This window comes from Apium graveolens, chromosome 11, assembly GCF_009905375.1.
Source record: "Apium graveolens cultivar Ventura chromosome 11, ASM990537v1, whole genome shotgun sequence".
Lineage (NCBI taxonomy): Eukaryota > Viridiplantae > Streptophyta > Magnoliopsida > Apiales > Apiaceae > Apium > Apium graveolens.
This window is the reverse complement of record NC_133657.1, coordinates 71,372,396-71,444,484: the sequence shown is the minus strand read 5'-3', so window position 1 is coordinate 71,444,484 and position 72,089 is coordinate 71,372,396. Positions and strand designations below refer to the sequence as shown.

Genomic DNA, 72,089 nt, shown 5'->3' with positions numbered 1-72,089 from the left:
AAAAGGACAATAAAGTGGTTCTAACAGGAGTTAGAAAAGGAAATGTGTACTTAGCTGATTTCAACTCTACAGATGCAGAATCCATAACTTGTCTTCTCAGCAAAGCAAGTCCAGTTGAAAGTTGGCTATGGCACAAGAAGCTGTCCCATTTGAATTTCAAGACAATGAATGATCTAGTCAAAAAGGACTTAGTTAGAGGAATGCCTCTAGTGGAATTCACAAGGGATGGGCTGTGTGATGCTTGTCAGAAAGGAAAGCAAAAGAAAGTATCATTCAGTAAGAAGCTTGAATCTGCAATTGATGAACCACTACAACTTCTACACATGGATCTTTTTGGACCAATCAATGTACTGACAATTTCAAGGAAAAGATACTGCTTAGTGATTGTAGATGATTTCTCAAAGTTTTCATGGGTTTATTTTCTTAAATCAAAGGATGAAGCTAGTGAAATCATCATCAATCATATCAAGCAAGTCAACAATCATCCTGATTTCAAAGTAAGGAATATTAGGAGTGATAATGGAACTGAGTTCAAGAATTCATCCATGAAGTTGTTCTGTGAAGAAAGTGGGATCATGCATGAATTCTCAGCTCCAAGAACTCCACAACAAAATGGTGTGGTGGAAAGGAAGAACATATCACTAATTGAAGCTGCAAGGACAATGCTTGAAGAGTCAAAACTCCCAACTTATTTTTGGGCTGAGGCTGTTAACTGTGCATGTTACACTCAGAATATTTCTCTAATCAATCAAGCAAAATGCATGACTCCCTATCAATTATTCAAGAGAAGAAAACCAACTTTAAACTTTCTACATATCTTTGGTTGCAAATGCTACATCTTAAGGAATCAATCTGATCACAAAGGGAAGTTTGATGCAAAGGCTGATGAAGGAATATTTGTTGGTTATTCTGCTGGAAAATCATATAGGGTCTACAATCTAAGAACCAACATTGTCATGGAATCTGTACATGTTGTGTTTGATGATAAAAAGATTGACGGACTAACAGATGAGGGACATCATGAAGGACTCAAATTTGACAACATTGAGATATACTGTGATGATAGTGAAAGTGAGAATGATGAAGAAGGCATCTCAAGAAGAATTCAGAATCTGCCTTTGGATAATGCACAGAATGCTGCATCCGTTGAAAGTCGTAATTCAGCTTCCGTTGAAAGAAGCATTGCATCATCTATTGAAAGATAAGGTGCATCATCCGTTGAAGTTTATAATGAAGCATCCGTTGATCACAGTCTGTCAACGGATAATCAATTCACTTCATCAGTTGATAGAGCTCCCAATTCCTTTCAAAGGATCAGCAACTCAGGGGGAGTTTCAACAAATCAACATTCTATCACACATCATGACAATACTGAGGCAACCTCATCTAGGGCTAATCTACCACCTCAAAGGAAATGGACCAAGAATCACCCTTTTGAACTGATCATTGGTGATGCTACATCAAAAGTACAAACTAGAAGGGCTACTCAAGATGAATGTCTGTATAGTAGCTTTCTATCACAGGAGGAACCTAAGAGAGTGGAAGAAGCTCTATTGGATCCAGATTGGATTCTAGCAATGCAAGAGAAGCTAAACCAATTTGAAAGGAACAAAGTATTGAAGCTAGTACCCAAGCCAAAGAACAAGAGTTCCATTGACACAAAATGGGTATTCAGAAATAAGATGGATGAAAATGGCATTGTCATAAGGAATAAAGCCAGATTGGTTGCTAAAGGCTATTCTCAACAAGAGGGAATAGATTTTGATGAAACATTTGCTCCAGTTGCAAGACTTGAAGCCATCAGAATCTTTCTAGCCTATGCAGCTAATGCCAATTTCAAAGTCTATCAGATGGATGTCAAGAGTGCATTTCTAAATGGGGAATTGGAGGAAGAAGTTTATGTAAGCCAACCTCCAGGTTTTGAAGATCAAAATTTTCCAGACCATGTGTATTATCTGTTGAAAGCACTCTATGGACTAAAGCAAGCACCTAGAGCCTGGTATGAGACTTTGTCAAAGTTCCTTCTAGATAATCATTTCACAAGAGGTACTGTTGACAAAACTCTCTTCTTTAGAAATGTTAATGGCTCTAAGATACTTGTACAAATTTATGTAGATGATATTATATTTGGATCTACAGATGATAAGCTTTGTAAAAAGTTTGCTAAATTAATGCAAAGTAAATATGAAATGAGCATGATGGGAGAGCTAACTTACTTTCTTGGTTTACAAGTTAAACAAGTTAGTGGTGGAATTTTCATTAGTCAAACTAAATATATTTATGATCTTTTAAAGAAGTTTGACTTAATGGATTGTTCACCTGCAAAAACTCCCATGGCCACTGCCACTAAGCTTGAATTAAACAAGGCTGAAAAGTCTGTGGATATTACAAGTTATAGAGGCATGGTTGGCTCACTTTTATATTTAACTGCTAGTAGACCTGATATAATGTTTTCTACATGTCTCTGTGCTAGATTTCAAGCTGACCCTAAAGAATCTCACTTAGTGGCTATTAAAAGAATTTTCAGATATCTCAAGGGGACTCCAAATCTAGGAATTTGGTACCCTAGAGAGTCTGGTTTTGATCTACTTGGCTACTCAGATGCAGATTATGCAGGTTGCAAAATAGACAGGAAAAGCACAACAGGCACCTGTCAATTTCTAGGGAACAAGCTTGTATCATGGTTCAGCAAGAAGCAGAATTCTGTTTCCACATCAACAGCTGAAGCTGAGTACATTGCAGCTGGTAGTTGCTGTGCACAAATACTATGGATGAGGAACCAGTTATTTGATTATGGTATGACTGTTGACAAAATTCCAATATTTTGTGACAACACAAGCGCCATTGCCATTACTGAAAATCCAGTGCAGCACTCAAGAACCAAGCACATTGATATCAAGTACCACTTCATTAGGGAACATGTGATGAAAGGTACAGTGGAACTTCATTTTGTTCCAAGTGAAAAGCAGATTGCAGACATATTTACCAAGCCACTTGATGAATCAACATTCACAAGATTAGTAAGTGAGTTAGGTATGCTTAATTATTCATGATCTATGTCCTTTATATAATCTGTCTTGAAGCCTGAAATGAATTTGCTGCAAGAACAAAGTTGGCTTTAATTAAGACTTATCCTGTCAACGGATATTCCCTATCCGTTGAAAGCCAAAATTGTTCTATCAACGGATATTCATTATCCGTTGAAAGACAAACACATTTCTGGTAATTTTATCCTTCAACGGATAAAATGGTGTTGTTCATCAACGGATAACTGTTTACCTTATCCGTTGATGTGTCACGTCAGTTACTATAAGTAAGTCACAGCCGTTGATTCTTTTACTCAACCGTTGATACAAATATACAGCGTTGTATGTATTTGTATTTACGGTAGTTTTTAGAATATCTACAGTTTTATTTATTCTTGAACGGCTATCACCTACTTAAAAGTATCATTTAATCATTTTATTTACGTTTTAATTCAAGAAAGTATAAAAGCCCAATTGAACTCTTATTCTCACTTTACGCTTTCTTGCAATTCTTATTCTCTCTCACTCTCAATTCTCAAGTTTTTCTCTGCAACCTCTACTCACAAAAAATGGCACCAGTAGTCAAAATTATGTCTTAAACAGGATTTGTTTATGAAAAGAATAATTTCATAGTCTTGGTTGAAAAGAATGAAGCCCATTCTGATTATCACAAGATGATGGACTTCATCAAAAACTGCAAACTGAGCTATGCAGTGCTGGAAGCCCCAACCATCTACTGTGAAGTGATTGAGGAAATTTGGACAACTGCAGAGTTCAACTCCACAGATATGACTATTGCCTTCACTCTCAAAGGTAAGGACTATTGTATTAATTGTGATGATATACAATCTTGCTTTAAGTTGCCTGAGAATAATGCCATGACACCACATACTGATAAAGATGTCTCTGCAATGCTAGATTCCATAGGCTATGCTTTTGATTCTGCTAGTTTAGGTAGTATTAGAAGGAAAGGCCTTAGGAAAGAATGGAGTTTTCTTGGAGATGCCTTTATTAAGGTTTTCTCTGGGAAGATTAGCAATTTTGATGCTATCACTTCATCTCTTGTTAATATGCTCTTTATGCTAGTTTCTGATAGGTACTTTAATTTTAGCAACTGTGTTATGCTAGAATTAGGTTCCAGATTAGGCAACAAAGCTAATAGACCACATAACATCTACTTTGCTAGATTCTTTATGTTATTGGCTAACCATGTTGCTGAAGGTTTGGTTATATCCAATGAGAATAATAAACTCAAATGCTGGGCACAAGAGAAAAGGGTCCTTGCAGACCTTTTGAGAATGAACCTCAACAGCCAGGTGCCATTGGTATACTTGCCAATCATGAATGCACCACGGGTAAGTGAGGTAAATGTTTCTATAACTCCTACTATTTCCAACTCCAATGTTTCCTTGCCTTCTAGTGTGGCTATGGAACCTGTGTCTTTGTCCAAACAGGCTCCTACCAAAGCCACCAAATCTAAAGTTTCCAAAGTCAAGTCAAAGAAACCTACCTCTGTTGTTTCTCAAAAGACAACAGTTGTAACAACTACCATAAACCCTGAAGGGAGTGAACAGGGTGTGAGTGGTGAGGGGAGGGGTGAACATCAAAAAGCCCCCCAGGATAAGGTGGGAGAGGTGAGTGGTACCCAAACCAGCCAAGCCACAGTCTCTCAAAAGACTGTGGTGGTTCAAAAAGAGTCCAGCACATCCCTAGTTGCATCCTCCCAAAAGGATGTAACTATTGAAAATAGTCCCCAACCAGGGACACAGAACAAAAGAGGGAGGGACACTGAAGACACACATTCACCATTTAAAGCCTTTTCAAGGAAGAAGAAGGCCAAGACCCTAGTTTCCACACAAGGGACACACACAGCACAGATACATCCACCTGTATCTGCGCCTTCTCAAATTCAGCTTGATGTGATTCCAGCAAATGTGGAATCACAGCCCCATTCTCTCAATATAGAAACACACCATTCATCAAACTCTCCAACACCCTCTCTGGATGTGGATATGATATTCACATCAATTCCTGATTCTCCCTCATTAAAACTCAGGGAGGAGCCCCACTCAAAACCTGGTGATCATCATCTTTTAGATGATTTGTTGGATCATCAGCCAATTCTTTCAGATGTAGTTGCAGAATCTGTGTCACCACACTTAAAATCAATCCACACAGATTCAACCATTATGTCACTTTCTATATCTACATCTTTTCCTTCTTCAATGGATATCTCTCATCCGTTGACAAGTGGTTGTTCTTCAACGGATAAGCTTAACAGCAGTTATCCGTTGATACCATCAGTTTCCACTTCAACGGATATTCCCTATCCGTTGATGGTCTCTACACACTTAACAGAATCAATTCCAACTGTAGAGGACATGGCAACTGTACAATCACTTTCAGGTTTGAGGGAAGGGAGTGATCTTTTGAGTGAGAGGCTGGGTTGCTCCCAGGCAAAATGAGAGGTTGAGAGTCACAAAATGCATGCTATTTCTTCCAGCATGGCAAAAGTGAGTGAGAGGAGTGCCACCTTAGAAGGTGACGGTGAGGGTGTGAGGGTGTGTGTGAGCCAGGGGGAGCCCCTGATGCAAGAACGGAGAGAAATTGAGAGAAAGGCAGGTACAGAAGCTATAAGGGTGGATCCAGCCATTGCTAGTGAGTTAATGAAAGTGGATGATGCAGACAAGAAAAGACAATTTCAGCAACATTACAAAGCTGTCATTGATAACATTTCCTTGGATGCTGACACTTTTACTCACCCTGTTTCAGCCTATCAATTATTGGCTGCACAGGGCAATGTGGAGGCAGAACAGACACTACACATTGTACACACTTCAGAGTCTCTTCTCAGAGACAAAGCTGCTGTCAACAGGCTGCCTTCTCAAGCTGGTGAGCCATCTGAAGAATTTGGAGTAAATTCTAATGATGATGACTCTGATTCTTTGAATGAGAGCATGAACTTAGGGGGAGTAGCAGGCCCAATTTCTGTTCCTGATCTTCCTGCATGGGCATGGCCAAAACCATCTACACCAGGAGAGTTTGGTGTCACTTTGGTCAGACAAGTCAAGACAATTCAAAAGGCCCTTCAGGAGACTCAAGATGCTGGTACCAAGGCAATTCTTCATGCTCATCAGGAATCTCTGCATCTCTTGCAGTTGCAGCATTACCAGCAAAATCTAAGTGTGGATGAGCTCAAGAAGGAGATTGTTGATCTGAAATCCTACACTGCTGAGAAATTGGATTCCCTTATACCCTATGGGACTATGCAAGATTTGTTGGGGAGACTGAAGAAAGCATCTGATGCTGACAAGAAGCTGGCCAGATTGGCAGATAGGGTTCAGATCATTGAAGACTCTATGGTCACCATTCTTCATAATCAACAAACTCAAACAAATCTACTCATGCAGCTGGCTAAAGCACAAGGCTTGACCCCTACCCTTGATGATAACAAAAAGGGGGAGAATAAAGGGGAAGGGGAAGGAGAGCCATCTACAATAGTTCAGATTTCTCAAGTGCTAGTTCCTGTCATCACAACTTCTCCAACTATTCAAGTTAAAGGAAAGCTAGATGGAATTGATCTAATCCAGATAGCAGCAGCTGAATTGTAAGTCAAAGAACAAAGGAAGAAGATTGATGAAAAGATGCAACTAATATTTGGTTTTACAACTTCTCAATCACAATCTGTGAAGCATACACTACAAGAAAAAAGTCCATAGACATCGGTTTTTGGCCGATGTCTATGCTGTTTGGCAACCGATGTTGATGTCGGTGATGTCTATTCTAGACATCGGCCATAACCCGATGTCTTTACTAGCTTAGACATCGTTTCTGGAAAAAAAACTGATGTCCATGCATTATTTTTTTACAAAAAATGTTAGAAATAAATAATTTAATAAATAAATTACACTTATTACAACAGATTAAACATATAATGATCTATGTTTTTTACCACATAGACATCATACATTTTATTTTAGGTGATGTAAAATCAGATATTAAACATCGATTTATTCAGTAAAATGCGATGTCTATAGTTGCACATAAACATCAATTATATGCCAAACAAAGTGATGTCTATGTTCAATTTACACTCGAATATGTCTATCTTTGACATCAGTTTTTTTTATCAAAAATGATGTACATTAACTTTTTTGACATCAGTTTTTCTTCTTTAAAAGTGATGTATAATTATTTTTGAGATATCAGTATTTATTCATTAAAAGTGATGTACAATTATTTTTTGACATCAGTATTAATTCATTAAAATACGTGTTTGCATCTCAGTATTTCAGCACTATTTTTATTTTTGAAGTTAAATGCTGCAATTGGAAGATCTGAGAATTAATATATATTTGAAATTCTACACTGCCAGTGAAAACTACAAAGATTATTTGATGAAATATTTACAAGATTTTCAGCAAGATCAGATCAACCAAATCAAGAGTCACACTAGTTCCCCCTGTTATGATACAAAGTTGTGCGCACTAGTAAGCTGGTTTTGCAACAACTTTACTTTGATGCTTGAGGACTTTGTAATAGAGCAGCTATATCCAGTCCATGACTCCCACTCCGTTGTAGTCCCTCCACAGTTGATAAAAGTGAGTAATTTGCGGGTTTCACAATAGCACTTTGTCTCAGAATATGGAGGTGATCTTCCCAGAGAAATCATTCCCATCTATCCTACCTGAAATTAGTACCGGATTAAGCAATAATAAAAGTTAGCTTACAGGGTTTTTAGTTGACCAAGTACTCCAAAGTATTCTGGAAGTGCACCATTGATCAAGCAATTTCTTAATATCCTGCAAAAGAAAGAAATGTTAACTAATTTTTCAGGGAAACACATCTGCATCAGACAAAATTTATGTACGACTTACAGCACATGCAAGGATTGCATATCTTTTAAATCTGGGATAGTCGAATTTCTTCCGGTCAGATCAGATATCTTCCTATCAACAGAAAGCACAGAAGTAATCAACTGATCTCAAAAGTCCAAACCAAAAATCAACTACAATGATAGAAAGTCATGAAGGTATTAAACATTGGCTAGATATTTGAGCAGTTCTTACAGTTTTATTAGATTTCTCAGACGGGAGATGCTCAATGGAATTGGACCCTCCAGTCCTATTCCCTGCAAGTCCCTGCACAAAATTTGAAGTTTATTGAGAGGTATATGTAACCGTAGTTTCTAGAATATGTACTAACAACCAAGTAGAACCAAACTGAAGCATAATCGACCAAAATTACTCACAGTCTTGTCATATTTGTCCAGTTTCCAATGAAATCGGGTATCTTCCCAGAGAAATCATTCCCATCTATCCTACTGCAAGGAGTAGATAATTTTAAGACTTTGTTAAACTTAGAAATATACAGTATAGATGAAGTATTACTTACAAATCCTCTAGATTCCTCAGGTTGCCAAATGTTTCACTACATTGCACAAAAAAATACAGACAAGAAATTAGCAAGTATTACAACAAAACCATACAGAAAGACAACGCGAAGCTGACCAAAAGCTTTGGGAATGGTTCCTCCGAGGACTCAGAGGCATGAACCTCGAGTGAGAAGAAGACCCAGATGAGAAATTCACATGATCACCAAACCTATTCATTGGGGAGCTTAATCATGTATTAGTCTTATTATAAGATCTGAAGTTTCCCACATCATTCATCCCCGCGAATCCTGTTAATAAGCATCAAGTTCTTAGCAGCCAATACAGAATCATTGCAACAATAATACAGAAATCAAAATACTGAAAGTAGTATCCATATTTAAGTTTTAACTAACAACATGTTATTTTTAGACACATACAAGACTCAACCAAAACTAAACCAGGTCATAGTGTTCAACAAAATTTTTGTTTTGTCAACTACAGAGCATGTCACATACATCTGTTTCAACTTTCCACAAAATTAAAGCAACATGAGCTATTTCGAACATAAATATGTGATAAATCATTAATCAGTGACGACCTTTTGCAGGAAAGATCCAGCAGACGAGCACAAACAAGCTTTTAGATGTTCATTCCTCTAGATCCAAACTAAAAGGCAAGTAAAAGGTCATAATATAAAACCAAAATAAACAAAAAGATCATAGATTGGATCAGTTTTCTTTCACATGTACTTTAACTATCACATACATATGTAGTTCCTTATTTATGCAACCAATCAAAATTATTCTAGTAAATCTAAAGCTCATCATCAGATATAAAATTTGAAGCAACAGATAAATAACAAGAGGCAGTGATGTACTAATACTAATATCATCTCCGACAACGTCAATTCTATTAAACATATTCAAATAAGTAAATTAGGGTTACAATTTCAAAAAAAAAACAAAATTAAAAATTCAGGGTTTCGATTTTAAAAAACCCCAATTGAAAACTACTCACAGAGAAGACCCTATTTCAAAATAACATAGTAAATTCACTTACCAATTCGAGTTTCTAAAATGATAACCAAGTAGAGAAGATCCTAATTCAAGTTTATCCTCTTACGAGCTTAGCATAGAAAAATGGAGAGAGATGGTGGAGATGATGGTGGTGAGTGGTGGAGATGATGGTGGTGAGTGGTGGAGCGGCGGTGATGTTGGTGAGTGGGGGTGGTGAGTGGTGGAGATGATGATGGTGGGGTGAGAGAGTCGGGGCGAGAGAGTCGGATGAGAGAGAGAGCTTATGTGTCTCGTGGGGGAAAAACAAAAAGGGGGGAAAAATATTTGCTAAGGGGGGAAATTTATTTGGCTAAGGCGGAAACAAAAATAAAGTGGGCGGGGAGTGAATTTTTTTTTGGAACTTTAGACACCAGTTTTAAAATAACCGATGTTTTAAAACAACATAGACATCATAAAAATACGGGGTGATGTTATAAATTCTTTTAACATCAGTGGCAAACCTAACCGATGTCTAATGTGTGATGTCTATTGACAGTTTTCTTGTAGTGATAGCACAAAAGTGGAATCAATTATTATGGAACTCAAGCCAGTAGGGAGGCATAAGGATGGAGAAACTTCTTCCAAAGATCTGCAACCTATGGTTCTCAAGCCCAACAACAGATCCAATAAGGACTCCACAAAGAATCCTCTAAAAGAGGTGGATTTTCCTCTTCCAAAAGCTGATGAGGACAAGCTTTTAGGTAGAAGTATTGCATATCTCAAAGAGACCATAGATGAGGCTGTAAGGAGAAACATGGCTATAATCTTCAGAGAGGGAAAGAGCATATGTGTGATGCAAGGACATCCCAAATTCTCAATAGCCAAGAGGGAAGAAACCAAAAGGTTGAAGGAAGAAGCCAAACAGCTAAAGGCTGACAAAAGAGCACAAGCAAGGTTTGAAAAACAGCTAAAGTCAAGTCAGGCTGAAGAACAAAAAGAAATTGAAGACAAAGGTGAAGATGAAGCTATGGGGGACATGGTTGGTACTGAGATGGAGGAAAGAAGTAAGGAAGAATGGCAGAAAGGGAAAAGAAAGAAGGTCAATGCAAAGAGAAAGAAGGTAGATAAGACTGAAGATACCCAATCAATATCCAAACCACTACCCTCTATTCCTGAACCAATTGTACCTGACCCCTTCATAAATATTCATGGTGAAACAATCATTCCCAAGGAGGAACCAATTGATTGGGACACCATCAAATTGCCCACCTTCCTAACCTCTTCTCCACCATCAAAGAAGCAGAAAAGAAGAATCAAATCAACACCCTCTAAAGCCTCAATCAAATTCACACAGAAGCCTAAGCCTAAACCTCAAACCTCTAAAGATGATTATGTTCACATCTGTGACATAAAAGAATTTTCAGACATTGAACTCTATCTGGATGAGCTGGAGGATGTAAGGGGAATAGCTGCCTACAGACAGCTACCAGAAAGATTAGTGTTCAAATACAAAGGAGCTGGGGAAAGAACATGGCCTCTTCACAGAATTCTGAATGAAGGCTACTCTACCTTGATTAGAGTCTACTCATCCATACAAAAGGATTCTGACTTTACCAGGACTGCCAGGACTGAGATTCTCAACAAGATTGCCAACATAAGGAAAACTTGGAGGGAGCCCAATGCCTTGCCTAGAACTTTACTCATTCAAGAGAGAGGTATTACAATTCACAAATCACCTTATTGGTTGATGGAGTTCAGAGACAACAAAGGAGTCAGAAGATTTTTCAGAATTGAAGATCAGCTAAAGATTGCCAGTAATGAAACTCTCAAGGATATGCAATCTAAGTTAGATATCAATAAAGAAGATGAAGCTGAATTCTACAGACAACTTCAACTTCAAATAGAGGAGAATGACAGGAGGCTAGGAAAGAAAACCAGGGATCAAAGGAAAAGAAAATAATTTGCTCAGGCTAAAGGAGCACCCTTGGAAACAATGTATTTCTTCAATTTCATCTCAGCATATACACTTTTGTAGCACTTTTGAATTTCTGCTTTGTTACAGTTTATATATTTGTTAAGTGTTTTGTTATCATCAAGCTAAACCCAAATTTATGCCTACAGTTCTAGTAGACATAAATAGGGGGAGATTGTTAGGAATATGTGTATTAGTTTGATGATAAGTTAAGCAAAACACTAAAGTAGAAATCTAGTGTTTGTAGCTTCAACGGATAAGACCATCTTGGCTATCCGTTGAAGGAGTAGCCTTACTTAGCAATAAGTTTGGTATTGTAGCACATTTCACTCTCTGGTTTCAAGCTGTAATTCTTAGATGTTGTTAGGAAATAATCAGTCATGTTGACTACTAATGGATGTACAAATAGGAGGGCTAATTGTAAATATTTCATGCCTTGTAATTTTGTATAAGTGAAGAAGTGTCAACGGATATTGAAGACCTTCAACGGATAAGAAACAAAGCTTCAACGGATGTCTCTAATGCTTCAACGGATAAATATCCATCAACGGATAAGTGCTTCAACGGATAAAGCTTCAACTGCTAGAGCATCAACGGATAAAGCCATCAACGGATGAAAGCTTCAACGGATGCTCAGTCTCATAGCAGTTGATAGTGACAGTTAACAAAGCTGACAGAGGCACATGGATTGACAGAGATGTGGTAGCCTATTTCAGGAACAACATAAAAAGCAGCCGTTTTCAGTCTGGTTCAAAATGGAAAGTCAACAGATAATTCCATATTACACTGGATAAAAATGGAATAGAAACAAGTGAAGAACTATTTTTCTTATTGTACTTTATCTTTGTCTTCACTTGTAAACTTGGTGGTATATAAACCAAGTAGTAGCTAGTAATTAGAAAGGAATTTTCCCTGAGCTGTTTAGAAATATCAAGAGAGAAAATCATCTAGTTTGTACTAGGAAGCAACTGTGATTTAATTTTGAATCACAGATTTTCTGAAATAACACATCTCTGGTGGAACAACAAATCCACCAGAAAAGTTTTTAAGTTCTTTGTGTTCATATATTTGTGTTTGAATATATATCTGTCTGCATCAGCTCCAAGCAATTCACACACATTTGATCACTCAAACACTTAGCCTTACAAACTGCTCAAAACTTGAAAAAGTTTTGAGATTTACATTCAACCCCCCTTCTGTAAATCTCATTGTTAGTCCACTGGGAATAACATCAACTGATAAATTAAAGGCCTTCAACGGATGAGAAACAAAGCCTCAACGGATGTCTCTAAAGCTTAAATGGATAACATCCATCAACGGATGAGTGCATCAACGGATAAAACTTCAACTGATAAAGCATCAACGGATGAGTGCATCAACGGATAAAGCCATCAACGGATGAAAGCTTTAACGGATGCTCTGTTCAATAGCAGTTGATGTAACACCCCAAATCCGGGGTCAAGATTTGGTGTTACTAAACAATCTTTACATAAAATAAAGAAATAAATAAATAACCCCCTTGAATCCGGATCGTTTACAGGTTATGGTATGAAAGACTGGCCATCTTGAGTACGAATATGGTTGTCTCATTCTTCACTCATTTTTCTTCCTTTAATTTTCTGATTTATAAATTCTTTCAATTAGTTGTTGCATTGTTATTCCTTGTTCCGTGTTTAATCAAAATCATGTTCACAAACTCTCCTTTTGCGTAAAGTCTGTTCTCTGACGATTTCATAAGAAATGAAATAGTGTGATACGTGGAACCATACAACGAACATAGATACGACTGTAAATCGATAAATGGTGGACATCTGCGAGCGAGGAAAAATGAATGCACCGACAAATATGGACATGACGAAGATATCAAGTCAGACAGTTGTTCATGTTACGAAGATCTCATCAGTATAGTAGATTGCGTTAACGTAATACACTTCAAACCAGAGGATTTCGAAGCAAAACGAATGGTTAGCGAATCGTACATTAATTACGAAATAAGGAAGTGATGTTGTGTGCTCAAACGGAGCAAACGAGTAGCGGGACGACGATCAAAAAAGAAGGAAATTCTGAACAATGACTCAGATATGCAATTACGACGTAAAACATTCCTTCGTCGCTGGAAGATATTGGTTATAAAAATTTAAGATGAAAGAAATCTTAAATATAATCGAACGTCGAACGTGTTCTTTAAGAAGTTGTGAAGTTCTCTAACTTGCATAAACAAGTGATGGTAAATTTAATGCTCATACCCGGGTCAGTGACGAAAGTTTGATACGGGAACATAAGTGGAGATGACGCAATAGTGATTCGACTGTGGAGTTTTAGAAATAACGAGATAACGATTAAGTTTCTATCAGATTACGACGGTAATAATGAAAACCGTGTGTGGTTATTAAAAGATAAATGATTGTTGTGATTGATTGAAGGATGCAGCGTAATTCTTGAAAGTAACTGTACACAATTAGTAATGACAAGAAATAAGTTAAAATACTCGCGAAGTAAAATTTTGAGAAACGAGACAAATTTTACAGTTTACTAATAAAATTTTGTAAGATTTTAAAAGAACTAGAAAGGGAGTGGTTATATTAATCCTTGTTAATTTAAGATCTTAAGTCTCATTTTAAAAGATAAATGATATGTCGGTCAGATGCTAATCCAAAACGATATAATCTGAATTGTGTTGAATGGATGGATGTGGTTGATTGATGGTGTTGGCGTAAGTTCGACTGGTAGTCAATGGTGTAAGGGAAGTGCTGCCCAAATTTTTAGAAATTACCCTATAGTTAAGGACAAAGAAGTATATTATCGTTTTCGTCAGTACTCCAAATAATTGCGATCTCGATTCTTGAGAAAGTTGTTATGACCAAACCGACTTTATATAATTGGTCTTTGATTCCAGTTAGCTAGTCAGGACTTGGTTTAATTGATCAGATAAAAAGGTTAATTGATCAACTTTACCAACTGATGGTTAGTTAAATAGAGATCGATTTCAATTAGATCAAGTCAAGCTCTAACATAATTTTCAGATTCGAAATCAAAGCAATTAGCAATTTGGAGGAAGCAATAGCATCAGCAGAAGTGGAAATTCGAAAAAGTAGTGTAATCGATCCGGATTCAAGGGGGTTATTTATTTATTTCTTTATTTTATGTAAAGATTGTTTAGTAACACCAAATCTTGACCCCGGATTTGGGGTGTTACAGTTTGGTATCAGAGCTGCAGGTTATTGGTCACTGAAATAAGAATATGTGAGAGCAAGATAGGAATGATAGGTCGTACATGATAGGAAATACCCTAGGCATACTCAGGTTAAGTTGAGTTGAGTGCGAATTAGGGTTAGCAGATCCAATCTGGAGTTGCTAAAATAGGATTGTTGAGAAAGTGTAAGGCGAATATCATAACATTTTAGGTATATTGAGTTCTCAGATTATACAATAATGAGGAATCGATGGATCAATAGAGACGGGGTATGTTACCCTACTTTTCACGTGGTTTTGAAGATATGCGATCGATTCTTGTGAGAATTTGTGTAAGAGAAGTTACGATTTAACTTAGAATTAGGTATTAGGACGAGTTCCACGTCGAGGGCAACCAGTTGATGGAAGCTGATGAAGAACCAACATTGCACGTTTCGAAGGCACCGCCGTGGTGAGAAGGATCCTATCACTTATTGGAAGCTGCGCGAGGAGTGATATCTACCTTCCTGAAGATAGGTAAGACTAGCAAGAGGGTACGACCCTATCTACACACAGAACATCGAATCGCGTGCGTAGTTGTAAGCATAACGTCAAGGACGATGACAAGAATATGAAAGATAATGGCAGACATCAGCGTTGGGTCCAAGTTAGGAATAAAATGGCATATAGCGGTGAATGGAGTTTCGTCGGCTAATAAGTGCATGTATAATCCAAGGAAAAGTGGAAGAAGTACCAAAGTGGAGAGACCTTATATGGGCATTCTTTTAATTAGACATTTTATTGGTAAATCAGGAAAATAGCAAGTAACTTATATAGTAATGACGACCAAATATTTGATTTTTAAAAACTTTAAAATTAGATTTCGGAAAAGATTTTCTTCATCAACTTTCAGAGGATTTTTGCATGAAATGAATTTTACAAATTGGTTGTCGAATTACTATTTATGTTCTTGTTATTATAAACAGAAAATGATCTAAAAAGAAGAATGGAAGTAGACTCAGTGTTGTTAATTAGAAGGGCCAAGTAGACCCACCAGCAGGGAGAAGGTTTAAAGGTTGCTGCGGAAAATGAAAGTAATCGTTGTTTAATAAAATCAATAATTGAATCAACATATAAAAATATTATTTAACCAATTTATAAAATTATTAAAATTTAACGAGATTTGTGATTCGAATGGACGAAGGATGATTGAAGGAAATGGCAGAATCTTCCAGATGATTGGAGAAGAATCGTATTTTTATCGACGAAATTGAGGCATTGCGTGATCGATGGGTATTTTACGCGACATAGATGAAATATGAAGCCATGATTATAAATTTGGGAGGACGCGATTAAGATCAAATCATTGAAGCATTTGATGTAAAGACATTTCCAGACAGCACTTCAAAGCAATGATGTGACTTGAATCGTGAACCTGTATTCGCACGATCCTGAAGGCAGATATAGGTGAAGCATGGAAGGTGATCAACACTGATATTCTTTCTTCTAATACGATATTATATGTTTATCTTAATTCGTGAATACGTCTGAGCTTCTTCTGTTGATAAATTATATGAGGCGGAAATGAAAAAAAATTTCTTATATATTCCTTCTGAATTGTTTCCTTTCTCAAACTATTGATTTCTGATTGAGACAACAGTATTGTGATATGACGTTTTGTCGAAATGACGAAAAGTCGGGTGGGACACCACCTAATCATGTGCTGTATGCCATATAGTATGAAAGACTGGCCATCTTGAGTACGAATATGGTTGTCTCATTTTTTACTCATTTTTCTTCCTTTAATTTTTTGATTTATAAATTCTTTCAATTAGTTGTTGCATTGTTATTCCTTGTTCCGTGTTTAATCAAAATCATGTTCACAAACTCTCCTTTTGCGTAAAGTCAGTTCTCTGACGATTTCATAAGAAATGAAATAGTGTGATACGTGGAACCATACAACGAACATAGATACGACTATAAATCGATAAATGGTGGACATCTGCGAGCGAGGAAAAATGAATGCACCGACAAATGTGGACATGATGAAAATATCAAGTCAGACAGTTGTTCATGTTACGAAGATCTCATCAGTATAGTAGATTGCGTTAACGTAATGCACTTCAAACCAGAGGATTTCGAAGCGAAACGAATGGTTAGCGAATCGTACATTAATTACGAAATAAGAAAGTGATGTTGTGTGCTCAAACGGAGCAAACGAGTAGCGGGACGACGATCAAAGATGAAGGAAATTCTGAACAATGACTCAGATATGCAATTACGACGTAAAACATTCCTTCGTCGCTGGAAGATATTGGTTATAAAAATTTAAGATGAAAGAAATCTTAAATATAATCGAACGTCGAATGTGTTCTTTAAGAAGTTGTGAAGTTCTCTAACTTGCATAAACAAGTGATGGTAAATTTAATGCTCATACCCGGGTCAGTGATGAAAGTTTGATACGGGAACATAAGTGGAGATGACGCAATAGTGATTCGACTGTGGAGTTTTAGAAATAACGAGATAACGATTAAGTTTCTATCAGATTACGACGGTAATAATGAAAACCGTGTGTGGTTATTAAAAGATAAATGATTGTTGTGATTGATTGAAGGATGCAGCGTAATTCTTGAAAGTAACTGTACACAATTAGTAATGACAAGAAATAAGTTAAAATACTCGCGAAATAAAATTTTGAGAAACGAGACAAATTTTACAGTTTACTAAAAATATTTTGTAAGATTTTGAAAGAACTAGAAAGGGAGTGGTTATATTAATCCTTGTTAATTTAAGATCTTAAGTCTCATTTTAAAAGATAAATGATATGTCGGTCAGATGCTGATCCAAAACGATATAATCTGAATTGTGTTGAATGAATGGATGTGGTTGATTGATGGTGTTGGCGTAAGTTCGACTGGTAGTCAATGGTGTAAGGGAAGTGCTGCCCAAATTTTCAGAAATTACCCTATAGTTAAGGACAAAGAAGTATATTATCGTTTTCGTCAGTACTCCAAATAATTGTGATCTCGATTCTTGAGAAAGTTGTTATGACCAAACCGACTTTATATAATTGGTCTTTGATTCCAGTTAGCTAGTCAGCACTTGGTTTAATTGATAAGATAAAAAGGTTAATTGATTAACTTTACCAACTGATGGTTAGTTAAATAGAGATCGATTTCAATTAGATCAAGTCAAGCTCTAACATAATTTTCAGATTCGAAATCAAAGCAATTAGCAATTTGGAGGAAGCAATAGCATCAGCAGAAATGGAAATTCGAAAAAGTAGTGTAATTGATCCGGATTCAAGGGGGTTATTTATTTATTTCTTTATTTTATGTAAAGATTATTTAGTAACACCAAATCTTGATCCCGGATTTGGGGTGTTACAGTTGACAGTGACAATTCATAAGCTGACAGAGGCACATGGGTTGACTGAGACAATTGGAATGAGGTAGCCTCTTGGAGGAATAAAAAAAATGCAGCATTTCCATTCTGGTGCAAACAATGAAGTATTCAAAGATTCACAGATTATCCTAGATTGCATTGGATAGAGAAATGAAGAAGAAACATATGAAGAACCTTTTTAATTGTATTTGTACTTTTGTCTTCACTTGTAAAACTTGGTAATATATAAACCAAGTTGCAGCTAGTAATTAGAGTGTGAATTTTTCCAGAGCTGTTTAGAAAATTCCTGAGAGAAAATCATATAGTTTGTACTAGGACGCAGCTGTGATCAATTCTTTGAATCACAGATTTTCTGAAATACACATCTCTGGTGGAACAACTAATCCACCAGAAAAGTTTTTGAAGCCTTTGTGTTCTTTACATTTGTGTCTTGAATATAAATCTGTCTACACCTGCTCAAAGCAATTCACACACAACTGTTCATCAAAACACTTAGCCTTTGAAACTGCTCAAAACTTGAAAAAGTTTTGAGATTTACATTCAACCCCCCTTTCTATAAGTCTCATTGTTAGTTTCTTGGGAATAACATAAATAATATATATATACATATTTTTGCTAAATATATAAATAATATTATTAATAATGAATATGTAAATATATATGTGTTTAAAGTATTATTTATATTTATAGTAAGAATAAATTCATAAATATATAAGAAAATATATTAAAATAATTAGATTTTAACCGGATTTTTTTGGCTTTTAATCGGGACGGGCCAAAAATCGGGTCAGGCCGAAACCCGGGGTTTTAACGAAAAATTGACAAAAATAGCCGATTTTTGAAAAAATTTAACAAAAATAGCCATTCTGAAAAAAGTGGCCAATTTTGGCCGATTGAATACTCCACTGTCAGTTGGGTATCCCAATTTGTATAAGATACTCCACTGGTAGTTGGGTATTTCATATATGGCATACTCCACTGCCAGTTGGGTATCTTATATAAAGTGGATACTCCACTTACAGTTGGGTATCCCATCGGCCAAAGTTGGCCAACTTTTCAGAAATTAGTTATTTTTGTCAATTTTGTGTAAAAATAGGCTAAATTTGTCCTTCACCCGTTTTTAAACCGACCCGGCTTTGTCAAAAAACCGACGCCATAATTCCGGGCCGGACTTTGACGATCGGGCCGGGGAGACCGGGTTTTTGGTGCATGTCCAGATGCAATACATTTGGCGTCCACAAATTTCCAGATCCCCCAGCTTTGTTTGACGGGAAACAGCAAAGCAAGAGGGTCTTGATTAATCAATTGAGATGATGTTTGCTTCTTAAACCACTACCGCCCTCTTTCATTCATTTCTCTCCATCTCTCCTTACTCAGGTACTTACATACATTTTCGGGAATTACTTTTCTTCTTTTCAATATGTTCAAATCATGTATATATAATTTGATATTTTTCGACTTTATTAACTTTATCGATTCATGTATATATTTGATTGTACAATTGATTTCTTATGTTATGTGGCCACCTCTCTTTGTATTGTAGGAGCTCTATAAGCCTGTTGCCTTTATTTATTTTGTGGAGATGACATCACCTGGTATGTATGGATGTATGTGTCTTCAGTAATTAATTATTAGGATTTACTCTGATTCTGTTGCATATCAACTTGATCTTCCTTGACTTGTTAATATAACTTAATTCAAATCAATGCTTTTAATTTTCAATTTCTTTCGTGTGATTACTGTATCTTAATCATTTTGCTTTCAGCTACTTCTTCAAGAGATACATCCATTGTTGTTGTTACACTTGAATCTACTGAAGTCTATGTTATCACCAGCTTGTCTTCTACGCCCGATACTCAAGTCATTTATGTTGATCCAACTACTGGAGCTCTTGTATATCACGCAAGACCTGGTTATGATATTTTTAACACCCAAAAACAGGCAATAGATTACGTTACCAATGGTTCCAAATATCTCTGTAGGAGTGTAGTTTATGCCAAAGCCATATTGGGTTATGCAGCCTTAGGGAGTTTTGGATTGTTGCTAATTGCAACCAAGTTGAATGCCACTATTCCAAATTTGCCAGGTGGAGGTTGTGTTTTTACAGTGACTGAGAGCCAGTGGATTAAGATTCCACTCCAAATTCCTCAACCACAGGGTAAAGGAGAGCTAAAGAATGTTCAAGAACTAACCGACCTTGACATTGATGGGAAACACTACTTTTGCGAGAGTAGGGATATTACTCGGCCTTTCCCTAGCCGAATGCCTTTGCAAATTCCAGATGATGAATTTGTATGGAATGGGTGGTTCTCAATTTCATTTAGAAATATTGGCCTACCACGACACTGCGTTATTCTATTGCAGGTCTGTACATATGAATTTATACCAACACATCTCCCAGCTTTATTTTGTTTCTTAGTTTTCTTTTTCATTGTTACAACAAAAGTAGTATATTTTGTACTTCATTTGCAGATTAATGCGTGTGAAAAATTATTATTGTCAATTATGTTGTCCATGATCATATTGTGTGTGCCAGTTGTTGAATTCGTTAAGTGGCAGTAAGCTGCTTCTTATTGATGTTTGTCTTCTTGTAACTGTGATAATTTGAGTAGACGACATCTACGATATGTAAAAGTAAAGAACATGTATGTGTCGTGTTGTTGTGCCCTGTGATCAAGAAATTCTAATTTAATTGAATAAACTAGCTTCACGACTGTAGTTTAAATAAGACAACTCTTAGGAGATTGGTATGGTAGTACAGTGTACCACATTTGTTAAGATCTATAGGAGATTCATCTTTGGCAACAGAAAGATATGGATCATATATGGTCATTGTTTCCGATGGACCTTTGAATGCTGGATTGACCGTCTTATGCATTTTTAGCAATGTTCCAAATTTTTCCTTTATTTAATGGACAACAAATTAGTTGTATACCATATATATGTTTACTAGTATATGTTTCCATGAGAAAATTTATTAAGGTATGGAAAACCAGAAAGAATGTAAGGAGAGATGGGAAGCAGTTATGTATTCCCAAATCCTGGTCATTGTAGATATTAAGAATGCATCACCCGTTGATCAACCTGTTGTCTGAAGACCAAAGCAATGGACTGAACGCCATTTGATTCCTTGATTATGAACTTCTTTAAAAAACTCTTGTGTTCCCCAACATAAACTAATTATATTTACTACTGCAAGAATACTGCATTAGAACTACATATCTACATAATTTAATATCCAATTACACCAGTTGGATTTAAATGATAGCCCCATCAGTATAACTTTCTTTATGAAAGCAACTGAGTGGGCAAGTTTCTAGGCTAGAGTGAGCCTATTCTCTTCTGAAGGCTTTTTTTTACCATTTAGGAATGTCTCATAGTATGGACGCAGACATCCATCTATAAGCAACTGACAGCACAGACTTCTAGGTCAAGAGTGGGGAAGTTCCTTTTAAATGTCATCCATGTCTGCTGTAGAGCTTTTTAGCTTTAAGTTCAGTATCGGAGTTACTAAGCTGTTGGTGATGTGTAATCTATGTAATCTTCTAAAAATATGTGCTCTTGTGTGTATCACATTATCAATATATTGTCCTCCTTAAAGTGATGTTATTTCCTTGTAAGCACATAGTATTTCTATCAAGAAATTCAGGTATGAAATTCTTTATATATGTATTTGAAGAAAATTCTATGAAAGGGAGAGTCACAAAATGTTGAAGAGGAAAATTATCTTGAACCCAAAACCTCACAATCACCAAAACCATAATAGATAGACCAAAACTTCCATGCCACTTGTTGTACATGGAATGTATATATGACAGAGACTGGTGATTTAGATAAATGCAGGTAAATTTAGCTTGTTCATACATGTAGATAATATTAAAATAAATTATATAATTTCAATTTAGGTTAGACATGAAACAGTGATATGCATGCATTCGCTCTTTCCTAAAACTACACTTTTTTGCGCAGTTTTATTAAGATAAACGCATGTTAGTGACGTGAATCAATATTTTTATTCGCCAAGTGAATGCTTTCCCCCCTCCCCTAATTTAATTCTTCTTTATCATGGGCATGGCATCTAGCTGTCATTCAGGCATCTGACCAGGTAAGTCACCCGTTGAAAAGAGTCTAGATCATATAGCAGCTGAACAGATTGTTGGTGATATAGTTGATTAGTGCTATCCTTGCCGAGGTATTTCATTTACCATTCAGGACAAACTACGTAAAATCAGATCTTTCCAGTATAATGTAATTACTAATTAGAAATGGGATACCATTTTTTTTGAAAGGGAATCTTTTTAATCCAGAACATCTTGTATGATTTTCTGCACTTCTTTTTGCCTCAAGCAATGACATCAAATTGTATCCAGAATTTGTAATCAAATTATCTATTTTTACTATTAGTTAATTTTTTTTAAGTAAAGAGGCAAAAGAATGTGAGAATTGAACTACAGACCTCCTCTATCTATGCAGCAATGCTACTTGTATAGTATTAGACTATAGAGGTTCATATTATGAGGGTGATGGAATTTACAGTGCTTATATTTAGGTACTTTAAGTGTACATTCTCTTGTACACTTGTTACTTGTTTTATTAGTGCCCGATATTTAATTGCTTGATATATACCGTCTTTCATATATTGTATGTGGTTCTCTGTTTGTGCAACAACATTGTTATTGATCTATTATAGCCAAGGGTCTTAACGAAACAACCTCTCTATCCGTAGGGTAGACGTAAGTCTGCATGCATCATAGCCTCCCCATACCCTACTCTGTGAGTGGGATACACTGGTTATGTTTGGTTTCACCTGCAGTAACTTGAATTTAGATTACAAAAGGTATACTCTTGTATTATTAATATGTAAGGATATCCTCATATATTTGATCTGAATTTCTAGGGATTTGCAGAATGTCGGAGTTTTGGAAGCTTAGGTCAGCAAGAAGGAATTGTTGCTCTCACTGCCCGTCGTAGTAGGCTGCATCCTGGTACTCGTTATTTGGCTAGGGGCATAAACTCATGCTATAGTACAGGTAGCACCACCAATTTGCTTCCAGAAAATTACATTTTTTCTCTACGATAAGCTTCTTTGATGACCTTGAACATCTGCACTATGAAATAAAATATGTTTCTTATTCGAAAAAGGAGATATTTCTTATGCCTCTTCACTAATTTGTGTTGGATTTTATAATTTTCTTTGAGGCATTTATATTTGTCCTAGATATTGTGTTCTATGAACCAGCTTTCCATAAAAATGGAGACAATAAAGTCAGGCTGTGAATGTAAGCGGATGAAACTTAACAATGTTTCGTTTGAAAATGGCCAAATATAATATCGCTTGTTTTCTACCGAACCCTTTCTCGTAAATGTTCTTCTTATTAAAGTATGGCGACACTTGATTAATTTAGGGTTTCATTGGTTGCTTCCTGCTAATTTATCTCATCACGTTTCTGGTACTACTGTTTTCAATATTGTAGAGGTTATATTTGTATAATTTTATGGCTTCCCTTGTGCTATATGTACCTACAGGAACTGGGATTCTGAGCTTTTAAATCATTCTAGTATAAAAAATTATAGATATTGGATTTGAATATATCTATATATACACGCTAATTTGTTAAATAAAGCCAAACTTAGCAGGCTAAGTATTTTTATCTTGTTAAAAGTCGTTATTATCCCTGTCACGGCCAGCTTCACACTCAAATTATTATTCACACAAATTATCCAAATTGGTAGAGATGAATTGTACTCGCTTGTGTTGAGAATCTACGGGTGATGAGTTCTGATAATGGGTTTAATCATGGTTACAACTTACAATTATATTTCTATTTCTGCAATATAATCCACTAGAGTTTTAGCCTGCGTCATAGCTTGTTAGCTTAATCTTTGTCAATAGTGTCCTTAATTTCTGTTATGATATAAATTTGGTATGAACTCGGGGTGTGATAATTGGTGTAATTTTTTCCAAGAGATGTGTTCAAACTGGAAGTTAAGCTAATGATCTGGAAGGAATTTTAACGAGACCACAGTTCTGTTGACATATGAAAGAAAGAAGGGTCAAAAAGGGTCACTGAAGAAGGTAATAAAATAAATGAAGGCTGACTGGAGGGTAAAACATAAAGGGGTATAAATAGAATGCGATATAATTATTACAAGATATAAAATACCTAAATTGAGTGTTATCCGTTGAGAGGCTTCCTCACCTCGAATTGGGGAAAACTGTGATAATCCATTTTATTACAATTTGCCGAGTTTATTCCTATCTTTTTTTATATTGTCAAGCTTGTGTAAGTTGGTTCATTACATGATCCTGATATGTAATTTTCTAAGACACGGTAATCACTCTTCTTTTTGATTACATCCTCTTTTTGACACAGTTCAATGTATTTGATATTGTGTTTTAATTTTTCCAGTTGATGTAAATATAGTTACTCTAAGCTCACAATTTTTTGCTGGACAGGAAATGAAGTTGAGTGTGAACAACTTGTATGGATTCCAAAGAAGTCTGGTCAGAGTGTACCTTTTAACACATACATTTGGCGACGTGGTACAATTCCTATGTGGTGGGGTGCAGAGCTAAAGATAACAGCTGCAGAAGCAGAAATATATGTTTCAGAGCGTGATCCTTACAAAGGAAGTGCACAGTACTATCAAAGGTTAAGTAAAAGATATGATACAAAGAATATAGAAATTGTTGGCGGGAACCAGAAAAAGAGCGGGGTGGTTCCAATTGTGTGTGTCAACTTGCTTAGAAATGGCGAAGGAAAGTCAGAATCCATTTTAGTTCAGCATTTCGCAGAATCACTAAATCATATCCGCTCAACTAAAAAACTTCCTTCCGCTCGACTTCATTTAATAAATTATGACTGGCATGCCAGTATCAAGCTGAAAGGTGAACAACAAACAATTGAAGGACTTTGGTACCTTCTAAAAGCGCCCACTGTTTCTATAGGAATTTTTGAGGGGGATTACCTGCCCTCCCGTCAGCGGATTAAGGATTGCAGAGGTGAAATAATATTTAATGATGACCTAGCCGGTGCGTACTGCTTACGATCACATCAAAATGGAGTTATACGCTTCAATTGTGCAGATTCTCTGGATCGGACAAATGCTGCGAGTTATTTTGGCTCTCTTCAAGTTTTTGTAGAGCAATGCAGACGTCTAGGAATATCACTTGATAGTGATTTGGCTTTTGGTTATAATTCGGCTAATAATCAAGGTGGATATATTGCACCACTTCCACCAGGCTGGGAGAAAAGATCTGATGCAGTAACGGGTAAAGCATATTATATAGATCATAACACTAGGACCACAACTTGGAATCATCCCTGTCCAGATAAACCATGGAAGAGATTTGACATGACATTTGAAGAGTTCAAGAGATCGACAATTTTATCACCAATCCGTCAACTAGCTGACCTCTTTTTGCTTGCTGGTGATATTCATGCAACTTTGTATACTGGTTCTAAAGCTATGCACAGCCAAATTCTTAGCATATTTAATGAAGAAGCAGGCAAATTTGGCAAATTCTCTGCAGCACAGAATATGAAAATTACTCTGCAGAGAAGATATAAAAATGCTGTTGTAGATAGCTCTCGCCAAAAGCAGTTAGAGATCTTTCTGGGACAGAGACTTTATAAGCATCTTCCATCGATACCCATCCATCCTTTACATGTACGTTTCCTAGCAGTTTTATCTTGTCAACAGACTAGATTTTGGATTTCTTTTATGAAGCACTTTTTGAGTACTTTACCCCTTTTTAATTGTGTAATTGCTTATTGTTATCCTTAATCATGCAGTTAGGTTGTATAGTGATATTACACCAATTTTGGGTTTTCTTTAGACCATGAATTTGTCTGTTGGGGGAACCTTATTGTATTAATTTGTACTTTCATTATAAATGGAAATCTCCTATTTTGGGCCAAGAATTTAACGAGGTAGGGGGAACATAAGATGTCACAATACACCAATCTTGGTTTCGGGATACGTTGACATTCAACACTTTTGGTATACTTGTTGAACTTCTGGTGGATGCGTTTTATAACTCAAACTATTTAATGCTTTCTGTCGTGGCGAAGGAATACAGAGAAATCGGGTGTAAATCAGGCTGATTTTGTTTTCAGCACTCATTTCTCTTTAAGCCTGCTATCATACGTCTAGCGAGAAATAGGTAGGATATGATAGCTAGATTTTGGAATTTTGATTTTCTTGTCTACCCACCCTTATCAATTGAATAGTAAAGTGGCAGCTCGCCCCTTGTAGTTTTCACGGGTTTCCACATAATACCTTTTAGTTGTTTATATCTTTTTCCGTTATTTGTTTTCTTGTGCATTTGGCTCTGTGTCAATGACACTGCACATGGTCAGAAAATTAAAGTAGTGAAATTTTACTGTAATCACTTAATTGTGATTACTAAACATAAAGTACAGGTAAAATATGACTAGTAAACGTATTCTTAAGGTTCAGAGTGGAAAATAAATCATGCAGTCACATGATGGGAGATCTAATGATTTTAGATATAACTTTCTGTTCATTTTTTTGCACAAATTTAGTTTTACATATATTGTAGCATGCTCTGATGCTCTATGTTGACCATGACAGGTTCCCTCTCGGACATTTGGTTCCTTACTTAAGGATGTTGCTAGCATGGTACCAAATTCTGATGACGGAGTCAGCCTTCTAAGTTTTAAGAGAAAAGATATGATCTGGGTACATTTGAGTAGGCCTTAGAAGTAGAAAAAAACTTGCTACAATGGCTTTTCCATGAAGAATTGAAATTATACTTTGAACTTAAATAAGCCCTGATTGCTTCATATATTAAAATTGTTTACTTAAGTGCATGGGTTATCCTTCAGGTTTGCCCACAGGCAGCAGATGTGATGGAAATATATATCTACCTTGGAGAGCCCTGTCATGTCTGTCAGCTTCTGTTAACAATTTCACATGGTGCAGACGATTCAACTTCTCCATCCACAGTTGATGTGAGGACGGGACCCTCTTTAGATGGACTCAAGCTTGTTGCAGAGGTCTGATTTTTGTTGTAACTTTTTATTGTTTTGCATGTTGATCTTCGTAAGATTTGTATACTCTATTGTTGCTTATTGATAGTCTACAATCTTGTCAAGATTAGGGCTTGCTTTCACAGGCTTGAAAGTTGGGACACTTACTTTATATGTTAGATATTAGGTGCTGCAAAGATGAAACTCAGTAAATGGTCCTATTTTCAGTTGGATTCTGATATGAAGTGTCGAGTTTCTTATGTTTGATTTGAGGAAATGCATCATAAACTAATGGGTTGGATGGAAAAATTAGATTCTTGTCTCGCATGGAAGAAAATTACAGTGATATATTTAAAAGTGAATTTAGTGCTGCCAAATATAACTAATTGATTGTTTGATAATAAAAAACTAAAACATGCACAGTTAGCAGAAGGGAAATGATTTCTGAACAATAACATTGAGATCTAGGGTTTCTGAGATGTGACTGTGAGTACTGGTAGAAGAACAGTTAGGACTTAGGATTTAAGGAATTCTTGAAGCAAGAGGAATTAGCGGAGTACGAGTGCCAGGAAAGTTATAGTCGACTGTTTTCTTAAGATTTGTGGTTAGCGTTCTTTTCTTTATGTCGTCTGAATTGCTGGCTGTTGCTGTATGTTGTAGATCTCTGATAATGAATGCAAATAAAATTGAAGACTTGTTATAAATTCATCTTCTGTAGCTTCCTCCTAGAAGTTCCAAATAATTGTGGTCCATTGGCTTATGAATAGGTTGGAGGCGGTTAGAATTTTTCCATGAAGATTGACTAATATAGAACTTCACATTTATTTCAAAAAAAAATTAGAACTTCACATGGCATATCAATAGGTGGATGGTTGTTTTAAACCATCATTCACGTTCCATTGTTATGGATACCTTAAAGATGCCTAATAGCTTCCTGAGTATTTCATCCTGCTCTTCTTTCTTAAGTGCAGTTTTAGTAGGTGGTATTTTCTTGGATGAAATATTTTATCTGAAGTACTGCAGTTTATGTTATTTCAGAATGGGAAAGAGGTTACAGATTGTATTAAGAGTCTTTTTGGTTGGGAGGAATGTGATTCACACTATATTGGCGAACATGTGTTCATTATTATCATTGATTACTCCACCAATTCCCTTTAAATGTGAATTAAGGGCAAAGTTTTATCAATCAGAATAATACAATCAATCCGTCCTCTACTTGTATCCTTTACAAGCCATATTATATTATTTACCTTCTTTTCAATTTTGAAGGTCGTTAATTCCCTACACATGCAATAAAAGTTAAAGAAGTGACATTTGGTTCTTTGCATTTCAGTTATGTTTTAAATTTTTGTAACTGTGGGTTTTCCTCTGCAGGGAGCATCTATACCTCAATGTGTAAATGGCACAAACATTGTCATACCCTTACTAGGACCAATTAGAGCTGAGGATATGGCTGTCACCGGAGCTGGTGCACGTTTAAATGGCCAAGATGCACCAGTTCTTTCTCTGTTATATGATTTTGAAGAGCTGGAAGGAGAATTAGATTTTCTTACTAGAGTTGTTGCACTTACGTTCTATCCTGCTGTATCTGGGAGGCCAATCACTCTTGGTGAGGTACAAATCTATCTGTTTCCCATATTGCTTAGATATATCAGGATAGCTCGCATATCATAACACTCTCTCTCTCCCTCTCTTTCTCTCTCCCTCTATATATATATATTTAGTTGTATTCTATGTAGACCACTTAAATCTTAGACTTTAGACCACTTGTATTGTCCTGCACTACATACTGCAATATTATACCGTGCACTACACACTGCAGTATCATACTCTATATTTAGCAGTATAAATTCGTGCAATACTACAAGTCAGAAATACATTTGTACTGCACTATAACTGCAACCGTCTAAAAGGATCTAAGGTTGAAGTGGTATACATAGAACATTTGTCATATATATGAATTATATATAGGAAACTTATCCTCAGCCATCGTTGGATGGGATACACCAACCGCAGCTCTCACCTGCCGCACTGCCGCAATGAAACATTGCTGCTGGTGTATCCCAGCCAAGTTGGTTGTGGATAATTTGCCTTATATATATGTGTGTTGGTTATTTTGGCTTCCCGTATTTGTATTATATGTGAATATTCGGCCTCGGCCAGTTTTCCACACAAAGAAGATAAAATAATATATATTGTGTGACCAGAAACACTTTTTAACTGAATTAGGTATATGGGTGTATCTTGTAAGTTAATGGTTTAAAATCTGGAACAAATGGAGAAACAATTTTAACATGTCTTTCTAGGTTGAGTTGAAGCCAGGGCACAAATCTTTATAACCGAGGGATACTGATAAATTAGTGAATCAGTAAAAACTAAAATCCGTACCTTCTTCCTGAGTTTACCTCTTTCACCTCAGCGGCTAAGCTGATGAGCCATTCTCTTCTACCTCCCAAGTATGTTAGCTCATTGAGCAAGGTCTAAGGAGGGTAAAGATGTAGGAAGACCATTAGTTCTACTCTAGACGAGTAGAGAAGCTAAAGCAAGAAGATTATGCAGTAAAATCAGTAATAAGAGCTTTGTAAAGAATGACGAGAAACATTAGGTATAAAAGGAGCATCATATAAAGAGGCGATACCAGAATATAGTCTGCTAATCTGATCTTATGTCGCCACACACTCCTATCTAACGTCACACACTCCTATCTAACGTCATATTGTCTTCGGCGAGATTTAAGGCCTTCAAGTCTAGCCTCAACTGCTGATCCCACTTCTTTCTTGGCTGGCCTCTCCTCCTCACCCCTTGCACTAATATTGACGTATGATGGGGCTAAGAAATGGGTTAAAATTGGGGTAAAACGTATCTCTGCAGAAAATTGGCGGAGTCGCAAATTAATCCTCAAGTTTATCCAATAATCATCAATTGAAAATATTCATCTGATTAATTATTAGTATTACAAGAGTTTATTAAAAATTTCTAAAATTTGGTGAATTAGCAAATTTGGAGAATAAATAAAATCTACCTTTTATTATTCTGCTAGCATAATCTAGAATATTCCCAATAATCTTCCTAGTATAACTATAATATCTAATCACTTACAAGCAATGACTCTTTGATCACTACTATTCCGTGTTCAAATTTAATCCCCACATGAAGATTAGTGTATCAGTTAATACTTTTCTCGTTGTTTGTTTGTGAGTATTGTGACCTGATTGTTTCATCCTATTACAGGTTGAAGTACTTGGAGTTTCTCTTCCATGGAGCGGAATATTCAGTCGTGAAGGCCCTGGTGCAAGTTTACATGAAGGCTTCCAGAGGAATTCAATAGATGCTAATCCTTTCTTGTATAGTACTGCGACCAATCCTTTTAGTACTGATTTATGCAATGAGACCCCACCTTTACAACCTTATAATTCTGGAAATTTAGCGGTTGACCTTTTATCTGGTGGAGATGGATTTTTGGAATCCATTTCTCCACCAGTAATGAGGGATGATGTGCATGAAAGAGGCGACTTACTTGACTTCTTAGACGATTTTGTTCAACAGCCAGTTCAAAGTGATTCCAAAAGCATTCATATACAAGAGGGTAGCATTCGTGATGACGGTGCTCACAAGTACTTGCATAGTTACAGGCTCTTGGCAGGACAAAAGTTGGTATGTAAATTAGTTTATGGATTTTTTTTGTTGGTAGTGTTTGGTTTCTTGTTATTTATTGATTTAGTTGATCAACTGCAAGTTTGTTAAAAACAATTCTTGCAGTTTTATCCAGTTTTAAATATACATGTTTTTAGTAAATGTATTAAGTATTTCTTCTAAATTTAGGTAAACTACTTGCAGTTTTATCCTGATCATTGCTTCAGGATTATGTATTGAGACAGTAGCATAAGAGGATAACTGCTGAAATGGAAAATCCTGAATTCTTTCCTGAAAATTATAAATAGAATTAGTCTTTTGAAGATTTATTCACTTTTGTAAAATCTAAGTATGACCAAAAATTTTGTAAACCGTTGAAGAAAGAAAACTCACTTTTACTACTTTCTTTTGCTCCTGAGTATAAGATACGCTCTTTATCCTTTCACTAATTTTATGTTAAGAGTTCTCGAAGAGTGAAGTTAGTGAAAAAGTGCACATTGTCTATCATGGATGTAGTTTAATTTGTTGCACTATAAGCGTCACCATCATACTCGATGAATAATACTTTATGTTGCATAGGTCTGGACAACTTGTAGGACTTGGGTTGCGAAGTAATTTGTTGTGATTTTTACAGTTAGCGCAGCATGCATGTTCAATGGGAAACTGACAAATTATGCTCCAGTCTCATTTAGGAATGGAAGTTGCACAATTTAGCTCATTTACGTACAACTTGAGTCTATTGATATCGAATAGCTTCTGCTATTGTTTTTCTATTTTTTATCAAGCTCTTTTGGCATTATGATTCATAAGAGATAAGACTTCAATAGAGATAAATTAATGGCCCAGACTTTTGATCTAGGTAATACATTTCCGAAATAGCGTAGGGACTCTGATGTCAAAAGAAATCAGTAGTCCAAATTTTATTCATCTCTGTAAATATATAAGTCGAGTAGAGTACAATTGCAGTTAGCTGTTTATATTTTATATTAGTGTTCCATATCTGTAGATATTTGCCTTTCCATATTTAGGATTTAAGAGCTGTTGGAAAGGCAAAACTCAATAGATCTTGTTGTCGCTGTGTGAATTTTAAAAGATATCATTTGTTGTTTATCCCTTATATATTGGTCATTTTTTAATGAGGGAGGGAAGTGTGGATTGGGAACTTGGTCATTTCAGAATTGCGCTGCATCGCATATTCTCGAATCGCATACCTTGCGCCTAAGCGCGAAGGGCCATTAATAGTGCCTTTAACAACACTGGTATAAGGATTAGTCAAGATACAATAATGCCAAAGTATATCAAGTTTACTCTGTTCATGTTGATACCTATTAATACATTTGAGGACTATCTAGAGAAAAACTAGTAATAATGAATTAAGCTTGTAGAACAGTCTATGCTAAAATGATTGATATGTGAATTCCCTGTGGTAAGGTGTGGTACACAAGGAAGACCTCTTATGTGTTATTGGTTATGGTAATAGATATGTTTGAATTAGTGCAGCCATCTTATTGCTATATTTAAAGTTTGAACTTTCTGTAATGCTTGTTGAACAGTTATGAGGATAAAAAATAACGAGGTCACTTTTTGTGGTGTAAACTGTTTGGTTAATTATGTAGATATCGTAATTTATTTTCATGTATTGAGGGATATTGCTCTCAATGGCACCGTTTGTAATATTTGAGTTGAAATCACATCATAGTTTTGATGGACTGTTTACACGCTTTAGGCACATCATAGTTTTGATGGACTGTTTACACGTCTTAGGTTCCGAACTTTATTTAAGTAAACGATTGAACACCACTTTTTTGATATATTTATGGGCATGGCTGGTATTTGCATCTGTAAATTTGGGTACCAGAGTACAAATAGTTGCTGCTTGTATTTTGGAAAAACAAAATGAATAATTTGTAGAAATATTTATGAAGACTTTTCAGAAGGTATTAATCCCCAACTGATTAATTGTGTAGGAAAAGAAATTGGGATTTAGAGAAGCTATGAAGCTTGATATAGAACGCCTTCGGTTGAATCTATCTGCTGCCGAAAGGGATAGAGCTTTATTATCAATTGGCACTGATCCTGCTACTATAAACCCCAATGTTTTACTTGACGATTCTTACATTGGAAGGTTGTGCAGAGTTGCAAATGTGCTTGCTTTGCTTGGGCACAGTTCACTTGAAGATAAAACAACAGCTGCTATTGGTCTTGAAATTAGTGATGATAATTCGATAGATTTCTGGAATATTTCTGGGATCGGGGAGAGCTGTTCTGGTGGGATGTGTAAAGCTCATGCTGAAGCCGGGCCACCTGCTCGCACAGCCTCTGAATTCCCAACTTCTACTATTTCAGAAGATCTATTTATATGTTCTGAATGTGAGAGAAAGATTTGCAAAGTTTGTTGTGCTGGGAAAGGAGCAATGCTTCTTGAAGCATATAACTCAAAGGGAGTTTTAAGTGTATCTAGTCAGGTAGCCTCTGCAGCCGATCTGTTTACAAATCGGTCGGTAACACTGGAGGGTGCTATTTGTAAATTATGCTGCCATGATATTGTGCTTGATGCATTGATCTTGGACTACACCAGGGTCTTGGTCAGCAACCGAAGAAGTGCTCGTGCAGATGAAGCTGCCCAGAAAGCTCTAAACAACGTCATTGGATGTTTTTTTAATTCTTTGGAGAAAAGTCGGTCTTCTAGGAGGGCTGACATCACCAAGTCTCTAAATCAGTTACTTGCTGGAGAGGAATCCCTTGCTGAGTTCCCCTTTGCCAGCTTTCTAAATGTGGTATGTATTAACTTTTACTTGATCTACCATTACTATATGTATGCAAATGTTCTTTGTTTTATTTCAGTGAGATACGAGCTTGCTATACGTGCCAAGCACAGGTTCAAAATTACAATAGATTAATTTTTATAAAATGGGTCAAAAGTCAGGCGAGGCGAAATTAATCGGTCAAAACAGTAAAAAATCGGTAATAATCGGTCAAAGTTGAAAAAATTATTTAAAATATTTATTTTTAAAAAAAGTTAATAAACAATATATTGACTATTGTATATATGTATGAGTTATTAATTTATTGGCTAAATCCTTTATCAAATTCCTAACATACCAATAATTCTCTTAAATAGAATTATTATCTTCGTTCATACCAAGTATAGACCAATGATATGTGTTTTTCTGTATATCTTAACACCTAAATATCAATATTGGACTAGTGATATATGGTATTTTTAAAAAAATCTTTTGACAACTTGCTGGTGTTTAAATAAAATTATATATTATTGTATATTAAATTAAATTGCCTCCGACTAATGCGCCGATTATCTGATTAAACAGTGGAAGGTATCTTTACCGACTAATTCTGATTCCCGTCTTTTAGAATTATTATTACAAAATTAATAGCTCAACTTTTAATCAAATATTGACTCTTATGAATCTAAAGATAATTTATTAATTTGTCTATATAATTTGATAAATATTAAAGAAATAAATTATTTTATGATTGTTTAGAAGTAGTTATTCATTTTACATTTAATAAATTCTAAATCTTATCAAGTCAAAGATAATTGGCAAATAATCTTTTGATTGATAGACTATATATTTGTTATGTTATATTTTTTATTAGTAAATAATATTTAAACTAGGATTCAATTAATAGTGATAGTTTAATTTATAATATTTACCTCTTTAAAATAGATGTTGAAATTTAAAAGATTTGTTTGAACAAAAAAATGCTATGTTTAAGTAGATAATATTCCCTATAAAAGAAATTTCTTTCTTTAAAATCGATGGAAATTTATAAATTACTGTGCATTTCACTTGTTTATGCACTGTGAAGGAGTTCAATAATTCGACCCTGGAATTTGTAAGAAAACCATTTTGGAACACGAAGGAACAAAAAAAACTTTAAAAGATCTCCACCTGGCTATAATATAATGTACAGGTACCATTATTTGGACCCGATTCAGAAGAAACACCGATAAGCTAAGTGATTATGAGAACAAGTTAAAAGTATGCCGATCTTTGTGTACTTGGTCATAAATCAAAGTGATACCAATACTGCCTTAAAAAAAAAGTAATACCAATACTGACATATACTCATAATTGATTTAGTGGCTTATATTTCCTATACACTCTCATAGTCTGTGCAAGTTACATGCTTTTGTACATGTATTTTAAATTTAAGAAATTTTATTAGGCTTCATAATTATATTTGTTTTAAACAAGATATTATGAAATTATATGTAGTTTTCAGATATTGAACTTTTGTTCTCTCGTATTACATGTATTAACTTACAACATGTACTCAAATATGTGGTTGTCAAATATTGAACTCTTCTATAGAATTTAATGTGTTATAATTATTTTACCAAGTATATTTATCAGAGCACATATATTTACAATATATTTGTAAAATGTAATTTGTTTTGATAGTAATAAGAGAACTTATGCTATTTTTGTAGTTGCAAAGTATCAAACCATATACCTATCATATATCTTTCTATATATTAATAATTAAGTATCAGATTTTTTATATGGTTTCCATGATTTTAATCCTAGATCTATCTTAACACAAAACTTGGGTCTTTTATTAGTACATATAACAATTCCTATTTATAATTAGTAAATCTAACAGTCCTTATGGTTTCAGCAATAGTAAGGTCAGATCCCTTCTACGCTTCCTGTATATAGACTATACAATCTGAAAAAGATCCTATCGGGAACGTAGAATGTCAGAGAAATTCAAATGAAAAACGACCTTTTATCACCCAACTCACGAACCACTTGAATCGGCGAACAACCGAACCCTTGGGACTTCTTCAACCCCAGGATGTGATGAGTCGACATTGAGGTGCCATACGACTCCCGAGACTTCCTTCTGACTTTAATACTTAATAATATGCTTTTGATACTCCGACATGTGCGAAATGCATTACTTGATACTTATTAGTTGTAGAGTTTTCTGCAACTGCTTTTAGAAAATATATTAATAGAACTGCTGGTACATGTCATGTTATAATTTCAACATTCAGAGCACAGTAGCAGCATTAGATGGAACAAAAAGTTTTCATAAATATTAAATTTTTATCAGAGTTTGGTTCCGCATCAAAGACTATGTTACCCGGACTTGGGGACAAGCGTCCTATATGGGTATGGACCCAAGTGTCATTATATTTTCTTTTAATATTAGGAATTTTGAAAATGTTCAAAATTAGACACCGGTGCAGGGACTTAGCATGCAAGTGTAGTAGATAGAATTTCATATACCCTTAATTTTCTGAACATTCTAAATTACATTGTCTGTTACCAATAACTTAGATAGATATTACTCCCTCCGTCCCGTTTATATTGGCCACAATTCCTTAGTAGTATGTACCAAAAGTATTGGCCGCATTTCCTTATTAAAGCAAGTTAAGTGTTATATATCTTAATTAATTTCTAAATATGTTAACATTTGAGATTAATTTAGGTAACGGCTTGATTGCTAAATACGTGGATTTTGGATGGTGACCAATATGGGACAGAGGGAGTATTTTATTTGAATACCTATGAATTAAAATCAATTGGATAATAGAAAAACAAGTTGTCTGGAGGCTTTAAAATACATGTGGGCTCTGCTACAAGGATGAGGTTAAACTGTCCAGTAGTTCGTGAAAGATTTGACTCAGATCCCTTTACCACACCAATGTCGAAAAAACTGAATGGTCTGGGTAACAAAGCTATTAGTACTAATTTTCGCTTTTCTTATGCTAGTAGTATTGCGCAATATGTATTTCCTTTTACTAACAATTGCTATTATAGGTTGAGACAGCACCTGGATCAGCGCCACTGTTGTCTTTGCTTGCGCCGTTAGATAATGGACCCCAACATTTATACTGGAAAGCTCCCCAGAGTACCTCCTCTGTCGAGTTCGTCATTGCTCTTGCTAATTTGTCGAATGTTTCTGGGGTTACACTTATAGTTAGTCCTTGTGGCTATTCAATGATGGATACACCTATTGTAAGTGCATCTAACCCTGCTTATTGATGATGGCATATTGACATTTGCGTAGTTGGTCCTTTTGTTTAGAGCCTAACTGTTCATATGATATCTTGCTCTTCGTGTTTCTGACATATTGTTAGATGCTTATTTCTACTGATTGCATATTGCAAGATTTTTATGTTTTGACGGATTATTACATCGCTTTCTACTGTGCGTGCAGGTGCAAGTTTGGACTGGTGATAAAATAAACAAGGAAGAGAGATCATGTGTTGGAAAATGGGATGTCCGATCTATGATAGAATCTTCCCCTGAAATCTATGGACTGGAAGACGATAGCAAGGATAATCGAATGCCTAGAAATATCAAATTCTCCTTCAGAAAACCTGTTCAGTGCCGCATCATTTGGATGACGTTAAGTCTTCAAAGATCTGGTTCCAGTTCTGTTAGTTTTAACCAAAATATAAATCTCTTATCTTTAGATGAAAATCCTTTCACGCAACTCGATAGGCGTGCATCTCTAGGCGGACCTGTTGACAGTAATCCATGTCTTCATGCCAAGAGAATTTTTGTTGTTGGTAAACCCCTAAAAAATGATATAGGGGTGATATCTTCTCTCAGTTCCGATGTAAGAAGCTGGTTGGCAAAAGCTCCACCATTGACAAGATTTAAGGTATAACCAGTGCTTCTGTTCATTCCTATTTATCATGCAGTTCAGTAGGCTGTAGTTAGATATCTTGCTTCTTGGGTTTCAAATTGATATCTTACTCCTTATTCTTTCTTCGCTTTGTTGGCTTATTTGTCAGATATTATTTTTAAATTATGTAAAGCATACATCAGACATAAAGAATATCAGTTTTAGATTGCCTGATTACAACTTGTGTATATTTTACAATAGTCAGCATATAGGACTAGCTTGACCTAAGGTGTGCTAGGTGCCAAAATATTTGAGGTTGGTATTAGTGATTAAATGCTTGGGTCTGGCAATGATGTCGTGTTCCTAAAAGCCGAAATTAATACACGACACAAATTGAATTAGTATACATTCTTGTCGTGTACTTTTTTTTTTGTGTTTTCGTGTACACTAAAAAGAAATTTAAAATAATCAAATGGAAAAACGCATTGGTATATTATAATTTATGCATGTTTTTATATGAATGTACATAAAATAATTATACTTGTTGTATATATATAAATATATTTGGACAAAAATATATTGATTTCGTATGAAACTGTAATCATTAAATTAATAAGTATATTTTGTTTTGTGCACATACATGTCATGTACCCGAAGTGGAAATCCAAACACGACACTAAACGTATCGTGTACTTGCTGTTTTGTGTACCTAAATGTCCAAACCAAAACACTAAATTGCTGTGTCATGTCATCAGTTCATGTACAAAATTGCTGAGTCTAGTTTGGCTTGAGCTGACTAGGCATGATTATAGAACAGATCCTATTTAAAGTTTGTTTTTGCAGCTCTCCGATTAAATTTTGTATACATTATAAAATAAAATTCCAGGTTCCAGTTGAAGCTGAGAGGTTGATGGATAATGATCTTTCCTTAGAACAGTATCTACCTCCTGCTTCTCCAATGCTCGCAGGATTTCGTCTTGATGGTTTCAGTGCACTTAAGCCTCGTGTGACACATTCACCTTGTTCTAATGTAAACATTTGGGAGCCTTCAAGTTTTCTAGAGGACAGACTAATATCTCCAGCTATATTATATATTCAAGTTTCTGCTCTGCAGGTATTATCATATCTTTACTGCTTTACTACTTAATTATTGTGTTGGATTTTAGGTAGTTTGTATTTTAATTGTTTTCCTTTTCAATATTCCCTGTTTTCCTTTTTCTTCTCTTCTGATAAATTGTTGGTTATTGTTTATATGATTTCACACCTGAGCTTACTAGATGCATTACTATCAACAAGTTAATATCCTGGTTGACTACCTTGTTGAAAAAATAACCAGGTATAGAATTTGAGGATGCTGACTTCCTATTATTGCTAGTTTTTGGGAATCTAATCTGACAGTTATTTGCAAATATAAGAAACAGGATCAGGAACAGATGCAGAAACTCTTAGAAAAAATTAGGGGGCAGAGCCATGGGGGATGTTGTGCAAATAAAGATAGAAAATTGGAGGTGGAGATTTGACCAGATCAGGGTTGTCCTCCTAAATCTTGGAAAGACCTTTTATAAAAAAAATATTATCTAGAGTGATATTTGTAGTATTAGGGTTCTCTTAATGACTGCCACATGGCGTTGTCACAAAAATTTGTCCCTTAATCCCTGTAGATTAAGTTTTGTCCATTCAACTACTTTTATACAACTTGAAAACATTTCAATGAATTTCTTTACTGATATTGTTGCAAATTTGATACAGACCTGTATATTTGCATCTGTATCATTGTTTTAAAATACTAAAAGATGTTGCACTTGAGGTCAACCTTAAGTATTTTTATCCAATGTTTACAATTGGCGTCGTTTTGTAAATCAAAATAGTTGCTTTTATGTTACATCTTTTCATGTTGAGAAAATAATACTAAAGAAGGGATTTTCAACTTCTCGTGGGATCCTTTGTGATTAAGGTTTTGCAGACGGGATAAAGGTTAGATAGCTGGGTAGGGAAGCTGCAGAAGCTTCTGCTAATTATTTCCTAGTAATTATTTCCTAGTAATTTCTGTTTAAGAAAATGATTCAAGGAAAATAGAATTGATTACGCTTTCATTAATTATCCTATTCATGTATTTGTGGCTCATCATATGTTATATATGTGGGTTAAATACAATTTTAATTCATCAGTGTCGCGTCCCGACCACAGGTCCATCCTAGAAACCCGAACAGGGAAAATTCCATATGTAAGTTGTAACAATCATCTATATATATGCTTACATTAACTCAAAATTTAATTTAAAGAGACTTAATCTAACACAGCCTCAATTTGCGCATCGGAAATTTGTTACACATCACAAGTTCTCATAAGAACCTCAAAAGATAGATATATACATATAGGCCTACTCTATGCTACATATCTTTCATTAAGTTCTGGCATGCTAGTCTGTTACATTCTTATCTTTTCCAGATCAACCTTCTCTAAGTTTCTTCCTGCGATTATTATATTAAATGAATGAGCTATAAAGCTTAGTAAGAATAAATTACAGATTCAACAAAGCTCTAGACAAAAATCAGAATTTAATTTTTCTATACAATTAAGAGAATTTTTAACACTTAGGGTCATAATATAAGATAAAAGAACAGTATAGGAAGCTTAGCATTCATGATAGGTTCTATTCAATAGTTAGGATCCCTGCCATGCCAAACAATTGGTTATCCCTTAACTCTGAAATTCGGAAGTTTAAATCAATTATAAGCCTGCTCAGTATCCATCATTATTAATCGCAGCTACTCAGGTGAATGCATTAATAAGATCATAGAAGTCAACAATCAAGTTTAATCTCCGACAAAAATATGAATAAAATCAAGTTTAGTTTACATATAAAACATTCAAATATGCATATTTTGACAAAAATTAAATACGTTACGAAGAATATAACGTTTAGTATTGATAAAAACGAAACAGTAATTACATGCTTCTAATGTTTCTCGGGTTCTCGATATTTACAACTTCGTTTCCTAAGAACAATACCTACAATTATTTTTATTATTATTATTATTATTATTATTATTATTATTATTATTATTATTAGTACTACTACCTGCTCCTGCTCCTGCTCCTGCTCCTGCTCCTGCTCCTGCTGCTACTCCTGCTGCTACTACTGCTGCTACTACTGCTGCTACTACTACTACTACTCCTACTACTACTCCTCCTACTACTACTACTACTATTATTATTCTTATTGTTATTATTATTATTATTATTATTTTCGTTATTATTATCATTATCGTTATCGTTATTATCATTATCGTTATTATTTTATTATTTATAGTCATTTAATAGACATTTTTATTCCTCTAATTTAACTAACTAAACCATTAAATAACTAAAATAGAAAATGTAAATACATCAAATAAAATAAAACTGATTAAATTAAGGAAAATTTACCTGACTAGGTGAGCTCTCTGTCTCTAGTTTACAACTAAATGAAAAGGGCAATACTTGTTTATGTCCCCTCCCATGTACAAGCTTGGTGAATCGCCTTTAAATTGATATATATATATCTATATATATGTATATCTATATAGGCATTTATTCAAGACAGAATCCTCATATAAAGAGAATCGTAAAGAACCTTGATTCTATTATAGAATTTCATCAAATTCATCGCTAATGTAGAATAATAATAATTATTTTATTATTTATAGTCATTTAATAGACATTTTTATTCCTCTAATTTAACTAACTAAACCATTAAATAACTAAAATAGAAAATGTAAATAAATCAAATAAAAAGACTGATTAAATTAAGGAAAATTTACCTGACTAGGTGAGCTCGCTGTCTCTAGTTTACAACTAAATGAAAAGGGCAATACTTGTTTATGCCCCTCCCATGTACAAGCTTGGTGAATCGCCTTTGAATTGATATATATATGTGTGTGTATCTATATAGGCATTTATGGACATTTGGGGTCTTTTTTCCATTTATTCGAGACAGAACCCTCGTATAAAGAGAATCGTAAAGAACCTTGATTCTATTATAGAAATTCATCAAATTCATTGCTAATGTAGAATGATAATTATATTTAAATATAATAATAAGTTTAACATTTGAAATTTGAAAAATAAATTAATTTTAAATTTGATGCTACTGTGAATAATTTTGGATAAGTGTAATTTTACTGTGATTATACTACATATGCACTTTAAACTATTTCATCAAATTTCAATGAATTTTTTAAATAAAAAAATTGTGCAACTTTGTTTTTAATTTGGCAATTAAAATTTGTAACTATATATGATAAAAAATAAAATAAATTATGTATTTTATATTTTAAAATAATGGTTTTCTGCGGAACTCTATATAAGAGAGTCCTCCACAGATTGCCACCCTATATATATACATACACACATATAGGCTAGCGCTTAATAATAGAGCACCTTCTTACAAAGATAATCGAGAGAACCATTTGAAAAAATAATTTTAAGATTGGAAAAAAAAGTATAAATTTTTGTTTACTTTGATGGTGGTTAGAAGTTAATTACAAACAACAATTTTTTTGTAAATTTAATAAAAAATATGAAAATAATTTAAAATCTGTTTTTGAATCTCATATATTTTAAGAATTCATTTTTTAATCTCAAAACTGTTTATCCTTGTTAAAAGTTTTGGAAATTTTGCATAAATCTTTTCCAATATCCAATTATTGATTCAAATATTAATTTAAAAATTATGTAATGACTTGAAATGTGAATGGATAATTATTTCGTAAAAATAAGCTAAAAAATATTTAGAACCTCATTTTGAATATGAGGTTCTCTGGTTCTCTTCTTAAGAGGGTTCTAAATATATATATATAGAGAGAGAGAGTGTTATTTTACTAGAAATATCCTTATAATGAAAATTAGAAATTAAAATAAAAATATTTCTAAATCACGTCGAAATATAACACATATGGTATGCAAATCGATCGTTAGGAGATGGAGAAAAATACAGTGAAATCGGATTTTAAAAAAAAATCGTTTGAAGGGAAAAATCAAATTAAGAACGGAGGAGATTCTGTGTGGGAGGGTGTAGTTTAATTATTGGGGCCATTAGATTAGATTGATCTAAGAGTGTAGATTAGTTTCTAGTTTTCATTTTAAACTTTATTTTCATTTGAACAAATGCTTATATATGTGTATATATATATAGGTCTTTACTCCGCGGAGAATCATCTTATATGGAGAATGGAGAACCGTGGAGAACCGTGGAGAACCATTGTATTTATTATAGAATCTCTTTATAAATTGTAAAATTTTATTTTAAAAATATATAAAATTCGATGCTAATCTAGAATAATAAATATTATAAAAAATTTAACAATTAAAATTTGATAAAATTACTTGATTTTAAATTTGATTCTCCGGTGGAATTATTTTTAATAAGTGTGATTCTACTGTGATTCTGCTATAGAACCAATTTAAACTTTTTCAATAATTTTAATGATTTTTTAAATAAAAAATTGGGTAACTTCGATTTTTGACTTGATAATTAAAATTTATAACTATAGATGATGAAAAATAAAATAAATTATATATTATGTATTTTTTAAATAATAGTTCTCCACGATTCTCTATATAAGAGGGTACTTCATGGAGTACTACCCTATATATATATATGTTTTTGTGTGTGTTTGTAAGGTTTCTCATTTTTTTTATTATATTTCAATAACGACAAAGTAGTTGTCTTCTATTCCTTTAACAACACTCATTTTATTGGCCTGGTTCTTTATACATACTTTTTTTTTCCCAAGTCCAACTCATAGTCCAACTCATAGCTTTTATTGGCCATTGACACCAAATAGCTCATTTACATTAATCATACTAAATAGGCCATCTTTTAAACAGCCCAATTAAACTAGATGCTTCCTACAACTCCATAGGTCTAAATGTAATAGCCTTTGATTTACCAAGCTTAATATAACAATTTAGCCCATTCTTGTGTTCCATATTGACTTGGTCGGCCCATATATATTTATATTTTCTTTTTCTTTTTCTTCCCATCACGTAAACAAGTGATTCCATCTTGACCAAGCCTAACCCTTTCCTTTCCTTTAATTTCATCTATTTCTTTAACTACAATTATTTGACACATCTCTATATTCCCATTTTTAACATAAAATTTCGATTTTATATGTAGTTCATACAACACTTAAATTCTAATTAGATACTAGGCACCTAGATAGAAAATGTGACTATCATATAAAATAAATAGTATAAATCATAATTACTCGAATCTGTATAACCACCTCATAAGCTAAACTTAATAATATAGTCAAAATGGTTTATAAATAATATTAAATCAAATTATATACAAACGACTATATATATTATATATTACGAATAGAATTAAATAAATAATTCTATCACACATGCAATCTTATAAGTTTATCTCTTTCTATTTGTATTATTGGTCTTATTGGTCTGACACATGATTCTGGCGACAATAATTTACAACTATGCAAATCACATATATACATATTTGATAAATAAATTCAGTGATGGGATATTACAATTAGTCTAACAATTGCAGAAGCTTTCAAGGTGGTGTCGAGGGTTTCTCATGTGGGTCTTATGCCAGTATTTCATGTGTTGTATTAAGGGAAATGCTGCTATAGCTGCCGATGAAAGAGTTAAAGTAGAAATAAAGCATAGTAAAGTTTGTAATTACTATATGGAGTAGTCAGTTGAAATTTAGTTTTTAACGTAAAAGTTTTACCGGGTAGTGTCTATATATATATAAATAATATAACAAGGCGTGACATATTACTCTGAGTGTCTTTTACCCGTTTTGTTAGTCAACTCGCGTGTTTATAAAGGAATATCTAACTCGGTGTGTCCCTAGTATATCCAACCGAATATAATTTAGATATTGTCCCACTCAATTGTTTAATGCAACTGTTCTGGTTGTGGGTTACGAATTCGGGCATATATGAGTTTGCATCATAGTAGATTGAAATTTTTATGATGAGGCATAATAACAAACAATTTAGTTTAAAATAATATTTTTTTAATGAATTCTTATTAGCTCAATTAAAAGTAAACTCAAAACAGTTAAGAATATATATACCCGGAACAATGAAAAATAAGAATAAATCAGCACCTACTTTGTGCTTCGCACGGTGACGATGTTTCTTTCATTTGTAGAAATTAAATTTTGAGTATATAATCTACACAATAGCTTTTAGGTAGTGTTCTAGATTCAGTGAGAAATTTAGGCATCATGGTGTACATTGTAACATCGCTAGAACAATGCTTTAAAGGATTCCATCACCATTTTGTTAGGCATGTGGCAGGCCAAATTTATATTGACTGTCTCTCTTTTCAAGATTGAAACCTAGCATGATATGGATTTATGTCAGAACCTGGGCAGTAAAATTGGTTCTTACTTTTTCATTCTAGAGCTTGTAAACTTTAAAATGAAATGAATCACTCATTTTCCGCAGGACTCTCACAACATGGTCACTATTCATGAGTATCGATTACCAGAAGTGAAGGCTGGAACAGCCATGTACTTTGATTTTCCTAGACAGATAAGTTCGAACCGAGTATGTTTCAAACTTCTGGGAGATGTGGCTGCATTTGTCGATGACCCAACCGAACAGGATAATTCCGAATTCACAGTTCGACCAGTAGCTACAGGGTTGTCACTGTCAAATAGAATTAAACTGTATTATTATGCGGATCCTTATGAGATGGGGAAGTGGGCTGCCCTTTCTGCTGTATGATTGACAGACACAGGCGATGAAGTGTGGGGACCTGGGGTAGTTTCAGTTACAGACACAGGCGATGAAGTGTGGGGACCTGGGGTAGTTTCAGTTACTTAGATTAGGTGTTACATTCTTTATTGTGATTATGAGATGTGTGTATTTGTATTTTCATATCATTTATGTATTGTTATTCCTTATATGAGAAATCATTAAGGTTTGTATTTTCTAGGCCCCAAACTGAAACTGGGATTGCTGACTTCCCAAGACATGTAAAAAATTAGTTTCTAGGTCTATGGCAATAGGATAACAAGTTTTAAACCACCAGTCTTATAATTGCAACCCTTTCAATGAAAATATGCGCATACTTTGTTATAATTCTACTTTTAAAATCTGGTGATTGACAGTTTACATAGGTTTTGTATAGGTATTAGTTTATATGCTAGTAATTGTTAGTGTTGGGCCTGGTTACAATCCAGAATTGTTTCTCTCTTTTTTTACAAAAACAATTACTGTGAAAGCTTAATTGGGTCCTGGTTTCTGACACATGACAATTTATGTAAGAGCAAGTCAAATGTTAAAGTTAAATGACTGAAGCTGTTATAATTTGAAATTAAAAAGTGTATTTTGGTACTAAATTAAAGAGAATTATCCTGTTAGATTTATGATTATGCTTCCTGAACCAGAGCATGTCGCTCAAGGGCGGTGTATATTGGTTCACGTGGTTTGTAGGCTATTGTAGGAACAACGGCTGCAGGTTTTTTACGATACAAAAAAAAACTTCTAGTCCAATACTAGTTATATTTTAAATTTACTCTAATACATTGATTCAGAGACGTCAAATCTATATTTTGAGTGCTTATATTAAAGTTTCTTTTTTACTATTCTATTATAATTATCCGCTATTATTTCTAACGCTATATTTTAAGGGCTCATATCCACAATTTGTGGATATCAGTTGGCCCATGAGCCCATTATTTCATGAAACAGCTTCCCTAACGTAAGCATAACATGCATAGTCCTATCGGAGGGGTTACCAACTATAGGCTTCCGGGGACAGGCTCCGGAGGATGCTACCAGTTATAGGGCGGAGACAGGATCCCGCGGTAGCATAAAAGAGCGGAAATTTAAGATAAGAACAACCTCGTACATTCTAGGAGCCAGTCTCTACAATAAATATCTGTCTTTAACAAATATTAAGCCTTTGATAGATAAGCATCATATTTACATGATAATTAACATCTTGGTCAGATTAGTTCAACAGTCCTGCTACAGCTAGGAAACTTGAACAATATCAACTTTGAAATGAACGTATCTGGTGAAATTGATCCTATCAAAGGCGTGACATACCGTGTTTAGAACTGCATGAGGGCTCGATCTTTAAAAGGCTATGTAGCCAATTTATGGGATTTTTTGGCCGTACAGACTTTCTGAAAACATAAATTAAATTATTGTAAAGATATGACTTGTTTTCGTTGTTAGGAAATATTATATTTATGGATTAAGTCTAACAATTTTTATATATTAAATCGTGAGATCATGTTTATCACATTTGTACCTCTACTAGAGCGTGTACGCACTTATATTACATATTTTATGGAGTTCTTGACTGGCACCAGGTTATAAGCTCCTTTAACTCTCATCTTATACATTCAGTCCAACCCTCCGGAAAGCTGCCAACCGTGTTTTTCGATAACTTAGCTGTAAGACTTCCCGGGAATATTTTCCTTAACCACCTCCAACTTTGTTGTATCAAAATCCTCATACAACAAAACATGTTGATGTGGATCGCAACACAATGAAAACGTGTAATTTAAGTTTAGAAGAAAAAAACTATTTATTGTTTATCTCAAAATAAAACTTTTATGTCATCATCTGTTTTAAAAAATTATATGTGACGGGTATTTATAGACTTAAATAACTATTAATATAGCTTGTGTTTTGCACACGGCAATTTCTTGCAATGTACAAAATTTATTTTATACTTTTGTTAGTACAATATCGCAAAATTCATCGTACCTTTGTATTGTTAAAAAAATGTAAAGATTAGCATAGGTGGCTGATACTTGATACTTGAATTACTATGTTGAAACACATAATTATATTTGATTATTTACGATTATAAAAATGTACATTGAGTAAACTTTAAATTTGTTAAAAATATTTTTACATTAATTATGTTAGTAAAATTACATCACTAAAACAAATTGTGCATGCAGTACCGTATAATAATTGAAAGACATAAAATTGATAAATTGTTAATAAATATAAATAAAATTTATAATGCTTTATGAATTCCCACCACAAATATTCAATGAGCTGGTTAAAAGATCCAGTATCCAATACCACTGCGCATTTGAAAAAACTCCGGTCTTAATATTTTATCGAATATATTGGAAATTTTAAATCCTTAAGATCTTTGATGATGACTAATAATTTCACTCGGCAAAAAAGCGGTCCATCAAATCCTTCAAATTCAAGACTGAAACAAAAAAACATAATGTATAAATAATATAATTGTAATTTAAAAGTAAAATAAATAAATTAAGTTAATATATTTAATATTTAATATTAATATAACATAACTTATAATAAAAACATCTTTCTCTCATTATTATTACCACCTCCAAATCAGGATTAAGATATAACTTTGTTGCATGGAAATTGATTGTTACTACTGAGGCTTTTAAAAATATAAAAGTGCAATAATTGTTAATAAGTTATAAATATTATGTGAAAAATATGAACCTAAAAGTAATAATATTAACATTATGTCTCTTACCGATGACCTTGTACAAAATCACAACTGGAGGAGTTTTTAATGCTTGGTCAAAAAATTGATTCATAATCTTTAATTGTTTTTCACTACATTAATTGATTGATATGAAAAGATGAAATTGTAATGATTTATGATTGATAGATATGGATCCAAAAGGAAGGAAAAGTTGATAAGCGATACCTTGGTAATTTTAAACTTTCCATTAGTTAGTTTGTAGAAAGAAGCTAAAATAATTATTTCTTTTATTTTATATTGCTGATAAGTTATACAAATGATTATTGAGAATCCGAGTAAAAATATTTTATAATTAAAAGTGTATCCGGAAAATCAGTTTATCAATTTTTTTTTTATTCAACTTTGGAAACAAACACATGTTTTCAAGGAAGCATGTAAATTACAAATTTTGTTATTCTAGATCTTATTTTTTTTGAAAGGATATCGATTGATTCATTACAAATCTTCATGAAGTTTTTCCAGTGATTCTACAAAATCATATAAAGATTTAAGTAAGCTAAATATATGAAAAATGTATTGTTAATAAATATATTAGTTGTCTTATTTTACCTAAAACTGCCCCAATATGTTAAAAAACCTATATATATATGTATGTATGTATGTATATATATATATATATCGATCTTAATCAAACCTTCATAAAGATATTCATTTAATTAGATTGAAAATCATTGCAACAATTAAGTAAGTTGTATAAATTCGAGAGATACAATGTAAAAAAATCCTACAAAAACCAAGATGCATTATAAAATGATTTTAGATTATAAGTTCTATTAATATAAAATATCATCGTAACGGCTCTTGTTACAAGTCACAGTTTAGCACTGTACCATCTCTCTCATGCAAAAATGATGAAGGTTAGTTTGTACTTAGTTTGAAAGTACAAAAACACATATATTCTACATAACCACTTTTGGAGAGTTATAGTATAATGTAATTTGTATTATTATTTGTAATTTAATATAATTTACATAACAATCTCTTAATAAGTAATGTCAAATTATTTTATTATTTATAATCTATACATTGCTTGTGATATTTAACCTCTACATTATATTCCAAGTTGATGTTTGGATGAATAAAAAGTTAGCCTAATTCTGACATATTTTTTTAAAAAAATTAGTTATTATAATTTTTCATAAAAATTAAGTAATGATTTCAATATTATCAAATTTTGCAAGGTCGCTTATCAAGCACAGAAGAAGGCCTTAAAACTAAGAGGAAAAGCTTCTTAGTCGGAATTTGTGAACATAACTCTTTTGGTTCATTGGTATGTAATACAATACTCAATAGGCAATTAATATAAATATGAAATTGATCGATAGCGTATAATTTGATGACAGAGAGTACCAAAATCATTCGCCATGGAATTTGGTGCCAAACTTTCTCGACAAATCTTTCTTATTTGCAGATGAGGAATTAATTGGGAAGGATTTTATGATAGTGATAATAAAAAATTACTTGGATTTGAAAATTTTATGAAAAGCCATAATGTCCGACAAATATATACGGCATAGTTGGATTATATTGGAGGGGAAATTTCTTTATTGAGATATATAATTCATCTGGTCTGACAATAGATTATTTTGGTTGTGATTCGCAAAATTGTGTGAATATACCTAATAATATAAAAGAAAAAGAGTTCATTCTCGGTTTGGATAATTTGGAGGATGAGAAGGCAAGGATGCGGTATTTTTTTAGCGTACTTGGAAGGGAATTAAGTTTTTACTAACATACCATCCGCCCATCTGATATTGGCCCATGGATAAGTAAAATGGTTGGTTGATACATAAAATGTTTTCCTATATCTTTTTTGTGTTATAAATATTTAACTTTTTGATTATTTTACTAATACAGCTACTTCTAAAAAAATATCAGAATTATATGGACAATGGAAAGACGGGGACACAATACAATTGTGTTATATATATAAAACCTAGGAAGTTAAAATTAAAAAAATCTCACAATGATTGTTATTTTGGTAATGGATGAAAACAATTCGTGAGGGATAGTGGAGTGGAAATATTTTAAATTCTTGTGTTCGATTCACTTATTTTATTAGATGAACACCTAGTTCATGTTTGTCAGTTCAAAAGTGATGATATTCGACCACATGAAATGTCATTAGGTAATGTTTGGCCTTTTGTGCTTTATTAGTAATAATAATATTCATTATATGAGAATAGATAATTTATTGCTACATCTATGATTCTTTCTAAGTATATATCTTTTGAACAGGAACCGAAGATGGGACTACATCTTTTTTACATGTAATGCACTTGCATATGTGGCATTACAAAGAAATTGTAAGCTGACTTGGTACATACATTAATTTTTTAGTTTACTGTTTCAAAAATATGTACTACAATGTCTTCTAAACTATTGTTACCTGACAGATTCCACCAATGGTGGTTCATTTATTTTATGATCATATGATTTCCAACATGAATACAGTATGTTGCGAAGATACTATTTTTCCAGTATCGTATAAAAAAGACACAGGGTATTGGAAAAGTGGGAAAAATCTTCAAGTAATTTAGTCTACAGAGACGTGATACCTTTTTAATCACGATTGATGGAAATTATGAAGCCGGGATGAGAATTTATAGGAGTGATGAGATAGAGGTGGAATATGATTTAATATCTTCGAGACCTGATATTACACATGGACATTGGTTTATTAAAGATATGTGGAAAGAAGAATATTCAAGTATTTTATAAGTTTTTATATAATTTAATATATCATTATAATAATATAATGAAGTATAATGTATCTTATTACTATATTTTCAGACATGGATGACATAGATTACACAAAAATAATATCAGAAGGAGAACTAAATAATGATATAATTGTCCAAATTAGTGATGATAAAGATGGTCATGACAGTGAGACCGAATACAATCACATAGATAATCTTGATATTATTGATAATAGTGATGGAGACGACAATATCGAAGATGGACTTGAGGAAATGGGCGAAAACATTATTTGAGAAGTTGCATTTACTCTTATGAAATCTCATGTGGGTATTCACTGTAACGGATTGTTAAGTTTTCAATTTATTATTTTTAGTATGGACAGTAGTGGAAGATTCTTAAATACCCAAAATTATAAATTGGAAACTATAATTTTGCAGTACATTGATGGGACCCTGCATCCTATCGTAGAAGATTTGGGCAAATTTGGAATATTGGAATTAACGTGACTAATGGAAAGAGAAGGTTCTCGGCCGGCTGGAACAAATTTGCGCGGGAAAACGAACTGCAAATTAATGATGTAGTTGTTCTTAGTTTGCTGGCAGATGAAGTAACTTTTGATATAGTAGTTGTAAAGTATTTGGTAATTCTTGTTTATGCTATATCTTTTTCTACCATTTTGGCCTGATTTGCTACTTAGTTGAAGTTTACTATTTTGATTCTGAATATTTGTCAGCAGTCCTCCTTATAGTTTTTAAAGAAATGTACGCTTGTCCTTATGCAATTTTGTTAATTTTTAAACTGTATTTTTTCCAAGATTTCATACTGCTAAACCGCAACATATTATCACTATGACTTGTCAACTATTTCCCCCATATTTATCCTATGCATCATATTTTCTATTCGTCATTACTTCTTGGTTTGTTAATTAACTCTCCATTCTTTAAGCCATGTTTAATACCTGCAACCAAGCACTGGTCAAGTTTTAGCGGTATGTGAAATCTGTAATGAGCGGTTCTGCTACCTGGAAGAAACGTAGCTGCAATTCCAGAGTAGGCCACATGAATCACAATACTGCCTAAACTACGTAATCTGCAACCGAGTGTTTTCCAGATAAATGTCTTCCCATAACAACTTGAAGCATATACAAAAAATATGCCACCAGTATTATTTGCAACGCTATCGAGCATAGAAGCATATGCCTGAAGTTGGTCTTCGTTTAAACTTGTAAACAGCTTCTCATGCTTCTCTCGCTGCTGAGCTTGGTTGTAACCAAGCTCTAACGTAATTAGCTTGTTCTCTAATTCATGTAAGAAACTGGCATCAAGAAAATAATAATGGTGAAATCCTTGAGGAATTTCCCAGCATCATTGAACAATTTTTCTATTTATGCAGTAAATTGTAGATAGATAAATAAGAACTTTATAATAGGAGAAGTGATATACAAATATAGATTACTTAAATAATAGTTGTTTGTAATTCTATAAAGGTGTCGACAAATTGATAAGGTACATGTTCATTGCTGCGGGCAAATTTTGGATGGTGGACCAAGGTCCATGTATCCACTCCAAAAATCTGTCATATTCCACATGGATAGATGATTAGTTTTGTTAGGTCACACACACTGTAGAAGGGGGTTGGATACAGTGTATAACACAATCAAATCGAATTCAAATAACACAAGTAACAGAAAACAGACTTTATTCAATGCAATAAACTCTGTTACAATATGGAACTGTCCTCTCTCAGTGATGAACAAATATCACGAGAGCAGATAGGGTTACAATAAATAATATTCTCGATAATGATAATACTTATAGTGTAAACCCTATGTCTGTGTTTATATATCACACAGTTACAAGATAATCGCTAATTGATATGGAATATAATTCTGCTTCCTAAAATATATCAATCAGTAATTTTTTCTTCCAAGTATTCTATTCTTCATAGAATTCCTTCTTCATGCATATCTCTTCTTACGTTTGTCTCAATCTTCTTTCCTTTCAATCAGCCGCCTTCCTTATCTAAAAGTTTCCTTTAAATCCTGATATTATCTTCTGATAAATATCTCCTGAACCTTAAGTACTGATGACTTAAGTTCTGACTTCAGTATAAGTGCTGATTTCAGTTAAGTACTGATTTGTCCTGTTCAAGTAAGTTCTGAAAACTAAACATAAATCATATTAGACATGACATTATCAAATATATCTAACAATCTCCCCCAACTTGTAAATTAGCATAATATACAAGTTTAACAGATATCTGATGATGTCAAAAACATTAAGTACAAATGCATGAGAAATTGACTAGATAACTACAACTTACAGTCTTTAAAACTTTACCAACTTTAATTTCTGATAACAACTTTAGTCTGTATATATATCAGAATTTGAGCAGTTGTAGATCTTGACTTGGCTTCAATTTCTGATCTCTCTGATGTCAGGAGTTGTTCTGAGATAGTTCTTTAACAAACATCTCTCAGCATATCTGAGTTCATCAATCATCCTCCTTTTAGCATCTTTGAGTTCTGCAGTACCTTCACCAGTTTGGAAGATAGCATATCTGAGATCATTAATTTTTGCTTTTCTCAACTCCTGATCTAGTCTTTTGACATAGGCTTTGTCAAACTCTAGATTGAATTCAAGTCCCTTAATACCAAGATATGTTCTGATCTATGCAGTATTAGGCTTCATATCAACAATATCACCCTTGTGATCTCTGTACTTTGGAAGATATGTGCTGTCAGACTTTACAGAATAAAGCCTTTTCTGTCTCTGAATTTGAGTCTTCAAATAGTTTGTAGCACTTTCTGTTATTCTGTCATTTACTTGAAGTAAGAATAAAACATGTTCCAGTTCCTCAAAATACTTCAGTGGAATAGCATTTTCCCTTATATGGTAAACCCTACCATCTGTCATGAAATATAACATTATGTGTTCTTTCAAGTAAGTATGGTAAACCATTTGTACAGATTCTAGTTGATTCAATCTTTCAGGAGTTGCTCCAACACCTGGTTCACTTAAGGAAGTTGGATCACTGGTTTTGTTCTGCACTCTTCTTTCATCAGCACTACCCAATCCAAATTTATCTCTTGCTTCCTTTCCAGTAACCACTCTTGCTTCAAAACCACTTGATGCAGTCTTCAAAGGTTGAGTCTGTTTGGCTTTAGTGAAACCTGGTAGGAGTAACCTTGAGGATTTAACGTGAGCAATGTCAGAGGTTTCCTTTGACTTATCTTCTGATATCAAGTCAACTTGAGCTATGTCAGAGGCTGCTTGCTTCAAGGTTATATCAGAACTAACTATATCTTGACTCTGAACAACTTGAGCCATGTCAGAGGTTGTCTTAGAAATCTTTCTTGAAGTCAGAGTAAGATCAGCATCTTCAACAAAAATTTCTTCATCCACAGGAGACACATAAACCTTTACAAGTTCACAAACTTTTTCTTTGCCCTTGGACCTTGGATCTATTTGCAATTGTGATTTGGCCTTGATTGCCACAGGATTTGTCCTTTCTTTTATCACAATGCCTTTAACCGTAGGAAGTTTCTTTTTATCAACAGAAGCTTCAGATTTGGAGTTGACTTTTTCTGACTTAAGTCTAGCTTCTTCTTCCATTAGACTCTCAAAGTCCATTCCTGGATTTTCTTTCAGAAATAACTGTCTTGAAATTTCTTCATCAAGATCCAAAAGTTCATCAGAACTTATCCTTTTACCAGTATCAGAAGTTATTCTTCTCCCAGTATCATAACTTGTTCTATGACTTGTAGTTCCAGCTCTTCTTGATGAGATACCTCTACCTTGACCATGACCTCCACTCATTCCAGAGTTTCCCTGCTCATCTTTTTCATCATCCTTCCCCTTCAGTGTCTTAACAAGTTTGCATTTGGACTTAATTACTTTCTCCCCCTTTTTGGCATCAGCAGGTAAAAGAAGAGAGACAAGCAATTCCACTGAGGATTGGATTTCATCGAGTTGAGATTGCTGAGAAGCTTGATTTTTCAAAATTTCATCAATCTGAGATTGTTGCTTCTCTTGGGTTTTCTCAATGTAAGCAACTCTGTCAAAGGTAGGTTTGAAAAAACTTTTCTTTTCAAGTTTCATAGTTGTTTCTTGCTTGAGTAAAGCTTCTTGAATTTTATGCACCTCGTCATGAGTTGTTGAGTGTTGACCTTGAAGGTGTCTAGTACTCAATGCAGTAACTCGTAGCTGTGTCTTGAAATCATCATTAATTAGCATCTCATCAGCTTTTGCCAAGTGCTCAGCAAGAATTTTTTCAGATGGAACAAAGGTGACTGTGTTCCACTCCTTAGTCCACTCCTGTCCTCTAGGAGTTTCACTCCAAGGTACTAGTGCATCTCCTCTAACAAACTTTTTGACTAGTTCAGCTTTTGAAGGAGCTTGTAGAGGTGCATGTCCAAAAGGACCAGCTTCATCAGCATCTGCTTTTATAGCAGCCTCACCAGTATCATCAGCATTTGCAGCATCAGAACTTACAGAGTCAACATCCTCTGATAAAAGAACAGTATGAGAGGCTATTGAGGTTTCAACATCAATTTCGAAGTGCTGATCTACTTCCAAGTGCTGATCAACAGCCATATTTTGATGCTCACCTACAATCTAATCTTCAATGTCTAGATGCAGAGAAGATGTTGTAGACAATTCTGGAGTGCATTAGCATCTGGAATTGGTGTTGTTGATGGATTGATTTGAGCTGGTGGAGCTTCTAAGTAGAGAACCTCAGGCACAATTAGGTTATGAATATTAATCTCAGCACTTATGCCTGGGTCTTCAGTAGATACTGGTTCATGTACAGGAGACACAGGTGGTGTAGATGCTTTATCTTTAGCAGCTTCCTGAGTTGGTGACAATGGAGGTGGAGATGCAGTAGCTTCAGCAAATTCTGGCTCTTTTGAGATCGGAGATTCCTGATCTCCTTCCTTAGATGCTGCTTCCTCATCCTCTGAAACTGACTCAGCCCTATACCTTTATGCTCTCTGTTTCTTGTATCTCTTTGAAGGTGGAGATTCCTTGGGAGTTTCATCTGAATACATCCTTCTAAGCCTTTTGAGAAGCTTAGATCCCCCAATTCCAGTATCCTTCTGAGAAGAGACCTTCTCAGCTTCTTTGACAACAGGTTCTGACACAGGAACCTGTTCCTCACTGTCTAATTCATCTCTCAGAACAATCCTCCTTCTCTTCTGTGGTGTCTGAGGTACAGTCTTTGTCCTCTTGGGCTTTGAAGATGAAGGCCTCACAGTATGTGCTAATGATGAAGGGTGAGATATCTGTGAAGGTTTGATATATGTTCTGATAGAGGGTTGAGTAGGTTGAGGTGTATATGTGGTATGTTCTGATAGTTGTTGTGGTTTCTGGGATGTGGTGGTGGGTTGAACATCAGGGTAAACAGATCTGTAGGTTTGAGGATCAGCATTTACCACGATCTGTTTTACAGACTGAGGTATCTGTAAGGGTCTAACCACCTTTTTCTTAAGGTCAGCATTTACCAAGTCATTAAAAGCCCGTTTTGCAAGCTTAAAGGGTGGAATTAAGTCAGTGGTAGGTTGGGGTTCATCAGCACAACAGAAGTTATATATAAGCTGACGGAATCTAGCAAAGTATACTACATTCCTATCTTCTGTCATCCTATCCCCTATAAAACCTAGCACAACTCTTGCAAAATCAAAATGAGTTTGGTGAATAATAGCATACCCGATGTATTGACTCATAATTAGAATGGCATCAAAGTTGGAACACTTATTGGAGAATGCCTTAGTGATGCAGTCAAAGAAAAAGCTCCATTCCTTTCTGATATGTGCTCTTTTCAACTGTCCAAGCTTGGCCAAACTCTGCTCATACCCTAAATTAGCCATGAGCTGCTGTAGAACGGGTTCCTCCGCTGTTGAGAAAATGCAGCCTTCTGGTAAGTGTAGAGCTTTGCGAACTGCTCCAGGAGTTACCACATGCTCAACATCATTTACTTCAAAAATAATGCTTGGAGTACCAGTAGCACCACCATTATCAAAATGCCCAGTCCGCCAGAACGTCAGAACTTGTTGGCTTGAAATTACTTGAGGTTGGGTCAACACATACCCAATCTCACTGTGTGCTAGAAGATCTTGCACAAAGTGTAAATCAGATGGAGCTTCAGCATGGTTCAAGATTGTAGCATAGTTGTTGGGTACAAACTTGGCTCCATCTATAATCAAATCCTTTGGTGCCATGAGAAAAATTGAGAAGTTAGGTTTCCTGAAAGGTGTTTGATAAAATATCTGTATGAAAAAGAACGTCAGGAGATGAGAATAGAAGTAAATAAAGAGAGATAAAGTGTGAAAGTAAATAAAAGATTTTACAATCTTCTCTCTCTTTTACTTATACACGGTAGAAAAAGTAACCGTTGGACACCTGTCAGACATGCAGCAGTAAATGATAATTAATGGGCACGGGAATACAGTAATCATTACTTGTCACATGCAGTTTTCAAGGAAAAACTGTTCCACTTACCAAGTAATCCCATTAATTAAGGTAGTTCAGTTTTAGTTTAAAATTTAAAACTGTTCCCACTTAATAAATTATTTCCATTGCGAGACCAATATTCTGTAAAAATATGACCAATGATAAAAATGACCATTAAGGAACCAAGTAAAAAATATTGACACGTCAGAATCAGAACTTGATTTGTATTAGAGTTAAAACGCTCATCAGAATATGGGTAAATCAGGATTTAAAAATGCATCAGAATATCGAACGACTCAGAGACAAAATCGTGCATAAATATAAAATTTCATTAATATATTGAGAAAATACATTCCATGAAATTTAAAGTACATCAGAAAAATACAAGATTAAGCTACAAATCCTAACAACAACAGCTTTTGTCCTAAGCTTTAGAAGCCAGACAGAGCTGATATTGAAGAGAAACAGGGAGCATAAACTAGTTCTTCTTCCTACTCTCATCAAAAAGAACAGCGAGACGAATGATTCGCTCATGCTGTCGAAGATGATGGAGATGTAGATCTCTTCGAACTGTCAACATATCACGTTTAATGATCTCTGGAAATTGAATCCAGAGATTGTAAGGGATGTTGTTGATATGGTATGGAGTTGGAATTCCATTGAGAAAAATATGTACTGTCTCAGTACCATAATTGTAAAACCAGCCAAACGCAACCATTTGCGGTGATAAGAATAAGACGAGAGTGAGTTTGTGAGAAAATGAGAGATGTGTTGGCTGGAATGAAGTGTTGGTTTATATAGCCAATGGAATGTCAGGAGACGCAAGGAAAAGTTAATGATTATAGGTAGAAATAATTCTACCTCGTCTCCCTAGACTGATGAGAAGAAAAACAGCCATTGGAAGTGTAAAACAGGATTTAATGCACACATGAAACAAGTAAAAATTACTGTGCATGGACGTGTGCCACTAACCCTAATTGTATTGACTGTTAATATCTCACCCAAATATATTCTGATTTTAAATAAGACTGTTTCAGATTGTAACCACAAATAAGTCAAGTAAAGAATCAGAGTGAAATTTCAGAACTTAGACTCATATTAGAACTTAACAGTCATCAGAACATGATTTCTTAACTCAATATTTCTGCAATTTCTGCAATTCTTCACACAAATTCTGATTTCATTTCTTCAGAACTTAATCATCAGAACTTCCATCATAACTTGTCCTCAAAATTTATGCAATCTGACACATAAACTGTTCATCTAAAACATCATTTATCACTATAGTAATTTTCATCATTCATATGGAGTATATGTGTGTGCAGTAAGCTAAATATCAGATAAAGATTAAAGTCTGATTCACTTCAATATATCATAAAAATAAGGCATAACTAAGAACTTTGCTCAAGACCTGTCATGATTCTGAAGTCTACTTTAGAATGAGTCCATGCATGAGTCTACCTCAACTGTTTTGTGCTTATTTTATGCATCTTTTGAAATTCTATTTTACAGTGGCTTCTCAGTGTAAGTGAGTCACGACTGCTTATCAGAATTTATGCTATTATCAGAGTATTTCTCCAGTAATCATAGAGCGTGAAAAGTCACCAAGAAAAATATTTATTTTTGCTTTTCTGATGCATATTACTTAATACCGGCAATGCACTTGGGTCTTCCCTTCCACAATTTTTACTCTAGATCTCAAAGGAGTACTTGATTTTTATTCTTTTTCTTTTCCTTTTCTTTGGATAAGTGAGGCTTATCAGCACTTAGTACATTCATCAGATTTACTAACATCAGAACTTAACAGATGAGAAACATTATTCTAGTTTTTGACTTAGTAATAAGATAGACAAAGTAAACTTAACTAAACTCAATATCTGAATTTACTTGTGTCAATAGATTTCCACATAAATAATTACTTCTAACATGGGATTTAGTATATTAAAGACTACTAGGTTATCATCTAGCATATTTATCCTCATTGGATTGAATAATCACAGAAACATACATATCACTATCAGAGTTTAGAGATTCACATCAGACAACAATCAGTACTTAAGCAATTTTCAATTAGGCATAGAATATACAAAGATAGTAATATCTGTAAATACTGATCATAAAGTATGATGCATCTAAACAGAAGCTAAGCAGATTTATAGAAAGAACCTGAAACCATTCCAAGTTCATTTACCAGTCTTGTAAAAGTGGCTTCACATAGTGGTTTGGTGAAGATATCTGCTAGTTGCTGATCTGTTGGAATAAAATGCAATTCCACTGTACCTTCATCCACATGTTCCCTTATGAAGTGGTACCTAATGCTGATGTGCTTTGTCATTGAGTGTTGAACTGGATTACCTGTCATAGCAATAGCACTTTGATTATCACAGTAAATAGGGATTTTAAAATATATTAACCCATAATCCAGTAACTGATTCTTCATCCAAAGAATATGTGCACAATAGCTTCCTGCAGCAATGTATTCTGCTTCTGCAGTTGATGTGGAAATTGACTTTTGTTTCTTGCTAAACCAAGAAACCAATCTGCCTCCAAGAAATTGGCAGCTTGCACTTGTGCTTTTCCTGTCAATTTTGCAACCTGCAAAATCTGCATCTGAGTAACCTATTAGTTTAAAATCTGATTCTCTGGGATACCACAATCCCAGATCAGCTGTTCCCTTAAGATACTTGAAAATTCTTTTCACAGCTATTAAGTGAGGTTCTCTTGGATCTGCTTGAAATCTTGCACAAAAACAGGTAGCATACATGATATCAGGTCTACTAGCAGTTAGATAGAGTAAAGAGCCAAGCATAACTCTGTAATCAGTATTATCTACTGATTTACCAGTATCCTTATCCAGTTTTGTTGCAGTGACCATGGGAGTGGATGCACTTGAACAATCTCGCATTCCAAATTTCTTCAGCAAATTTCTGGTGTACTTGGTTTGACAAATAAAAGTGCCTTCTTCATTCTACTTGACTTGAAGGCCCAGAAAATAGCTAAGTTCCCCCATCATACTCATTTGATATCTTGACTGCATCAGTTTGGCAAACTTCTTGCAAAGTCTGTCATTTGTAGAATCAAAGATGATATCATCAACATATATCTGAACCAAAAGTAAGTCCTTTCCATGGTTGAGGTAGAACAGTGTTTTGTCTATAGTTCCTCTGTTAAATCCACTTTCCAGAAGAAACTGAGCTAAAGTCTCATACCATGCTCTTGGAGCTTGCTTAAGGCCATAAAGTGCTTTATCAAGCTTGTAGACATGATTTGGATATTTGGGATCTATAAAGCCAGGAGGTTGTTCAACATATACTTCCTCTTCCAATTCTCCATTGAGAAAAGCACTTTTCACATCCATTTGAAAGACAGTAAACTTTTTGTGAGCAGCATAAGCCAAAAATATCCTTATGGCTTCCAATCTAGCAACTGGTGCAAATGTTTCATCATAATCAATTCCCTCCTGTTGAGAATATCCTTTTGCAACCAACCTTGCTTTATTCCTTGTAATTATGCCATCACTATCGGTTTTGTTTCTGAACACCCACTTTGTACCAACAACAGATCTGTTCTTTGGTCTTGGCACTAGGGTCCAGACTTTGTTTCTTTCAAATTCATTTAACTCTTCCTTCATTGCTTACACCCAATCAGCATCTTGAAGAGCTTCTTTCACTTTCTTTGGTTCAGTTTGAGAAAGAAAAGAATTATAAAGACATTCACTTGAAGTAGCTGTTCTAGTTCTGACACCTATATCAGGATTTCCAATTATTAAGTCAGGTGTATGTGATTTAGTCCACTTCCTTGCAGATGGAAGGTTTTCTCTAGAACTGGATGCTCCCCCATGATCCATGCCATCTTCATCAACATTTTCTGATGCTCCCCCTGAAACTATGCTCTCTGAGTTGGATCCTTCAGAATTCAAGTTTTCAGAACTATCAGAACTTGGCTTATCATAACTTGATGAATCAGAACATGAAGAGCCAGTTGTATGTTCAAATGCTTCTTGAGATGTGGTTGTATCTTCAGTATGCTCCCCCTGCACAGGTGCATCCTCCTTTGACGTAGTCACCACAGTTTCAATAACATCAGAGTTTAATCCATCAGAGTTTGCAATATCAGGATTTAGACTGTCAGGATTTTCAGTATCAGAATTTAAGTCTTCATTTTCGAATCTCAGCTGAACATGATCATTGAAATCTTCAAGTCCAGTAATCTTCTTATCATCAAAGGAGACATTGATAGATTCCATGACAATCCTTGTTCTTAAATTGTAGACTCTGAAGGCTTTTGTGGAAAGTGGATATCCAACAAAAATTCCTTCATCAGCTTTTAAATCAAATTTGGATAGCTGTTCAGGATGAGTCTTAAGAACAAAACACTTGCATCCAAATACATGAAAATACTTCAGACTTGGCTTCTTTTTCTTCACCATCTCATATGGTGTCTTTCCATGCTTGTTAATGAGTGTTGCATTCTGAGTAAAATAAGCAGTCTGCACAGCTTCAGCCCAAAAATAGGTTGGTAGCTTTGCTTCATCAAGCATAGTTCGTGCAGCTTCAATAAGAGTTCTATTCTTTCTCTCAACAACTCCATTTTGCTGTGGAGTTCCAGGAGCAGAAAATTCCTGCTTGATTCCCTGGTCTTTGCAGAACTCTTCCATTGTCAAATTCTTGAACTCAGTGCCATTATCACTTCTTATTATCTTCACAGAATCTTTGACCAATTTATCCAGTTGCTTGACATGATCAATCAAGATAGATGCAGTTTCACTTTTTGTGTGCAAGAAATACACCCATGTGTATCTGGTGAACTCATCCACTATGACCATAACATATTTCGTCTTTGTAATAGACATGACATTCACTGGACCAAATAGATCAACATGTAGTAGTTGATAAAGCTCAAGAATTGATGATTCAGTCTTGCTCTTGAATGAAGATTTTCTTTGTTTAGCCTTCTGACAAGAATCACAAAGGCCATCAGGAGCAAATACTGACTTTGGCAGTCCTCTCACAAGATCTTTCTTGACTAGTTCATTTATATTGTTGAAATTTAAATGAGAGAGTTTCTTGTGCCAGTTCCAGCTTTCTTCAATTGATGCTCTACTCATCAGATAAATTGCAGAACCATCAGTACTTGTTGAAAGCTTGGCTTCATAAATTTTACCATGTCTGTATCCTTTCAGAACAACTTTGCCTGTAGATTTGCTTACAACTTCACAGTGTTCTTTAAAGAAATCCACATGATAACCTCTGTCACAGATTTGACTAACACTCAGCAGATTGTGTTTAAGTCCTGAGACCAGAGCTACTTCTTTAATGATGACATTTCCAAGATTGATATTGCCATATCCCAATGTTTTTCCAATGTTGCCATCTCCATAAGAAACACTTGGGCCAGCTTTCTCCACAAAGTCTGATAACAGGGCTTTATTTCCAGTCATATGTCCTGAACATCCACTGTCCAGAACTAAGATGTTCTTCCTGTTGCCCTGTAATCACAAAGACCACTAATGATTAGTTTTAAGGACCCAGACTTGCTTGGATCCTGTGGCCTTATTAAGTTTGTTAATATTTGCAGCGGATTTTGCATCAGAGTTTATGTTAACATTTTTCTTATCAGCAAATACACTATCAGACTTTGTATCAGAACTTACACTAGAAGGAATAATGCTAACTTTCATTAAAGAAGGTTTTATTTGATAATAATCAAAGTACAAACTATGATATTCCTTACAAGTATAAATGGAATGCCATAAACTACCACAATGAAAACAAGGATTTTGTGGCTTATATCTAACAGATTGACTCTTAACTTCTGGCTTTGAAGGTAAGGAGTTTATGTTCTTATTCTTCCTGCAAAAAGAAGCCGGATGATTAGAACTTCCACAGTTCTGACATGTTTTTCTAGAAGCATTAGGAACAGGCTCATGATCATTGCTTTTATTCACACCTTCCTTTCCATTCCTATTTTTCCTAGGTGACTGTACCTTGTTTACATTCTTAACATCTTTCATCTTATATTTAAGCTGCTTCTTTGTCATTAAGCCTACGTTAACTTCAGCTGTCTTTTCCTGTTTTAGTTTGTCAGAAGTTAATTCCTCTTTAACTTCTGATTTCTCAGTATCAGACTTTACAGCTACAAACTTAACAGCTTTTAACTTTGGCTTTTGTTTAACAACTATAGGCTTAATTTCTACAGTTCCTTTATCATTCTTATCATCTCCATAGCCTAAGCCCTCTTTCCAGTTTCCACTACTTAACAAATTTTGAGTTGTTCTGCCAGAGTTAGTCCAAGTCCTGATAATCTCTCTTTCCTTTTCTAACTCAGTTTTTAGAGATTCATTCATTTTAAGTACTTCATCCCTAACATAGAAAGCATCATCTCTATCTTTCTGAGTTTGATGGAACATGACTAACTCTTTTTCTAAATAATCATTCCTCTTTTTACAAGCAAGATTTTCAGAAGTTAATCTTTCACATGTTAAAGTTTGATCTCTATAACTAATAAACATGGTTTTAAGATATCTTCTCAACTCATTAATATCATCAGTATGAAAGGCATAAGTAGTTTGAGGTACCTTTAAATCAGCAGCATCAAAACTGCTATCAACATTTGCCATATCAGCATTTGCCATCAAGGCATAGTTCTCTTCAGTTTCAGAATCTGAAGTGTCTGTCCAACTTTTCTTCTGTGTGACAAGAGCCTTGCCTTTGTCACTCTTCATTTTCTTGCAATCAGGAGATATGTGGCCTTTCTCACCACAGTTGTAGCATTTGACATTTGTGCAATCTCCTCTGTCAGACTTTCCTCCTTTGCCTTCAGACTTTCTGAAATTCTTCTTATCAGAACTTGCACCTTTACTGGAAAACTTCTTTCCCTTTCTGAATTTCCTGTATGCAATTCTTGTGATTCCTTTTACCATAAGAGCACACAGCTTCATCATCTCTTCATCAGCATCCATCTCAGGCAAGCTTTCAGTTTCTGAGTCATCATCACTATCAGAACTTGATGACTCAGTATTAGACTTTGTGAAGAGCACTTTTCCTTTGCCTTTCCTCGAGGGAGCTACCTTGGGGGATTCTTCTTCAGCCTTAAGAGCAACTGTCCTTGACTTTCCTCCTTTCCTCTTGCTTTGTTGTTCCATCTCAAGTTCATGAGTCTTGAGCATCCCATAAATTTCATCAAGAGTTGTTTCTTCAAGATTATAGTTGTCTCTTATAGTTGTTGCCTTCAAATCCCAACTTTCAGGAAGAGCTAACAGGAATTTAAGGTTTGAATCTTCAAGATCATACTCCTTATCAACCAGTGACAAATCATTCAAGAGTTTGACAAATCTGTCATATAGATCAGTCAATGACTCATTAGACTTTGAGTCATTGTGTTCATACTCTTGAGTGAGTATTGTTTTCCTGTTCTTCTTAATCGAATCAGTTCCCTGGCACCTTGTCTCTAACGCATCCCATATCTCTTTTGCAGTCTTGCAGTTAATTACCCTGTTTGACATTACATTATCAATGGCACTATGCAGTAAGTGTCGTACCTTAGCATCCTTAGCAATTGATGCGATATCTTCAGCAGTGTGATCACTCTTCTCCTTTGGTACAGACTTTGCTGCTTCACCTGCAACTGCAACAACGAGTTTGGTTGGCTTGTGAGGTCCTTCATGGATTCTGTCAAGATATTCTGGATCTGTAGCTTCCAGAAACATAGTCATCCTCACCTTCCATATGGGATATTCAGATGATTTCAGTATGGGAACTCTAATAGCCTCATATCGACTATGGATTTGTGTCTTTGGAGGTTCTTCAGTTTTGGTGGGCTTGGTTGGAGTTTCTGCTACAAACATGATTGTTTTTGGATCTTAAACTATTTGTGTGTTAACAGATCTACTCTGATACCACTTGTTAGGTCACACACACTGTAGAAGGGGGTTGAATACAGTGTATAGAACACTCAAATCGAATTCAAATAACACAAGTAACAGAAAATAGACTTTATTCAATGCAATAAACTCTGTTACAATATGGAACTGTCCTCTCTCAGTGATGAACAAATATCACGAGAGCTGCTAGGGTTACAATAAATAATATTCTCGATAATGATAACACTTATAGTGTAAACCCTATGTCAGTGTTTATATATCACACAGTTATAAGATAATCGCTAATTGATATGAAATATAATTATGCTTCCTAAAATATATCAATCATTAATCTTTTCTTCCAAGTATTCCATTCTTCATAGAATTCCTTCTTCATGCATATCTCTTCTTACGTTTGTCTCGATCTTCTTTCCTTTCAATCAGCCGCCTTCCTTACCTGAAAGTTTCCTTTAAGTCCTGATATTATCTTCTGATAAATATCTCCTGAACCTTAAGTACTGATGACTTAAGTTCTGACTTCAGTATAAGTGCTGATTTCAGTTAAGTACTGATTTGTCCTGTTCAAGTAAGATCTGAAAACTAAACATAAATCATATTAGACATGACATTATCAAATATATCTAACAAGTTTGATTGTACTTTCTACAGTAATTAAAATTAAAATAATCATTGTTAGATTTATTCGATTATATGTATCTGAGAAAAAATCCAAGTCGACATTCCTTTTGTTTAAATGTTAATTATGTCTGCATCATTTATGATTTGTAATGACAGGCATTATGGAAAATGATTTCTGTCATTCTGTCCTTATATTTAAAGGTTCTAAACCCAAACATATAAATATTGTTTATCAATCCTTCAGCTAATATTACCCCAAAAAATAATATTTACAGTTAAGTTTCCACGGTGCTCATATGAATATGCTCCCTGTTAGTGCAGGTTTCCACTGACAATCTTTCACCGAAGAAGCTCCAACTACCGATGAGAGTGATACTCTAGAAAAATGGGGGTTGTATGAGCAGTTAAATCTCACCATAAATTCCTCTGATTATTTGTGGTACCTTACATAGTAAGTATTATCATCTACTGATATTAATCATTTTCATATCTTTTGAAACATCTTTTTTAAACTAATTTTATGATCTTACTCTGTTTCCTTCATCGTGAATATAACATCAAATGAATGGTTCCTCAAGTATGGAAAAGATCGTATTCTTACTATTATGTCAGCTGGACATACTTTGAAAGTGTTCATCAACAGACAACCATCAGGTAAATAGACTAATGTTGAGCTAATGATTATTCCAAAGAACCTTCTTGCAAGATGTCAGATTATAGGATAACTTTCTTATTTCGACTGCCATAGTTTTATTTGAAGTGTATTAAGTGCTCCACAAATTCTGTAAATGAAGGAGATCTTAATATTCTTAAAAAAAGAAAAGAAAAAGAGATTACTTCTGTGTAGAAATCACTTGTTAGTTCTTAACTTATTTGCAGTGTTTCAGTGTTTATTAACTTACAGAAACGTACCAACCATGAGCACTTCTTTTAATCTGATCTTTAAATTTTTGGCTTTTGTAGGATATGGTTGATTCAGAAAATTATACAATCTTTTGTTTTGGTTAAGTTGGTGTTGGAATAAATTAGCTCCTCCTGGTTGTTGTCTCCTTTGCTTTTACTGTAGTAGAGTTTTGTTTTTATCAATTTTTAGTAATCTAATAGTATAGTATATGTTCCAGTAGAATATCCAACATCAATTCTTTGGTGTTGATTACACATATTTCTAATAGTATCTAAGTAGACACTTACTTCATCATGGTTATATTAAGATCATCAAATATATAGGTTAAAACTATTACTTGATCATCATATTAGATCATTAATTTATATTAAATTTGATAATTACGTTGATAGATGAGTGAACTCGTATGACTAATCTTCTCAAAGTGAGATATCCAATACATATGGTTATAACTTATAAGAGCCTGTCCAAAGGGAGAAATCCTTAGTTAAAAATTGTTATGCGGTAACCATTAAATATAACATGTATAAACTTTGACACTCCGACCATACAAAACCCCTGAAACAAAAGAGTCAGTACACTAATAGTCATTAAATTTGTCGAATCTCTTGATTTTGTTTTAAAGAAAAAATATAAAATATGGAAATATTACACTTAAAAGCGTCTGGGCAATAATAATAAAAATAGACTGGTACGACTAAAATGATAAAAAACTGGAAATGCCATGATCACCCTATGCATTCAGAACAAAGATCCAGGCGAAAATGGACATCTACCTCTCCTAAAAAAAACAAATGGGTGTAATTAGAATTCAGATTTATCAATGAATTATAAATCATAAAAGTGTCAAGTTTATCACTTTTATATATGGTAAAATAATAACAAGCTGCTTACCAATTTTATTTTCTTGCTGGTAGACCTAGCGGATCCTGTTGTATGTCCATGGTCCGTAATTTCTACCACATCAGACTGTAAAAAAATATAGGCACTGAATCATCAATTGTGAATATATGAGATACAAAAAATAAATACTTTGAGTATCATATGATGAAATCTGAGCATTACAATAAGACTTACATTTACTGAGTTTGAAATTTTAGAGGCCACCGTATTTGCAGACATGGAAGATGTGGAGCCATTAATATAATAAGCATCAATTGCATAGTAAATTGAACTATTGAGGATGATGTTATCATCATTGAACTGAATTCGGAGTGTAATCTATTTCCTTGCAATAGCCTTAATATGCGGAGGATATGTTCCTGAATCCTAAAAAATAATTGATTATGACAAATAAATTTATTACAAAATATAAATTAAAAGCTGAATTTAAAACAAAGATACCATAATAACAAATTGACACACCTCGAAACTTCGGTAATAAGTTTTGTTACTGGTTTATCCACTAGTCGTTTTGCAGCACGGTCATAGAGGACGAAATTAAACGCTTCTGTAGAGTCTTCTGCAAGTAGAAAAATCTTGAACCTAAACATAAAAAATGATTAAGAACTTATGTGATTTTTTGATGTTTCATATAACTGTAAACTGGTTTTTACAATTATACAACCTTTTTTGAGGAACATGATTGTTTTGATTGCATGTGGAGTATTTATATTTTCCTTCCAGTTTTGTGACTTCTCCAGAGCAATCCATCTTGCTGCAGCTACGGCACCATCAACCGACACTCTCCTCCACATTATTAACATATGATGAATAATTTTTTTTCGAGGCAGTAGAAAAAAAATAAAATCAAATTTCTATACATATGTAGTTAGTAAAACTGTGTAAAGTAAATAATTAATTAATACCTTCAGAAAATCAGTTGCAGTTTTCTCACTAAGTTCTTTTAGCGTGATAGTATGAATAGTATGATAAATTGACCTTTCAGATTGAGTTGATGATGATATAGCTTTCCTCGAAGGAACGTAACCTTCTTCACGGAGTCTAATTCGAGAAATAAAGTACATGTAATAATTTTGGTATTGAGAATAAATACATACTAAAGAGCCATAATTACTCAAATGTGTCAGCAACGTTAATGTTAGGTCCCGAATTATCGTAGAAGGGGGGGTTGAATACGATAATCACTAAATTAAAAATCCTTTCGAATCTTTAGCAGATATAGATTTAGTGTTCAGTTAGTGGTTTCATGTTCTTGAGCTGAATAATGTTTAGGAATATAAAACGAGGAACACAAGTTCGGGGAAATATATATTCATATATAAATCCTCGAGGGTGTTGCTACACTCCGGTAAATAAATTAACCGGCTACAATATAAGAACAACAAAGTTCCTATCTTCTACAAAGATTTATAAATCAAATCCTATACAATGATCTAGATTTTGTTTGTGCTAGGATTTAATTACCGGGTAACGATTATAATGCCCCTAAGAATATACAAGAATTAAATCGGGCATTATAACTGTTAGGTCACACACACTGTAGAAGGGGGGGGGGTTGAATACAGTGTATACTACAATCAAATCGAATTAAGAACACAAGTATGAAACACAAAATAATCTTATTAATAAAACAGTATTACAATGGAACCATTCTCTCTCAGTGATGAACATATATCACGAGAGCTGCTAGGGTTACAATGAATAATATTCTCGATATGATAACACTTATAGTGTATACCCTATGCTGTGTTTATATAGACACACAGTTACAAGATAAACTTGTAATTGATATCGAACATAAGTCTGCATCCTAAAATATATCAATTAGTTATCTTTTCCTCCAAATCTTTTATTCTTCATAGAATTCTTCTCCATGCATATCTCTTCTTGTATTTGTCTTAATCTTCTTTCCTTTAATCAGCCGCCTTCCTTATCTGAATGTCTTCTTAAGTCCTGATATTATCTCCTGATAAATATCTTCTGATATCTTAAGTTCTGATAACTTAAGTTCTGATATCTTAAGTTCAGACTTCAGTATAAGTACTGATTTTCAGTTAAGTCTTGATTTGTCCTGTTAGTCAAGATCTGAAAACTAAACACAAATCATTATTATTAGACATGACATCACAAATATATCTAACAATCTCCCCCAACTTGTAAATTAGCATAATATACAAGTTCAATAGATATTTGATGATGTCAAAAAAAACATTAAGTACAAATGCATATGAGAATTTGATTAAATAACTACAACTCATAGTCTTTAGAGCTTTTACCATCCTTAAAGTCTGATATCAGCTTTAACCTGTATATACTTCAGAATTTAACAGTTGTAGTCCTTGACTTGGCTTCAGTGTGTGATCTCTCTAATGTCAGGAGTTGTTCTGAGATAGTTCTTTAACAAACTCCTCTCAGCATATTCAAGTTCATTCTGCATCCTCCTTTTTGCATCTTTAAGTTCAATTGTATCTTCACCTGTCTGAAAGATAGCAGCCCTGAGATTATTTATTTTTGCTTTCCTTATCTCCTGATCCAGTCTGATGACATAGGCTTTATCAGACTCTAGATTGAATTCAAGTCCCTTAATACCAAGAAATGTAGTGATTTTGGCGGTATTAGGCTTCATCTCAACTATATCACCATTGTGAGCTCTGTACTTAGGATAGTATGGTCTGTCAGACTTTACAGAGTAAAGTTTCTTCTGCCTTTGAATATCAGATTTTAAGTAACTGGCAGCACCATCTGCTGACATGTTTTTCACTTGAAGTAGAAATAACACATGTTGCAATTTTTCAAAGTACTTCAAACGAATAACATTCTTTCTAATATGGAATACCCTCCCATCTGTCATGAAGTATAACATGATATCTTCTTTTAGCAAAGAGTGGTAAACCATTTGTACAGACTCCAGTTGATTCAATCTTTCAGGAGTTGTTCCTACTCCTGGTTCACTCAAAGAAGTTGGATCAGAGGTAGTATTATTTACTCTCTTTTCTTTAGAACTACCCAATCCTGATTTGTCTCTAGCTTCCTTTCCTCGAATAACTCTTGCTTCAAAACCACTTGATGTAGTCTTCAAATGTTGAATAGATTGTTGAGCTTTAGTAAACCTAGGTAGTAGAATTTTCGAAGGTTTAACATGAGCAATGTCAGAGGTTTCCTTTTCTTCTGATGTCAAGACAACTTGAGCTCTGTCAGAGGTTGCTTGCTTCATTGTAATATCAGAATTTACTAAGTCCTGATCTTGAACAACATGAGCTCTTTCAGAGGTTGTTTGAATATTCTTCTTCTTCAAAATCAGACTAGTATCTTCATTAGATTTTGCTTCCAGATCCATGATTGGCATATATATATTTACAGGTTCATCAACTTTAGCTTTGCCCTTGAATATTGGATCTACCTCTACTTGTGATTTGTCTTTGGATTCAATTTTGGTTGCCTCAGAGTTTGTCTTCTCTTTAATCACAATGCCCTTAGGCTTTGGAGGTTTTTTTTACAGTAATAGAAGCTTTAGACTTGAATTTGTAATTTTCTGCTTTAAGTCTGGCTTCTTCTTTCTTCAGACTTTCAAAGTCCATTCCTGGATTGTCTTTGAGAAATAGTCTTTTTGAAATTTCTTCATCCAGCTTCTGTAACTTGGGGTCTTGATAGTAGACTGATGTTTCCTTACCCTTAAGCTTCAGGGTCTGCATAAACTTCTGTGATTCTTGACTTTCACCCTGTATCAGAACATCAGGCTTAGTCAGAACTTTATCTTCTATCAGCATCAGAACTTGATCTCTGTGTAGAAGTTCCTGCTTTCTTGGATGAAAAGCCTTTGCCTTGACCATGACCTCTACCCCTTTCAGAGTTTCCCTGGTCTTCATTATCATCATCCTTACCCTTCAGTGGTTGATCAATTTTGCATTTGGACTTAATCACTTTCTCCCCCTTTTTGGCATCATCAGGGAGTAAGAGAGAGACAAGCAATTCCACAGAGTTTTGGATTTCATTGAGTTGATCTTGTTGAGCAGCTTGATTCTTTAAAATATCAGATATTTGAGCTTGCTGCTTTTCTTGAGTCTTTTCTATATACCCAATGAGGTCAAAGGCTGGCTTAAAAAACCTGTTATTTTCCAATTTGACATTCATGTCTTGCTGAATCAGGGTTTCCTGAATTTTGTTCACCTTGGCTTGAGTTATTGAGTGTTGACCTTGAAGGTGCCTTGTACTCAATGCAGTAACTCTGAGCTGTGCTTTGAAGTCATCATTCACCAGCATCTCATCAGCTTTAGCCAGGTGCTTAGCAAGAATATTTGCAGTAGGAACAAAATCAACTTTGTTCCACTCCTTGATCCATTCATTTCCTCTTGGAGTTTAACTCCAAGGTACTGGTGCATCCTCTCTAACAAAGTTCTTGATTAGATCAGCTTTGCCTATATTTGTAGCAGCTTCACCAGTGGTATCAACATTTGCAGCATCAGAACTTACAAAGCCTGCAAAATCAGCTTCCTCTAATAAAATGATAGTGTGTGAGGCTATAGAGGTTTCAAAATCATCCTCTAAGTTCTAATCAACATCCAAATTCTGATGCTCACCTAATATCTGATCTTCATCATCTAGATTCAAAAGAGGTGTTATTGGAATATCTACATTGAAATCAACATCTAAAATTGGTGTTGTTGGTGGAGTATGTTGAGGAATGGTTGGAGCTTCTAAGTACAGAACCTCAGGCACAACCAAGTTGTGAATATCTATTTCAGCACTTGTACCTGGGTCTTCAGCATGTACTTGTTCAATGATAGGAGACACAGGAGGTGTAGGCATTGGTGATGTAGCAGTTTCTTCAGCTTGAATTGGTGACAGTGGAGGTGTAGATGCAGTGGCTTCAACAAATTCTGGTTGTGTAGATGGAAGGGATTCAATCACAATTGGCTCCTTTG

At 34.4% G+C, this 72,089-nt stretch overlaps 1 protein-coding gene across 3 annotated transcripts; it reads left to right on the top strand.

Annotated features, from left to right (window-relative positions):
* Positions 1-19,123: 19,123 nt before the first annotated feature.
* LOC141697729 (putative phosphoinositide phosphatase SAC9) lies at positions 19,124-45,235 on the top strand. 3 transcript variants are annotated; one of them, XM_074502242.1, is made up of 15 exons: positions 19,124-19,320; positions 19,487-19,550; positions 19,709-20,307; positions 22,841-22,973; positions 24,401-25,614; positions 26,542-26,649; positions 26,796-26,966; positions 28,314-28,553; positions 30,171-30,593; positions 32,540-33,349; positions 36,368-36,565; positions 36,768-37,217; positions 38,068-38,295; positions 44,651-44,963; positions 45,009-45,235. In XM_074502242.1, the coding sequence occupies exons 2-14, from the start codon at positions 19,526-19,528 to the stop codon at positions 44,930-44,932; spliced, it is 4,881 nt and encodes a 1,626-aa protein (XP_074358343.1). In that variant the 5' UTR covers positions 19,124-19,320; positions 19,487-19,525; the 3' UTR covers positions 44,933-44,963; positions 45,009-45,235. The 3 variants fall into 3 exon arrangements, with proteins under 3 accessions (XP_074358343.1, XP_074358344.1, XP_074358342.1); XM_074502243.1 differs by having other exon boundaries at positions 19,487-19,538; positions 44,651-45,235; XM_074502241.1 differs by having other exon boundaries at positions 44,651-45,235.
* Positions 45,236-72,089: the final 26,854 nt, after the last annotated feature.

Coding starts and splice junctions, on each gene's coding strand:
- LOC141697729 (XM_074502242.1), top strand. CDS start 19,526: ATGACATCACCTGGTATGTATGGAT. Junction 28,554..30,170: donor GGCCAATCACTCTTGGTGAG/GTACAAATCTAT, acceptor ATCCTATTACAG/GTTGAAGTACTTGGAGTTTC. Junction 30,594..32,539: donor TCTTGGCAGGACAAAAGTTG/GTATGTAAATTA, acceptor TTAATTGTGTAG/GAAAAGAAATTGGGATTTAG.